The sequence below is a fragment of the Somniosus microcephalus genome, chromosome 32 (genome assembly GCF_052327205.1).
Source record: "Somniosus microcephalus isolate GS21.2 chromosome 32, FLI_Smic_1.0, whole genome shotgun sequence".
Lineage (NCBI taxonomy): Eukaryota > Metazoa > Chordata > Chondrichthyes > Squaliformes > Somniosidae > Somniosus > Somniosus microcephalus.
The window spans coordinates 10,273,604-10,345,394 of NC_141018.1; the positions used below are offsets into that span (position 1 = coordinate 10,273,604).

The 71,791-nt window shown below is 48.3% G+C and overlaps 1 protein-coding gene and 1 pseudogene across 1 annotated transcript; one reads left to right on the plus strand and one right to left on the minus strand.

Annotated features, from left to right (window-relative positions):
• Nucleotides 1–6,970: 6,970 nt before the first annotated feature.
• On the plus strand, nt 6,971–10,732 carry LOC147097263 (maestro heat-like repeat-containing protein family member 1 pseudogene; annotated as a pseudogene).
• Nucleotides 10,733–25,963: 15,231 nt separating this feature from the next.
• Nucleotides 25,964–39,932, minus strand: LOC147097264 (uncharacterized). Its single transcript, XM_085971984.1, has 4 exons — nt 39,420–39,932; nt 38,816–38,972; nt 38,045–38,656; nt 25,964–25,992 (listed from the first exon to the last, which is right to left on the minus strand). The coding sequence occupies exons 1-4, from the start codon at nt 39,663–39,665 to the stop codon at nt 25,964–25,966; spliced, it is 1,044 nt and encodes a 347-aa protein (XP_085828110.1). The 5' UTR covers nt 39,666–39,932.
• Nucleotides 39,933–71,791: the final 31,859 nt, after the last annotated feature.

Below are 71,791 nucleotides of genomic sequence, written 5' to 3' on the forward strand. Positions count from 1 at the left end.
CTTGGAATAATTGTCATCATCTGCAAAATTATTTAGCCATAGTTCCAAATTTAAGCTCGACACGCTTTGCTATCTTTCATAGTTTGACAACTTGAGACCTACTGGAAAAGGTGTCAACAGTATTGATGAATCTGAAAGGTTATGGTGTGGCGGTACCACTGGTTGTCCCTTACATTGAGACACATAATTCCCTTTAACTTACCTTACTGTATGTTTAACTTACCTTTTGGGGCCGTTGCCCTTTTAACTTACCTGTTGGGGCCATTGCCCCTTTAAGACGCGCCCTAGTACAACGTGATGTGCGTGCGCCGGCACAGCCCGGCCTAGCGTCTTCGGCCTCAACGGCCAGCCGACGGGAGCGACGCGATCTTCCGCTCCCGCGGCAAGCACCGACACAGCCCGGCCTAGCGTCTTCAGCCTCAACGGCCAGCCGACGGGAGCGACGCGATCTTCCGCTCCCGTGGCAAACACCGGCACAGCCCGGCCTCCCGACTTCAGCCTCAACGGCCAGCGACGCAACGATGCGCATCACGTGACACCCTAAGCACGGGAAACGCGAACAATGTGATGACGTCACAACACAAACGCGATGACGTCATCACGCTCCCCACAGGACCGACTCAGTCCTCATGGAGTCCCCGCTGGGACAAGACCTACACCACGGTGCTCCTACAGTCAGCCATCTTACCTGCTATCTTACCTGCTGTAATTAGCCTGTTCCTGTAAATAAACAACTTGTTAATAGTTCGTCGAAGTCAAACTCTCTTATTTAGTGGCGATCTACATGAACCGCTACAATGGGATGGAATAGTGTCCTACCTTTTTATTGTTGCCCACAGACCAGCCCGATGTGACACAAACCCTGCTCCACAATGGTTTCCAACTTAAAGAAGTTAAGGAAGTTTCAACTCAATCCAGTTCCCAGTGGCTATAAGCCCACAGCACAAAACCATCTATAAATCAGCACTGGCTGGTGGCATTTGTGTCATCTCACTTTCACAGGTCATGAGATTGGATCAAACTTTTTTCTGGCAAACTGTCAGGACAGCTCGATATGATCCTTACATGCGAACATTCGAACAATGACGGACAGGTAAAGACCCTCTGGCCCATCCAGACTGTCCCACACAATTGCGATACCTTGTGTATCACAATACATACAATCTCCACCCCACCCCAAACCATGTGATCGCCTGGGAGAGGCAAAAACACAAAAAAAACAGGCCAATTTGGGGGGGGAAATCTGGGCAATTCCTCTCTGACTCATCGAGGCGATCAAAACTAATCCAGGAGAACGCTGCCAATCTCATACTGGTACAATCACGAACCTGGTCTATTGAATAACAAAATCCTCAAACAGTTGCAAGTTATTTTGTTCGGTCCTCAGCCTCAAGTACAGAAGATTAAGGGCTGATCTAATTGAGGTGTTTAAGATGATTCAAGGAGTTGATGGGGTAGATGGAGAGAAACTATTTCCTCTGGTGGGGGGAGTGCAGAGCAAGGGGGCTTAACCTTAAAATTAGAGCCAGGCCGTTCAGGGGTGATGTCAGGAAGCACTTCTTCACACAAAGGGGAGTGGGAATCTGGAACTCTCTCCCCCAAAAAGTTGTTGAGGCTGGGGGAATTTCAAAACTAAGATTGCTTGATTTTTGTTAGGCAAGGGTATTGAGGGTTACGGATCCTCGGCAGGTAGATGAAGTTAAGATACAGATCTTCCATGATCTCATTGAATGGCAGAACAGGCTCGAGGGGCTGAATGGCCTACTTGTGTTCCTATGTTCCTATGTTATCCCACCTGTTACTAATAGACTGCAGCATCTTCTGAAGATATCATGATCCCCTTGATAGTTATTGCAACTTTTAGTTTATGTTTGTAATGAGGGCCTCTACATGTTTTAGTGGTGAGTGTTGTAGGGGTTCGCAAAATCCCCTCAGCCCCCGAAGATCGGGAATTATTAATCCACATCGTGGACGAAGACTTGTGGAATTTAAATTGTCTCTGGGTTGGACAATGTTTTTAAAATGTGCCCAGAACCGCAAAAGGCTGCGTTAAGGAGCCCATGAGCTAAGCAGCACTTGGACACCGGAATCAAAGGACTTTGTGAAAATCGCACACTTTAAAGATAGTACATTTTATTAAAAAAATAAAGATGTACTCTTGAGTTTTGAAACAGAATTTTCATCAGGAAAAAGGACAGACAGGCCATTAAGCATTTGAATGGGGCCCGAGCTGTCAATCACCCTGATTCCCCTGGAGCCCAAAAATCTATTTCTATCAGCCTTGAATATACTCAAAAGACTCAGCATCCACAGCCCTTTGGGGCAGAGAATTCCAAAGATTCACAACCCTCTGAGTGAAGAAATTCCTCCTCATCTCAGTCTTAAATGGCCGACCCCTTATCCTGAGACTATGCCCCCTAGTTCTAGACTATCCAGCCAGTGGAAGCAACCTCACAGCATCTACCCTGTCAATCCCCATCAGAATCATATGTTTCAATGAGATCACCTCTCATTCTTCTAAACTCCAGAGAGAATAGGCCCATTCTACACAATCTCTCCTCATAGGACAACCCTCTCCTCCCAGGAATCAATCTAGTGAACCTTCGTTGCACCGCCTCTAAGGCAAGTATATTCTTCCCCAGATAATGAGACCAAAATTCTGCATAGTAACAAGACAGATATGCCGGAAATTGCACCCAGAAAGTGCGTGTGCTTTCCGTTTCCGACGCAACCGAGTGGGAAACTCACCAATCAAATGTTAATGAGGCCTGGGAGATAAAATACCCCAGGCGTGAAATGTGGGCAAGTGAGTGAATTTTGCACTTGCCACATCCACTGATTGAAACTGGCTGGGCATTACAATCTACCCCCAAGTCTCTGGAGTGGGCCTTGAATCCACAACCTTCTGACTGTGTTGAGAGTGCTACCCACTGAGCCATGGCTGACAGTTAATAGGATGTGGAGTTTGAAGCTTGTGCATCTGTTCTGCCTGAGTGTACAGACATGGCGGGATGGAATCAGAGTCTCGAGTGAACTATCGACTGGGAGGCAAATCCAAGAGCATCAGTCTTGCCAATGTTAAGCTGAAGAAGGGGAGGAGTTCTACACAAGATGCTTTCCTCCCCCCCCAGCCCCCCCCAAGTTGTTCCTCTACCAGCAGCATAAAGCACTGTAACAAAAGACTCCCAATAGGCACAGATCCCTCCTTTACTAACAATAGCAATAGTGGATCCCACACAGCACTGCTCACGATGATATAGACAACATGCGATTTTATGAGTCAGGGACATCGAGAAACCAATATGGCCGCTTAAAGGATGTGGAAGTTGGATAGATGCGGGAGCCGATTTTCATATGGAGCACAAATCTGGAGGGCGGGAAGCAGAGCGTTTGCACCAATTCCTGCCCCCACCACCCCACTTCCTCCGATGGCACTACTGAGAGGCCCAAACCATTTTCATAGTCGGATGTCATTTGAATGAAACTGGCAGATCGCAAAGCCAAGCTGGAAGTAAGTATTTGTGGGGGAAGGGCAATCACAGGGTTGGGGGCACCGAGTGGTGACGGAGGATGGAAAGATTTTTGTGGGGCTAGGAGGAGCGTTCCTGGTTACCCTGTGCTCGCTGACCTACTTTGGCTCCCGGTGAAACAACGCCTCAATTTTAAAATTCAAATCCCGCTGTGGCCTCGCCCCACCCTATCTCTGTAATCTCCTCCAGCCCCATGATCCTCCGAGATATCTGCGCTCCTCTAATTCTTCCCTCTTGAGGATCCCTGATTTCAATCGCTCCACCATTGATGGCCGTGCCTTCAGCTGCCAAGGCCCTAAGCTCTGGAATTCCCTCCCTAAACCTCTCTACCTCTCTTTCCTCCTTTAAGATGCTCCTTAAAACCTACCTCTTTGACCAAGCTTTTGGTCATCTGCCCTAATTTCTCCTTATGTGGCTCGGTGTCAACTTTTGTTTTATAACACTCCGGTGAAGCGCCATGGGACGTTTTACTTCGTTAAAGGCGCTATACAAATACAAGTTGTTGTTGTTGTTGTTGTTGATCTCTTAGCCCTACAACAAATCAGTGGCAGCAGTTTTTTTGGGGCATTCGGGAGCAGCCTCAAGTGGTCCCTTTAAGGTCTGCTGGTTAAGCCGCTCTATGTCCAGTACTAGTGGGCGGAGAGTGTGCAGTTCATGCTCTGCCTATTTGCACCGAGATCCTACAACCAGGTTGGACACCAATTTAAATATTTTAATAAGGTTCCCGTTGTCAGTCTGGTCACTTTTTGGGGTTAGAATCCCCTCCAATACTCCAGCTGAGGCCTGACCAGTGATTTTGAAAGGTTTAGCATAACTTCCTGGGAGATTTGAGGTAATGGTGGTTTTTTATGTGAGGTGTAGTATATGAATGAGTGGCCCATGCTAGATGCAAGACGTTTCCTTTTCCTCATGTCTATTGGGAGCCCCGGTCACCGTGCTTTATTCCGCTGATAGATACTTTAAGGGAAAATCATTTGTGTGGCTATAAAGAGATGGATGAAGAGATTATGATGCGATTCCGTAGAAATTCTTTTCCTGTAACTTTCAAGAAACTTAAAAGTAAAAAGTAGAAGAATAAAACTGATACTCCCACCCATCCACAATTCACACTGGTGTACCCCGGGATTCAATTTATTCATTTTTAGAGCTGTAATTCGGGAGATGGAGGTCAGTGCACCCGAATGGATTATCCACCAGGTCAACATACCCATAAAATCTACCCTTAAATCTCTATATCACAGGCTGTCTGAAAAATATTTTTAAAAACAATTTAAAAGCCAAACCCCAAACTGCACGACCCAGTGAATTATAAGGTTTTCCCTCTCCAGTGAGGTCATCACCTGGCAGGTCATGTGACAGCTTGAGTCACAAGACATCACAATGAGATTCGTGACTGTACTAAAACACCAACTGCTGGCACAATGGCCTTTTCAGATAAAGGCGCCGGCAGCTTGGATATCCAATAGTTCAGCTTTGGGTGTGATTGTGAGGAGAGCGAAGAGTGATTCTCAAATTGAAATCTTTCAAAGCAATCGACGAGATTCTTCAAAACATCAAAGCAGTTTGAAACCATCAGAATAGGAATCTGTGAGGACAAGTCTGTGTAGGACCAACAACCTCTGAACTGGGAGAACTTCCACTCACAGGAGTGGTCAGCCTGTGTTAGGGTCAACATCCAAACTGTATCAACACTTTGAGGATCCACAGTGTGCTATAGGAGCATGCTTATCACCAAGAGATTCCATCTGTAAGCACGCATAAAGAATTCTATTTCTGCTGAGCTGAATCTATCGGGAATTCAAGATCTACAGGTAGTTTACTCTGTAGTTTAAGAAGAAATCATCAACAGTTTAAATATTGAATTGAAGAAGAGATGAGGAATTCAACAACAGGAAGGAAATCAACTAGTCAAATAATTCTGTGGTTTACCATAGATACGTAGCTTATTGAATAAGTTGGAATTGTAGAGACCAAAAAGGATTGATTCATTTCCCAGTGCCCCTCAAAATATGGGAAATATGGACTTTTAAGACAAGAACTTCACTGCACAGGATTGGGAATTTGGCAAAAAAGATCAGAGGTTGGAATTACAGTGAAGAAATGATTCCTGCAGAAAATCCATTACCTCAGTTGGTGAAATAATTTTTAAGAAACTATTTGTTTGCAAGTAAGACAAGGAATTAGAGGAGCAGAACAGAAAACAATCCCATCCAGAATCGAGGAGAGTGCACACGTTGGATTGTCATGTGTGTGAATTATATAACGTAGTGGCTATGAAGGTGGAAACTTGGATAGGTGCGGTTCTGGGCTTGTCTTCTGATAGTAGTGAACTGGTTAGGCTGAGAGTGATCGAGTCCTTGCATGAACTGGGACACAGCAAAAGAAACAGGGTTCTAATGTTCCTTCGCAAGTTCCTTACCGAGCACCAAACTTTGCCATTGTTGCAACGTATTACTTTATTGAAGAGCATTGTGCTGATAGTGAAGGACAACACTGCACATTTAGGACGACCACTGTCAAAAAAAATCACCTCAATGGCTTCGATAGAAATGACCAAATTAGCATGTGTAACTGATGGGCACAGGGAAATTGCGAGTAACCTCCTGCTTACTCTGGGTTGTGGTTTTCCCACTGACATTTTCATTGAGCTGCAGTCAATGATTCAACAACAGATCCCACCAAATTTCTATGTGATACTAACGCTGGCAAACTTGTGTTCTGAAAACGTGCGTTGTATCGTCCCTTTGCTGAAGCCTGTTTTGGAAACTATGCTCTTTATGCTGCATGTAGAAACATGTGAGAGAATGAAGTGGGTGTTCTGTTATGCCTTAGGTCTTTTTAGTAAGAGCATTCTCACTTATGTCTCAGACACAGAAAAGGCTCCACAACCTCTATTGAGGAAGAATTTGTTCTCCAATGAGTTTTTGACTGCTTATGACATACTTTTCCATTTCTGGTTGAACACGAAAGAAGCCAAGGTGAGCGCAGCAGTAGTAGAAGCGATAGGCCAGATTGTCCACCTGCTCCCTTGTGACAAAGTAGAGAATGAGCTCCCCACACTAATTCCAACCATTCTATCCATGTACCAAAAAACATCAAGTGATCTTTCTATCACTAAGGGTCTGTGTGGTGTACTGCACACTGCCATGGAGAGGAACAGTAAAATGCTGGTGACTCACCTGGAGTGTCTGATCACCATTTTACATCAACAGATCTGTATTGCAATGGATCAACCCACCAACCCATTATCTGAAGACCATCAACAGAAAATCCTTTGCAGCTTCAAAATTCTAACTCCAGCCTTTATAGACCAGATAATAACATTCCTTCTGCTGCAGTTGGAGATCAGTGATGAGTATATTCAACTGGGAGCATTGGTTGTAATGGAGCACCTGATCAATACTGTCCCTTCATGCATAGAAAGTCAGAAGAATCAGATTCTGAACAGCATGGCACTACCAGTTCTAACAAACAGTAACAGGGTGAAGGCACTACTTGCCCAGGTTATATATACCATGGCCAGTCACAGTTACCTGGAACTGGAGGGAGGAGTAGAAATGGTCGAATTTATAATCGAACAGTGTGCACTGCCCACTGAGGAGGAACACATGGAAATCAGGGCAACGACAGAGGAGCTCAGCAATGTGGTTACAGACCAAGATTTAAGGAGACTGTATGAAGGATTGGTGGAAAGACTCTCCACAACATTGAATGTTGACAATGTTCTCTGGCCATTGCTATTAGAGTTTGTGATTCCAGTAAGGTACACTAATGCCTTAGCTACAGTCTGTAGTTCCTTGGTGCACCTTGGAACTAAGAAGCAGAAAGCTGGGGCAACAGAGTTTGTTCTAAATTATGAGAAACAAGTAAATCTTCCGAATTGCCAGGCATTGTTGACTCGGCTGCTGACCGTGGCTTCTTCTCCCTATGAGGGGAAAGGTCGAGGTGCTCATGCTCTGACCTTACTGCAAGTCCTGGGTATTAACATTCACCCAGCAGCAGTGAAAGTCTGGGACCAAGAGCTTCCAAGTTTAGTTAATTATCTGCAGGAATTTTCAGAGAATTATCTGCTCCAGAATCAGTGGGAACAGAAACTGTTGCAAGTTTTGTCCGAGACTCTGGAGGAAATCGAAGATGAAATGTGGATTGTCCAGCTGAGTGAAGTGATGTCTAAACACATTCCCAAATGTCGCCCTTCTCCACAGCAGAAGGGGTTTCTCTATAAGTGTCTAGGGGTAGTGTTGCAGCTGACCCAGAACCAGGGAGTGGTAAAGAAGAAACTTCATGAGATGCTACAGATTGTCCAGCATGATGAAGCTTTAGAAAGAGAGGGTGTAGCTATTGGAATTGGCTACTGCGCTCGAACCCACTTGGATATCACCCTAACCACACTGAAAGATTGCTCAAAGCTGAATATTTTTAAGAAGACTGCAAGTTTCTACCAGATAGTGAAGGACCAGGGTAACATTGAAATAATGAAGGTGAAAAGCACACTCATTTTATGCTATGGATATTTAATCTTGCATTGTCCTAAGGAGCTCATTTTGCCCAGAATAGAGACTGATATTCTACAGAGTGTACTTAACCATTTCAACATGAAGATTTTGGGAATGAAGGTTCAGGTCAAGGACTCAACAATGAAGTTAAGTCTGATAAAGACTATAACCCTGTTGGTCGGAGCTATCCCATCCATAGAAGAGAAATCTACCTACAAATTGACCAGAAAGGCTGAACTGCTGACCTACATGCAAGAGTTCATCAAGGCTGAGCCAACAGACACAATGACAACTTGCATTCGAAAGGCTGCCATGGATGCTTGTGCATCCCTCATAGTAGTGGAGCCTTTATTAAATGATCACGGGGAATTAGTTAAAGTGTGCCTGAACAGTGTTTTCAGCGTGCCATATTTGGAGACCAGTAGTGCCAATGAAAGCAGAGATGTGGATTTGGTCAAGCGACAGGAGCTTTACAATGAGGCATTGGTGTCTCTAGAGGATCTTCTGAAACAATTTCTACTTTTGGATTTGTCACCTGATGGTCTTCATTTTCTATTTAAGAACATGATGATTTGGATAGAATCCAGAAAAGACTACGAACGAGAAAAGTCCTTGGAAACTACTTTACATCTACTGACATTTTACCTGGAAACAACTGACATTAATGGTAAGGCTCCATCCCATAACTTGGGGGCTATTATTGGATGTATAGTGCTTCGATGTTCAGATCCATCACTTATTGTAAGGGAGACAGCCATTGAATGCTTGTACGTACTGCTTTATATGCAGTTACGATTTGAAGGGTTTCCTATGGATCGCAGAGATAGAGAAGTGGAACATCTGAAAGCCATTAAAAATGGGTTAAAAGACGCCAGCTGTGAAGCCCTCTGTCACGTGTGCACTGATATTGGCAAAGTCCTGTCCAAATGCGTGTGTCATGACCAGCTGAACATTCTAATCTTCACCATTTCTAAAGGACTGACTGACAAGCAATTGAACGGTTCTTGCGTAGCTTCTATTGTCATGAACATCCTCATTAGGAAATGTGGAGCCATCCTTACCGACATCCCTGGAATAATTAAAGTTCTGTACCATCAATTGCAGTCAATTACTGAGCCACAAGTAACACAGGCTGTGACACATTCCATCTCCATTCTGGCTTCACAGGATGTGCTGATGGTTTTGCCCCAGCTCCTCAAATACCAAATCCCATTCCAGACGTACATGGATGACATATGGAGATCCTTACTGAGTGATAATATACTAGCCATGACCTCCATTAAATACCTACTGGATAACTTAAAGCTACTGTATGATAATGACAAAGAATCCCTTGTCCAAGAGGTGACAAAATCAACAACACAACAGCCTCTATCTGTTATCTGTGCTCTTCATGCAATGATCTGCAGCCCTGAGTCACAAACAGTGATAAACATTCTGTACCCCCAGTTGTTCAGCACCATTCTGATTTATCTCAGCTCCAGCGTTCAGGTCTGGTTCCCTAGGGATTTTCTGAGCATTCCAAAGGAGAGGAAAACCTTCAGCCTGCCTGAAAAACCTGGTAACATCGACGCTTGCAATTATGCTGTTGAGATACTCCAAGCTGTCCTGACAAATGGAAAGAGTGACGATACAAACATTACGGAGAAGGGAGGGTGGGATCTGATCAAGAGTCCAGGGAAGCACCACGAGGGGGTTTTGCTGCTGGCCAGCACAATGGCCGTGTGTGCTGTCCCTCATCTGATCAGCATTGTGGAGCAACTCATTCCTTTCCTTGCTAATGTCCATGAGAGGCAGAGAATCACTGTAGCTGCGTTCTTTGCAGAGCTTTTAAATCACACAGTGGTGTTGGAATTGTCCCTCACAGACACTCTTGTGGGAAGCTTGCTTCGATGCTTGATCGACACTTGTCCTACTGTCCAGGGACTCGCCGTGAAAGGTTTAGGAAATACTGCAATTGGAGCTTCTCAAAACATAGAAAAATACTCCACCAAATTGTTGTCTGCAATGATTGCAGTGATACACAAGTATTCTAAATCCAATAATCTCATGGTAGTTGAAACAATCTCAAGCATTTCCAAGGTCCTAGATCAGCTGCCGGAGAATTTTGCAGATTCCATTCTGATCGATGTAGCACTCACAATTGAGCCTTTATTCGAACACGAACAGGACAAAGTGAGAGCTTCAGCATTTAAAGTACTTGGGAAACTAATCAGATTTGGCAATAGTCAGCTGAACCCTGTGTTAATAAAACATATCCATTCAACCCTGATCAGCTTGTTGCTGCATCTCAGTGATGAGAACAATGAAGTGAGGGAAGTCTGCAAATCAGTGCTGAATTTGATGGGTCCAATCATGGCATCAGATAGCCTAAGCAAAATGTTTCAAGAGCTCTCACCAGAGAACACCACGCTGGATTATGAGAAATATCTGAGAAACATCGCCAAGCACATTAGCAAAGATTTGCCCAACAGGGTCGTCTTCTACATAACGAGCTGTGCTGCCTTCTTCAGGAGCGTACAACCGGAGATAAGAGAAAATGCCGTCACACTGATAGGCTTTCTCATGTACAGCGCAGCACCAGATTATTCCATGCTGTTCTCCGCAGATCCCATTTGTGAAGAGATCAATACTCTGCTATCTGATCCGGTGAAAAGTGTTCGAATCAAAGCAGCCATGGCGATACGGTACCTCCACATGTACTAAGGATCATCGGAACACAAATACTGCGAGGTGTGATATTGAAAATGGCCGAGAAGAAGAAAAAATCGCTATGGAAACGGCCTGAGCTGTTCTACAGATTACTCAATGTCCTGAATGGGAAGCTGTGTGCTTTTTAACCACTTGCACACTGTTTCTCTGTAAAGGACACCTCCAGCAACAAGCTGCGAGATCACTTACTGAAAGAACTATCTGAATTTATTTTTAAATGATATTTTTAAATTAAATAATAAATTTATGTTTTATTTTCTGTCTTTTAAAAGCTTTTTGTGTTTGTCTCTTTTGGTCATTTATTTTTCTCTCTTGACCAATTTCAGACCCTTCCCTCCTGTCTTCTCTCCTTCTTATCACCCAGTCATGCCACCTTTCAGTTCTGCCTTCTCAGGTACTTTGCTCCCCTAAACCCTGCCCCAACCCATCACCACTCATTTGACTTTGCACTCTCCTTATAGAATCATAGAATGATACAGCAAAGAAGGAGGCCATTTGGCCCCATCATGCCTGTGCCGGTTCTTTGAAAGAGTTCTCCAATTAGACCCACTCCCTGCTCTTTTCCCATAGTCCTGCAAATTTTTCCCCTTCAAGTATTTATGTAATTCCCTTTTGAATGTTGCTATTGAATCTGCTTCCGCCGCCCTTTCAGGCAACGCGTTCCAGATCACAACAACTCGCTGTGTAAATAAATTTGACCTCATCGCCCCTCTGGTTCGATTGCCTATTACCTCAAATCTGTATCCCCTGGTTACCGACCCTTCAGCCACTGGAAACAGTTTCTCCTTATTTACTCTATCAAAACCCTTCATGATTTTGAACACCTCCATTAAATTTCCTCTTACCCGTCTCTGCTCTAAGGAGAACAATCCCAGCTTCTCTAGTCTCTCATCGCTGGCACCATTCTAGTAAATCAAAAGTTAATAAATTGCTGCCATCCAAGTCTTGCCTCTTGACATTCTCTGAAGGACCCACTGAAGCTCCCGTCCCTGCCTCCTTACCCCAAATCCCCCATCCTCCTCTCTCTCTCCCCGACCTTCCTGCCCAGCATGCCCTCGGGGGGACTACCTTAGCAGCCCTCCTATCCCACTCACCCCACCCACCCCTTGGACTCTGTCAGTGCATCATTTACTGCCTCTCTCTGAATTTCCTTCCAGAATTTTCATTCCTTGCCATCAACGACTTTATCATGACCTTGTAGGAACGGAGGTTCCTATCGAAAAGACTGAGTTCGACTCAGGCAATTAAAACAATGAACTTTAATGGAACAAAACAGGTTTTAACTAGAAACTGCTGGAATACATCAAATACAGGTCTGCTCTCTTTGAAGGCTCCACGAGGACTGATCCCCAGGTCTGAAGGCTGACGTCATGATGTCATCACGTTCTTCCCGCCATTGGGGAATCACGTGACTAACAGCATGATGTCATCACGTTGAAACCACGCTGTAAAGGTAACTAGACATTGTACAGTCAAACAGTGTAATTAAAGGTACAGGCACAGACAGTAACTGCATTGCTGTTAAAGGAATTATGTACAACCGCTCTGAGTCCTTTGGTGGCTCCGCCACATGCGCCCCCCCCAGAATTGTCTTTAACAGAAAAAGTGAGACGAGGAGGAGGTCTGACAAGTCTGTCTGATCGACTTCGATACCCTGGCAGTGGAAGTTGATGACCGATGGTCGAGCTGGCAGTCGGTTGTAGTTGAGCAGGCGCGGCGAGTGTGGTCGAGTTGGCGGGCGGCTTTGGTTGATCTGGCGTGGTGGCTGCGGGCGGTCGGCCACATTTGGGTGGTTGAGCGACAACGACTGGGTGGACCAGGTCCAGGTGCGCCGGCTTCAATCGGTCCACCGAGATGTGATCCGGCTTTCCTCTGACGTCGACCGAAAAGGATTTGTCTCCTGGTTCGATGACGTGGAAAGGTCCAGTGTAAGGGGGTTTGAGCAGATCCCGGTGAGCGTCGTGGTGGATGAATACATACTCAGCATTCTTCAGTCCCGGTGGCACGTGGGAGTTGTGTAAGCCGTGATTTGACGTAGGCACCGGAGCGAAGCATCTGGCCGCTTCCTGGTGGCTAACGAGTTGCTAGAAGGCGGACCATGGCTCTGTGGGAGAAGGGAGGAAATCCCCTGGTACTCGGAGAGGCTGGCCGTAGACGAGTTCAGCTGAGGACGATTGCAGGTCTTCTTTGGGCACCGTACGAAGATCCAAAAGGACCCATGGAAGTCTGCCCACCCATCCTGCACCTTGAAGACTGGCCCAAAGGGTGGCTTTAAGCGACCTGTGGAATCACTCGCAAAGGCCATTTGCCTGTGGATGATAGGCGGTGGTGCGATGAAGTTTAGTGCCGAGCCCCTGAGCTACAGTGTTCCAAAGCTCCGAGGAAAATTGTGGCCCACGGTCAGAAGAGATGTCCACCGGTACCCCGAAACGGGCAACCCAACAGGAGATGAAAGCTCTAGTGACGTCTGCCGAAGTGGTGGAAACCAAAGGAATTGCCTCTGGCCACCTAGTGGTGCAGTCCACCATGGTGAGGAGATGAGTATAACCCTGAGAAGGCGGAAACAGCCCCACAAGGTCCACATGCGTGTGGTCGAAACGACGCTCCGGAACAGCGAACGTAGCCACTGGAGCTTTAACATGACGCTGGATTTTGGCCTTCTGGCAGATGACGCAGGTATTAGCCCAGTCACGGACATCGAGGTGCATACCTTTCCAGACGAACTTCGCCGACATAACCCGTTGTGAAGCCTTCATCCCAGGGTGCGACAACCCGTGTATGGCATCAAACACCTTCCGGCGCTGTTAGGGGATATATATATATTTTTTAATAACATAGATTTTAATATGATTAAACTATTGACTGTAGTAATCTGATTGTGCTTAAACAGCCACAGAAACAATCAACCACATGCTGCTAGAACTGTAGAACATAGAAATGGGGTGATGCACCAAAGATCCAATCACAGAGTTGTAACCTCACATCGGCCGATTTAGCTGAACTAACCATAGCTCTGCATGCATGCTGCTGAGCCAATGGTAGTAAAGGGTGGGTGCATTTGCTGTAATCTGATGCTGTATAAGAACCAGCCATTTTGAACATGTTTTTCAGTAGAACAAAGGACAGTCAAACGTGTAAGTCAGTGCTGCAATAAATCGACTATTTAAAACTACCACCAGACTCAAAATCTTTTATTTTAGTGCGCTGACCTCAGATTAGTGTGGTCCACTGAAATTAAGAGATCTAACAATTTGGCGTAGTCGAGCAGGGTCGCTGAAGGAAGAGACTGATTCTGGGACACCGGATCTATTTTTGGAGGTAAGGACTCCTCTTTATAAAAGTCCTCGGTCGGTTGTCTAGTCATCTCCCCTCCACGCGATTCCGCAAAACTCCGGGCAGTGAACCCTCCGGGTGGTAGACGGCTCGAGGTCCCATATAGAGCTCTAACTACGGCGGTGTTATTTAATTAATTACCGACCCGGCTGAAAAGCATACGACTCGAGACCCCCAAGTAAAGAAATCGATTATGGCATCACCCAATAAGCCTATGACTATTAAGGGGGGGTGGGCCCCACCTGAAATTTCAGAAAACGAAATTCTCCAGCAGTTGAAAGACTATATAGAATTACAGTTTGACTTACCTAAAACATAGAAAACATAGAAGATAGGAGCAGGAGTAGGCCATTCGGCCCTTCGAGCCTGCTCCGCCATTCAATGAGATCATGGCTGATCATCCAAATTTAGTACCCTGTCCCTGCCTTCTCCCCATATCCCTTCATCCCTTTAGCCTCAAGAAATATATCCAACCTATTCCGAAATCGAACAAAAGTACAGTACCTCCTCCGGATAGTGGTCTTTGGATGACATAAAAAGGGTTTGGGGAAAAACGACCCGTATGAAAGATAAAAGACGGATCAGATGGTCCTTGGCAGTTATGGGCCAGATCCGACATCGAAATGAAATTAAGACACGCTCCCAACATAACCACGATTTGACCAATGCAAAAGAGCAGAAAGATGCGATTTATGAACAATTGAAAAAGAAAACAACTGAGCTTGAAAAGTTAGAAATGGAAGTTAAAAAACTTAGAGGTGAAGTTAAGGAATGTAAAAAACAATTGGATAAACAACCGGTAGTCCAAGAAAAGGGAAAATGTGTCGGGACCTGGAAGGGATACCCAGATCTAAATGAAATAAAGGAGGAAGGTCGTAGGAGACAAAGACAAGAAGCAGGTCAAGAGACCGACTCGGAATCCTCTAGTAATGTTAGTGAAAGCGAAGAAGAGAAAATAGGACCCCATTTGGCCCCATTGAGAAAGAAAAGGAAAAGAATAGAAAAGGAGTATGAGTAGAAAGAAAATGGGGAAGAAAGGGCGAAGTACCAACTCCACCCGTGGGACGGAGTCCAAATTCTGACTGTAATGATACCCAGGAGAGAGGGAAATAAGTTACACAGCAAAGTTAAGACTGGCCTGGGAAATGATGAGCAAGATATAGATGCCAGATGGGATGCAATCCAACGGTGGTTACAAGTGTTTAGCCCTGCAAAAACGGATTGGGGAAAGATCATAGCCTGTCAACAGAAAGGGACGGAGGAAGTGTTAGAGTACGACGAGCGATTTAAAACTAACTGGTTGGAACACTCGGGGCTGAACACAGGAGAGATAAAGAAGGAAAAAGATCTAATTTGCAGGCTAACCAATCTGAAAACTCAGCAAAGAAAGGAAAAAAACAGGGATTTGGAAGGTCGAAAAAAGCTACTGCCACACCGATATAAAAAGAGGAAAAAAAAGAGAAACTTAAAGTTTTACTGACATGGAAGTTATTAACATCTGTGCTGAGACAAATAAAACACAAGATTTGCTGAGTGAAAGGAACCTTAAAAAAAAATGCTGGAATTTCAGTTTGTGTGAAAGTGTGTGTTAAAGTGTAAAAGTTTTCCTGACTATGAATGTTTAAGAAGTTACAGTATTTCTTTTGTCTGATTAGATGTTCTTTAAAAGAAAGATTCTGTTATGTGTGTTTTAGCTCCACCCACTTCTCTGTGTTAAAAGCGTTTAAATCTTTTGTCTTGTCTTGGATTTTGGAAGTTTTAAGAATGTGCGAATAAGATTGTGCCCCAAGAATTGAAAAAAAAACCTTTGAAATAATTTAAGTTAAGCTGATGTGTAAAAACTGAGAAGAGCAACAAAAACTTTGTTTAACAAAAGATTAAGTTTCATTCTAAGATTTAACCTTGGAGTCGCGGTTGCTATGGTGAAATCTTCTAAAGCAGTTTGATTTGATTTGTTTAAATGTGAAAAACTAATTTTTCTCCAGTTATATTCAATGTTTTTACAGTATTTTGGAAAGACATCTGAAGAAAGGACAATAAGAAATATGACATAATTTACTGTTTTCTGCAAGAATGTGCTATTTTGTTTTGTTTTGTTTTATCTGTTCTGTTCGTGTTTAGTTAAAGTGTGTAAACACAACTGTCTTTTTCGATCAGGAAAGTTTTTTTAATTTACGTGAAGTAACATAATTGCATGTGCCTGATAATGTTTCGTTCTACCTTCTTAAAAACCTGCAAAGGAGTTAACCCTTTCCACTGACAGCTGTTTAAGTTCACCAAGCAACAGCTTTAGGAATGAAATTTAAAGATATTGGACATTATTAAATTTAAGTTTCTTAATTTTAAGTTAATATTTCACCACAGTGACAGAAGGAAAATTATGATTTGATAAATTAACCCCTTGGGCTCTAAGCAGAGTCACAATGGATTCCCTTCTTTCTTTTGTTATATGGAAGTTACCTTGTAAACTAATTGCAGCACTTCTGTCTCTAATGTTAAAACACTGTGTAAGCCACCTAGCCTGAGAATCACTTGTTTCTGAAATTGCAAATGGAGATACGCCTCTCCCAGAAGGTTTATTATAACCTACAACAGAACAATAAAAACATTAAGCATGACATTGATCAAATTAAAGTCATCACTTGGTGGGATGACCTTTGGAGTTGGGGACTGAATATACAGATCCATCCTTGGATTAGATTAATTTCACATGTATTAGTAGTAGTGCAGTTTGTTGTAATGTGCTTTTTGATTTTCATGGCCTGTAATAAATGTCGTAAGCAGAGGATGAAAAGGTTGGCCAAGGCAGTAAAGCAGGGACTGGGTGAGAATGTCCCCAGTGCCTCTTTGACCTCAACAAAGGACACGTCTGAGTGGTACCGGGAGTAGTATATACCGGGGTAAGGTGCATATAAAAGGGGAGATATAAAGGGGTCCTCAATATTTGACCAGTATAAAACTATCTGAAAGGTACCATTTAGTCTTGTTAGCTGGAAAACAAACGGAAAGCACCATGGTATATTTGGCTATATTAACCCTTTTAGACTAACATAAGTAGAAATTAGCTGCCATTCTGAAATGTTGCTTGTAATTACAACCTGGTAACTATTTAGAAAGAGCTTGTTCTTGGAAGAGATAAGGATACAAAGGCACAATTAAGAAATAGCAAGTAAGACCTTGAAGAAGTATTCAGCCAGCTGCACAATACAATGTGGCTTTGTCCAGCTAGCCATGTCTCTGCTGGAAAATACTTTCCCACACCGATAACAAAAGTAAGAGATAGCTCATAATACTGCTGTTTGGATTTTGGGATAATTTTGGAATGACAACATGGACTCAGGCACTATATATTTGGTTACTTTTGGGAAATTAAAAGATCCTCTAAAATAATGATAATAAAATGTGTTAATAACTTGGATCAAGTGAGAACATTTGATCTATGTTTTCTATCTTAAATATTGTACTGGACAGTAAAGTTTCTCCAGGACTCATGAATGAGATATGAATGGTAATTAAAGGAAAGTGATTGAGGGTGTAAGATTGAAACAGGAGAATTACACCACCAATTGAGAATTTTCAAAACTTTCTAGTGAAAGTCAGGAAAGTGTAGTTAAGAATAGTAAATTGATAGTCTGGCCACTACCCAAGACATCGGGACCATGCAGATGAAGATGAGCAAAGATCTCCAGATGACTACAATCTTTTGATAAGACACCTGAAAGCCCGAGAAAGGCTTGTATTGGATGGCATGATATGGAGATACCGGTAGCAGTGTGCAAATGTGATTTGGTACATATGAGGCAATTATCATCCAGGAATGTATGGTGAATTTGCACTGAAGAACGGATCTCAGACATGCTCAGTTACTTGACAACAGCAAAACATGGTTAATGTGGCTCAGGAAAGCGAGACAACTTTTAAAGCATTGACACATACTCCATCGAGAAACTATCTAATTAATGAAACAATCAGAATAGAGTTAAACACACTGGTACCTGTTAGAGGGATTGAAATTGAAGTTGAAGTGGAGAGTTACATGGAATCTGAATTGGGACAATTGAGGGCCAAGGAGAAATCATGTTTAGTAAGAATTATCCACAAGATGGATACGAGTAAAAGAGATCTGGAGAATCTTTTAAATCCATGAGCTACACAATTATGTGGCACAATTCGGATAATCGGATATGACATTCCCCTGTTGTTTGTGGGTTTCAGTGAGCTCATGATGTGACTGAACTCCTCCCTAAAGCATTTTTATGTTTTGGAGCAAGACAACTCGAGAATAGATATTGAAATTGACAGCATAGGGGACAACTCACATTGGTGGGATATTGGGCTTAAGACATCAGCACACCCTTAGGTTCATATTATTTCACATGCTCTGGTAGTTATCCAACTTGTAATAATAGTGTATTTGATATATGTAACGTGTGTAGTAAGACTTTGATACATAAGCCAATTGGGTACTCATGCCCATGACTGACAAGCACTAACAAATTAATTGAGCACACCGAAAGAGAAGATCCGAAGCAATGTAGAGGAGACCCCAGGCGGGGTAACATCAGGAAAGATAGAAGAAACAGAGGAGATCCCAGGCGGGGCAGAATTGGAACACCGGAACAGTGAATTGAATTTGAGTAAGGGGTCAGAGGTTGCTCCTTCTCCTCAAAGGAATGGACTGTAAGGAAGGGAGAAATCTTCAAGACTCCCTACTAACTAACGCCCAAGTTGAGAGAGCAATAAGAGCTAGCTAGATTAGTCAAGAGCCGATTGTGAGAAGTCAATAAGGATATTTCCTTCTCAAAGAAGGGAATTGTAACAAATAGCTGTTAGATTCAAAGATGGGTTTTAATTCTTAGAACAGGGACTGACAACAGGCAAGCGGAAAAACATAGCATAAAAGCATCAAAAGACAAATAGAAATGATAAGGGAATGGTAAAATGTAAGGAAACAGGGAGGATAGCACCTGTTAGATAACAAGGAGCCACGAAGCCATAAAATGCCCTTGAAGAATCTTGACAAAACATTCCTCAGAAAGATAAGAGGGAGGCCTTGTGTGAGGGTGCTGGTTAGTTCCCTCAGTAACCCCTAGATGGCATCGTCACTTGTTTTTTTTCCTTTGCTAATTGTTACTAGTTTCTCCTGTGTTTCTTACTTTACTGCCTCTTATCAGGTTTATTGGTTTCACCTGTTTTTGCTTGTATTTAAGTTCTGTGGTTTCTTCCCTCTGTGCTCAGTCTTGACAAGCCATTTGCCTAGTGGCAGCTTGTCTTGAGCTCCTATGTTTGTAACTGTTTACCTGTGTGATTCTAGTAAAGTACTTTTATTTAAGACTGCATACCTGCTTCTCGCCTCATCTGTCTGCACTTGGGTCCAGAACCAGCCTCACCCTGACAGCAAGACTGAGCCAGTATGGACCCAGCAGTGATGGAGGAATTTTGTTCTATTCTCTCCCATCAAGGTGCTTTTCTCGGCCGCCTTGAGCAACTTCTCCAAAGCATTTCGGACAAGGTAAATATGTGGACTCAGACCATTCAACACCCAGCCGCTGTGGCTTCTGCTCAGGATGTTCCTCCTCAGTCAGTTCCTTTGGGTACTACCCCACCGGTCGCTGACCTCCAGACTCACCGAGAGCCTCAGCTACCCGTGCCAGAGCGCTATGACGGTCATCCGGGCAAGTGTCGCGGCTTCTTGACCCAGTGCTTCCTAGTTTTTGAACTCCAACCCTCCATGTTCCTATCACCCCGCTCTAAGGTAGTGTTCATCATATCACTTCTCTCAGGAAAAGCTCTCGCCTGGGCTACCGCTATCTGGGAGCAGCAATCTTTTGTCTGCTCGGACATTCTCCTTCTCGCCGAAGAGATGAGCAAAATCTTTGACCATCCTGTGAGTGGACGGGAGGCAGCTAAGAGACTTTTGAATCTCCGCCAGGGCAACTGCAGCATAGCCAACTTCGCCTTTCCGAATCTATCAAAGATGAACTGTCATCCAGAGAGGTTCCGGAGGACCTTGACACACTCATCTCCCTTGCCATCAGGGTGGATAACCACCTCCGGGAGCATGGTAGAGAGAGGAGATTCACTACTTCCACAGAGGTGAGATCTTCCGGTGTTTCGAATCTGACCAAGAGTTTCCAAGTACCCCCGAGTCCACCTGTTGGCACCGAAGAGAAACCCTGTGGCCTACTGGCTCCTCCTTCCTCGGTCGATGAAGATACATCCCACGTTCCACATCTCTCACCTCAAGCCGGTACTTACCAGTCCCTTGGTTCCTGCTTCCAGACCTCCCCCCCCCGCCCCGCATGATTGACGGTCAGCAAGCCTACACTGTCCGTCGCCTCCTTGATAGTTGCCGGGTTAGGAGGAGCATTCAATACCTGGTCGACTGGGAGGGTTATGGTCCTGAAGAGCGTTCCTGGGTTCCAGCCCGGGACATTTTGGATCCTGAACTCATCAGGGATTTTCGCCGTCGCCACCCTAATCGTCCAGGAGGAACGTCAGGAGCCGTTCCTAGGGGAGGGGGTCCTGTGAGGGTGCCGGTTAGTTCCCTCAGTAACCCCTAGATGGCACCTTCACTTGTTTTTTCCCTTTGCTAATTGTTACTAGTTTCTCCTGTGTTTATTACTTAACTGCCTTTTATCAGGTTTATTGGTTTCACCTGTTTTTGCTTGTATTTAAGTTCTGTGGTTTTAAGTCTTGATGAGCCATTTGCCTAGTGGTAGCTTGTCTTGAGCTCCTATGTTTGTAACTGTTTACCTGTGTGATTCTAGTAAAGTACTTTTATTTAAGACTGCATACCTGCTTCTCGCCTCATCTGTCTGCACTTGGGTCCAGAACCAGCCTCGCCCTGACAACCTTGTACAATAGGATGGGGATCAAATTGTGTGTATTTCTGTTGATTAAATGTGCTTGCCACCAGGCGGCTGCTGCCCCGCGGGTAAGACGCCTTGCAGGTCGCCGCAGACCGTTTTTACATCTTAAAGGGGCAAGTTATATTTAGCTGCAAGATCGTTTTGTACCTTTTCTACTTTTTATACTTATTCTACCTTTTTTACTTTTTAATTTTTACCTGAATGTATTTTTCAAAGCCAAAGCCATAAGCTGAGGGGAGCTCCTCCCCCTTTTTAAGATGCACTAATTAATTTAAGATCATGAAATCAACTAACCTGTTAAAACCGGGCTTTTACTGTGGCCATGGTAAAATCCTGGTTGGTGTAAATTTGTGCAGAGCCACTGATCCGGACAGTGGCGAAACACAGCAATGATTGATTATATTTTTATCTGACTTTTTATTTTTATGATTCAGTTTTTGAAAGAATCAAAGGGGGGAGTGTTAGGGGAAATATATATATATTTTAATAACATAGATTTTAATATGATTAAACTAATGACTGTAGTAATCTGATTGTGCTTAAACAGCCACAGAAACAATCAACCACGTGCTGCTAGAACTGTAGAACATAGAAATGGGGTGATGCACCAAAGATCCAATCACAGAGTTGTAACCTCACATCGGCCGATTTAGCTGAACTAACCATAGCTCTGCGTGCATGCTGCTGAGCCAATGGTAGTAAAGGGGCAGATGCATTTGCTGTAATCTGATGCTGTATAAGAACCAGCCATTTTGAACATGTTTTTCAGTAGAACAAAGGACAGTCAAACGTGTAAGTCAGTGCTGCAATAAATCGACTATTTAAAACTACCACCAGACTCAAAATCTTTTATTTTAGTGCGCTGACCTCAGATTAGTGTGGTCCACTGAAATTAAGAGATCTAACAGGCGCCATGCGACCGGCACGATAGGTCGGGGAACGCCCATGGAGACGTCGCAAAGGAGCGTGGCGCCTGTGTCCTGGAAAGTGACGTCAGTCGCTTGGAAGCGAGAGGGAACGGTTCTGTATGATTGGACCTCAGTGTCCGAGGCCTGATCTGCAGCCATGAGGGCGCAGTCGATCCCCAGGTGCACCGCGTGGACCGTCGCATGGGAGAGGCAATCCGCCACCAGGTTGCCCTTAACAGACACATGTTGAATGTCCGTGGTAAATTCGGAAATAAACGTCAAGTGTCATTGTTGACGAGCGGACCACGGTTCGGTGGTCTTGGCCATGGCGAACGTAAGAGGTTTGTGGTCGACAAAAGCTGTGAAGGGACGTCCTTCCATTAAGAACTGGAAATGGCGAATGGCGAGGAAAAGCTCCAGATCGAAGGTGCTGTATTTTTTTTCATTTTTCCGTAGTTGACGGCTGAAATACGCCAGCGGTTGCCACGTGCCATTGACCCACTGCTCTTGCACTGCACCGATGGCGTAGTCTGACGCGTCCGTGGTAAGGGCGATGGTGGCACCTGGAAGTGGGTGTGCCAGCATGGTTGCGTTGGCCAAGGCGTTCTTGGTGTTGACGAACGCCTGGTCCATCTCGGCTGTCCAGCTGATTGGATCCTTACCGGACTTGCCCTTGAGGGCCCCGTACAAGGGTTGCATAAGCTGAGCTGCCTTAGGGACAAAACAATGGTAGAAGTTGACCATCCCCAGGAACTCTTGCAAGGCCTTGATGGTTGGCGGGCGTGGGAAAGAGGTAGCCACTTCCACCTTCGTCATTAAGGGGACGGCGCCGTCCGATGTTATGCGGTGGCCCAAGAAATTGATCTGCTGCAGGCCGAACTGGCACTTGGCCGGGTTGATGATTAAACCGTGCTGGCTGAGGTGCATAAAGAGGGAATGTAAATGGGAGATGTGCTCTTCCTTGCTAGCACTGGCGATAAGAATGTCATCAAGGTAGACGAAGATGAAGCGTAGGTCTCGGAGCCCGGAGTCATTAAACGCTGGAACGCATGTGCTGCGTTCTTCAAGCCAAACGGCATCCGCAGGAACTCAAAAAGGCCAAAAGGGGTGATGACTGCGGTTTTCGGGACATCTTGCGGGTGCACGGGAACCTGGTGATATCCCAGGACGAGATCGACTTTAGAAAAGATAGAATTTCCCGCCAAATGGGCCGAGAAGTCCTGAATATGCAGAATCAGGTACCGATCCGGAGTGGTGGCGTCGTTTAGGCGTCGGTAGTCATCGCATGGCCGCCAGCTGCCGCCCGGTTTCGGAACAATGTGGAGAAGCGAGGACCAGGGACTATTGGATCATCGAATGATCCCGAGCTGCTCCATCATGTCGAACTCCGCTTTCACAGCCGCGAGCTTGCCGGGTCCGAGCCTTCTAGCCCGTGCATAAACTGGGGGGCCAGTAGTGGTGTTATGATGTTCAACACCATGCTTCGTTGCCGAGGAGGAGAAAGTGGGCCTTGTCAGCTCCGGAAACTCTCCGAGGAGCCGAGTGAAGTCATCCAGAGGAGGAAAGGCGCAAGCAATAGAGTGCGACATGGAGGTACCGTGGTAGCACGGAATCGAGTGGAAGGTGGCCGCGTTGATCAGCTGGCGGTACCGGACATCGATGAGGAGGCTGCTGGCACACAGAAAATCCGCCCCTAGGATGGTCTGTGAGACTGTGGCCATGACGAATTCCCAAAAGAAGCGCTGACCGCCGAAACAGACTTCGACCCGCCGCTTTCGGAAAGTTCGAATTGCTGCGCCATTAGCCGCCACGAGGGAAAAACCGAGGTTCCCAGCCTGCATATCAAGCTTCGATGCAGGTAGAATGCTACACTGCGCCCCGGTGTCACAAAGAAAATGTCAGCCCGATAGGGAATCAGTGATATAATAAAGTTTCCCCGTAGATCCGACGGCATCGCAACCGCGGAGTGCCCGTTAGACCCGGTCCTCCTTCGCCAGGAATGCTGCAGGAGCTTTGTTTTTTTTTTGGGCGAAAAACTGCAGGGGGAGTGGCAGCATCATGCTTTCGCGCCAAAACGGGCGTGGTAGGAGCACCAGCCTGCTGTAGGAGGAGCTGGAACCGCGTCTATGGGGGATGGGCGCCTCGTGGCCGCGCAGCACTGCTGGGTTACCGTGAAAATCTTATCGGCTTTGGCAGCAAGCTCGGCGCAGTCTGTAATGTCGGATCTGGCTAGGGCAGCCTATACCTGCTCAGGCATTTGGCAGAGGAAGCATTCCGGTTCAGCACCCAAGAGCGTGAGCATTTGGCTCATGAGCTCGGACGGTTTGGAGTCTCCGAGGCCAGGCATCATGATGAGCCGGCGAGCGCGCTCTGACTTCGAGAGCCCAAAGACCTGAAGCAACCGCGCCTTAATCGCATCATACTTGCTGTCAGTAGGAGGACTACCGAGGAGGCTGATGATCCGTGAGGCAGTTGCGCTGTCGAGGGCGGAGACCATGTAATAATAATGGGTCTGATCCGCGATGATGTTCCTGATGGCGAACTGGGCTTCAGCCTGGATAAACCAAGCGTCTGGTTGTTGCTCCCAGAACTGTGGCAGTTTCAGCATGACGGCGTTCGTGTCCATGATGAATCTTCCACGAAAATTGTTCGTAAAAATCGGGGTCACCAATGTAGGAATGGAGGTTCCTATCAAAAAGACTGAGTTCGACTCAGGCAATTAAAACAATGAACTTTAATGGAACAAAACAGGTTTTAACTAGAAACTGCTGGAATACATCAAATACAGGTCTGCTCTCCTTGAAGGCTCCACGAGGACTGATCCTCTGGTCTGAAGGCTGACGTCATGACGTCATCACGTTCTTCCCGCCACTGGGGAATCACGTGACTAACGGCATGATGTCATCACGTTGAAACCGCGCTGTAAAGGTAACTAGACATTGTACAGTCAAACAGTGTAATTAAAAGTACAGGCACAGACAGTAACTACATTGCTGTTAAAGGAATTATGTACAACCGCTCTGAGTCCTTTGGTGGCTCCGCCACAACCTTATCTAATGAAAACAACTCAAATTTTTCAAGTCGTTCTTCAATTAATTCCTCATACCAGGCATCATCCTAATGAATCTGTGCTGTACCCTCTCTATTCCCTTAACATCCTTCCTACAGTGTGGAGGCCAAACCTGCACACAGTCCTCCAACTGTGTTCTTACTAAGGTTTTTATATAGATTATGAGGGACTCCTCATCCTCAGTAATTTCAATCTCCATCTCATTTTACTTTGCTCTTTCACCTCTCATTTCACTGCTCTGCCTAAACCTCTTCCCCCATTTCAACTCCCCTACGTATATTAATGGCCACCTGCTTGACTCGCCATCTCACGTGGTCTCGATTACAGACAAGGCCAGCTCCAACTATTTCTTTCTATCTCTCACCAAACACATTTCCCTACCCATTTCCAACCCCACTTTTGTCTGCCAAACACCCCGGGAAATTTTTTTCCCCCCAAGTCACTGACAACGGCCCTCTGAAGCTGCCAGCTGTCTAACCCTTGGCCTCCCATTTGCCACCATACCTCTGCAACTGTTGATCTGTGCAACCATTCACTCACCTTCACCTTTGATGTCCTTGTCCCCAGTATGACCCTTGCTCCCCCAATCCTGCTATGCCACCCATCTTCACTCCTTCAAATCCAAGTGGTGCAGACTTGAGCATATCTGGCACACAGCTGATTGAGCCATCCATTACCAGACTTGGCTAGACCATGTCAAGCACTATCAGGCCTCACTCTCCTCTGCAGAAAGCAGAGATATTCCAGGATCATCCATCCTAAAGGGCAAAGATACTTTGCTCCATTGCCAACCATCTCATAAAACTTTCCTTTCCCACCCTCACCTCCAACAAGTGCAAAGTGTTCATGGATTTCTTTGTCAGTAAGGTTGAGGCCAGCCATTCAGCGGCCTCTGCTGCTTGACCCCCTTCCCAATGCCCACCAAGACAAATCTCCTCCTAGGTTCCCCCAAAGTGATAATAATGGGAGACTTCAATTTTCACATAGATTGGGAGAAGCAGAACAACTCAAGGCCCAATGGCAGCGAACTTCTTTAGTGTATTCAAGACAGTTTTCTGGAACAATAGGTTCCTGAACCAACAAGAGAACAAGCCATCTTAGGTTTAATGAGTAATGAGCCTAAATTCGTTATTGATTTAATGATAAAGATGATCAGCTGCCTAAGAAGAAAGGAGCACCTAATTAACAGTGGCCATAATATGATTGAATTCAATATTAGGTCTAGAGGGAAAAGGGCAAGTCACAAACCAAGATTTTAAATTTAAGTATGGCTGACTTTGGAGAGATGAGACAGGAATTGACTGACAACAACAACAACAATAACGTGTATTTATATAGCGCCTTTAACGTAGGAAAACGTCCCAAGGTGCTGCACAGGAGTATTTTAATACAAGAAATTTGACACCAAGCCACATAAGGATAAATTAGGGCAGGTGACCAAAAGCTTGGTCAAAGAGGTAGGTTTTAAGGAGCGTTTTAAAGGAGGAAAGAGAGGTAGAAAGGTGGAGAGGTTCAGGCAAGGAATTCCAGAGCTTAGGGCCCAGGCGGCTGAAGGCATGGCCGCCAAAGGTTGAGCGATTATAATCAGGGATGCTCAAGAGGACAGAATTAGAGGAGCGCAGATATCTCGGGGAGTTGTGGCGCTAATGAAGATTACAGAGATAGTAAGGGGCAAGGCCCTGGAGGGATTTGAAAACAAGGATGAGAATTTTGAAATCGAGGCACTGCTTACCTGGGAGCCACTGTAGGTCAGCGAGCACAGGGGTGATGGGCGAACGGGACTTGGTGCGAGTTAGGACACGGCAGCAGTGTTTTGGATGACCTCAAGTTTACGTAGGGTGGAATTGTGGGAGGCCAGCCAAGAGTGCGTTGGAATAGTCAAGTCTAGAGGCAACAAAGGCATGGATGACCACCATGGACTGGGCAGAACTGTTAATAGATAAATCTACAGACAAACAGTGGGAGGTGTCCAAAAAATATTTGGTCGAATACAAGGCCTGTACATATCCCAAAGGGGCAAGAGCTCTATGTGTGTAATTAACTAACCTTGGTCAACAAGAGAAGTGAGAGATAGTATCAAATTAAAAGAAAGAGATAATATGAATGCAAAGAATAGTAGAGATCCCGCAGACTGGGAGAGATATAAAGAGCAGCAAAGGGATATGAAGAAAGTAGCAAGAGCTGCAAAAAGGGAATACGAGAAAAACCTCGTGAGGGATATTAAGGACAACACAAATGGATTTTACAAATATATTAAGAGAAAGAGGATGGTGGCTAAGTGTAAGATTTGGGTCACAGGTCTCACACAGATTACCCAAAGGGTTTTAAGAGTTTATAAGGCTTTTTATTAAAGAGCTACAGTTTAAAGCATAATCAGGATATTACATATGGTTTAAGCTAAGTATAATAGACATACAACCCATGACAGATGCGGGCGACCTATGGCCCTGGAACGGAACGAAAAAACCGGATGGATGGTGAGGCAGTACGGTGGTCTCGGATTGGGTGGATTCCTGCAGTCTGCTGCAGTGGTCACTTCTGTTGGGTCGTCTCTCAAGCTGTTGGAGGTGTTAGGCCGTCAGCCACCTCAGAGGCTAAACTTGACCAAGGAGTTAGGCCGTAGCCACCTCGGGGAAGCCTTCGCCCCTAACTGCCTGACTATTTCTTTCTCGGTCCATTATTTTTATACATTATTTTGGTGGGCTGGTGGATACCTGGTGTCAATTATTTTTACCCATCGCATTGTCCAATTACAAGGGAGAGGCTACCTATGACAGCCCCCTCATAGCCTCTTGATGTCATTTTCCTCCTTATCTCTGTTCTAAAGGTCTTGTTGCCCTCTTGTAGACAGCTTGCTTATCCTACAGCTCCTTGCTGCATCCCTTATCAGGCCCAGTTATGCCCACTCGAAGGCCTGTTTTTGTGATCTGACCTTGTAATTCAACTCTCTGTTCAGCTATTTTTCTGACATGACTGGAATCTTTCTGTGGCATCAACTTAGGCAAACCGTTGATCTAGGGAACCCATAACAGACTGTTATTTCTTTCAATCCAAGATTTCTTACATCTCCCCACCTTGAGAAGGAAATATTCTTATTCACTTCTCACAATCGGCTCTTGACTAATCTAGCTAGTTCTTATTGCTCTCTTAACTTGGGCGTTAGTTAATAGGGAGTCTCGAAAATGAAGATTTTCCCCTTTCTTACAGTCCACTCCTTTGAGGGGGAGGAGCAACCTCCGACCTCTCACATAGGTTCAATTCCCTGTTCCGGTGTTCCAGTTCTGCCCCGCCTGGGGTGTCCTCGGTTTCTTCGATCTTTCCTGATCTTCCCCCGCCTGGGGTCTCCATTACATTGCTTCGGATCTTCTCTTTCGGTGTGCTCAATTAATTTGTTGGTGCTGGTTAGTCATAGGCATGAGTACACAATTGGCTTATGTCTTACTACATGGGTTACTTATATCAAATACATTATCATTATAAGTTGGAGAACCACCAGAGCATGTGAAATAATACGAACCTAAGGGTGTGCTGATGTATTAAGCCCAATATCCCACCAGGTGAGTCGTCACCTATGCTGTAAATTTCAATATCTATTCTCGAATTGTCTTGCTCCAAAACATAAAAATGCTTTAGGGAGGAGTTCAGTCGAAGCCCTCAGGCAACAGAGGAATGTAGTATCCGAATTGTGCCACATAATTGTGCAGCTCATACTTAATTATCTCATTTACTGTCAGTTTCACTTGAGCATAGGTTCTGATATTGAGTAAAACATGTTGGTTGATGGGACAGGTCCTGTTAGACCCGTAAAGCATGGTAGTTGCGGTAGTAGTGACACAGGAGGCACCACCAAAACCACCTCATACTGGATTCATACTGGTTTTTCCCACACTCTTACCTACAAAACACAATTATTACAGTTACAAGTTAAATTCAGTCTTACAAATCATTTTAAGCGACATTACAGTTTAACATCTAATCAACATGTTACGGACTTAAAAGATTCTCCAGATCTCTCTTTTACTCATATCCATCTTGTGGATAATTCTTACTAAACATGATTTCTCCTTAGCCCTCAATTCTCCCAATCCAAATTCCATGTAACTCTCCACTTAAACTTCAATTTCAATTCCTCTAACAGGTACCAGTGTGTTTAACTCTATTCTGATTGTTTCATTAATTAGATAGTTTTTCGATGGAGTATGTGTCAATGCTTTAAAAGTTGTCTCACTCTCCTGAGCCACATTAACCATTTCATGTCTTGCTGTTGTCAAGTAACTGAGCATGTCTGAGGTCCATTCTTCAGTGCAGATTTACCATGCATTTCCGGATGGTAATTGCTTCATACGTAACAAATCACATTTGCACACTCATACTGGTATCTCAATGTCGTGCCGCACGTGCCATCCAATATAAGCCATTCTCAGGCTTTCAGGTGATCCTATCAAAAGATTGTAGTCATCTGGAGATCTTTGCTCATCTTCCTCTGCATGGTCCCGATGTCTCGGGTAGCTATCAAATTCAGTTTTCTTAAAAAGTTCATTATAGGCAGGGGCACAAATGTCTCCAAGAGAAAGTTATCAATTTACTATTCATAACTACACTTTCCTGACTTTCACTAGAAAGTATGAAAATTTTCCTGTTTCTATCTCACACCCTCAATCATGTCCTTTCTCCATTTTACACATCCCATTAATTACCATTCATATCTCATTCATGAGCCCTGGAGGAACTTTACTGTCCAGTACAATATTTAAGATAGAAAACATAGATCAAACATTCTCACTTGGTCCAAGTTATTAACACTTTTTATTTATCATTATTTTAGAGGATCTTTTATTTTCCCAAAAGTAACCCAATATATACTGCCTGAGTCCTTTTTGTCATTTCAAAATTATCCCAAAATCCAAACAGCAGTATTGTTGAACTGACAGGTTTTGTCAATGTTCAATTTCATTTCTAGCAATTTATCTTATCAATTCCATTTCAGAAACAAGTGATTCCCAGGCTAGGTGGTTTACAAGGTGTTTTAACATTAGAGACAGAAGTGCTGCAATTAGTTTACAAGGTAACTTCCATATAACAAAATAAAGCAGAGAATCCATTGTGGCTCTGCTTAAGAGCCCAAGGGGTTAATTTATCAAATCATAATTTTCCTTTTGTCACTGTGGGGAAATATTAACATAAAATTAAGAAACTTAAATTTAATAATGTCCAATATCTTTAAATTTCATTCAGTAATGCTAAAGTTGTTGCTTGGTGAACTTAAACAGCTGTCGGTGGAAAGGGTTAACATTGTCAGGCGCACGCAATTGCGTCACTTCACATAAATTTTAAAAAACTTTCCCGATCAAAAAGACAGTTGTGTTTTCACAATTTAATAGGTTAGTTAACCTTAAAAATTCCAATCTAATTCAGGCCAATACTGTACTAACGAAACACAGAACAGATAAAACGAAACAAAATAGCACATGCTTGCAGAAAACAGTAAATTACGTCATATTTTTTATTGTCCTTTCTTCAGATGCCTTTTCAAATGACTGTAAAAACACTGAATACAACTGGAGAAAAATTAGGTTTTCACATTTAAACAAATCAAATCAAACTGCTTTGGAAATTTCACCATAGCAACCGTGACTCTAAGGTTAAATCTTAGATGGAAATTTAATCTTTTATTAAACAAACTTTTTGTTTTTCTCAGCTTTTCTACACCAGCTTAACTTAAATTGTAGTTCAAAGTTTTTTTTCCAATTCTGGGTGCACAATCTTATTCGTACATTCTTAAAACTTCCAAAATCCAAGACAAGACAAAAGGGTTAAACGGCTTTTAACACAGAGAAGTGGGTGGAGCTAAAACACACATAACAGACACTTTGGCCTAGAAATTTGGTGGGCTGTGCCACCAGTTAGCGCCTAAAGAGGGCACTCAGTGGCTTTAGCGCCACTGGCCACGCCTCCCGCGATATTTAGCTGGGGCGCTAATGGCGGCGTTAGCCTGTTGCGCTGCGCCGCCACTGATGACATCATCGGTGTGCGCAGTGCCCCACCACCGCCCCAATTGCAATATTTGGCAGCGACCGCCTCTGTAGCGCCGTTCGCAAATGGCGCCCGGTTCACGGGGCCTACCTGTGGCGGCAGTGGCGCAAATTAAGGTGGAGGTGCGGGGCGGCCGTTTTTTTCGGCGGCCGCCTGCCAGCACCTCCGTCCCTGGCCCCCTGATCACCCCCCGCAGCTTTGCCAGCTGTTTTCTGAGAGCCCGGCACTTCTCCTCGGTGCCGGGCTCTTTTGCCGGCACCCGTGATCTCCGATCGCACTGGTGCAGGCCCCTCCCCCTTAAGAATGGGAGGAAGGCCTGCAGTACCGCAGCGCGCCATGCCGCAGCGTGTGGCGCTGCGGCACGTAGCGCTGCGATATTCAGTTTCAGCGCCCTAAGAGGGACGCGGAGCGCGTCGAGCCTCGCCCCATGTCCTTCTTGGGGCGCTCAAGCTGAATTTCCAGTGGTCGCAACTGCTCCGAACGCTGCACTAAATCCGGCGCCCAGGCGAGCTTGGCGCCCCGTTTGCGGCTCCACCCAATTTCTCCCCCTTTTTGTTTTAAAGACAGACTTTCAGAGAAAAGGAATACTGTAACTTCTTAAACATTCATAGTCAGGAAAACTTTCACACTTTAATACACACTTTTACACAAACTGAAATTCCAGCATTTTTTAAGGTTCCTTTCACTCAGCAAATCTTGAGTTTTATTTGTCTTGGCACAGACGTTAATAACATCCATGTTGGTAAAACTTTAAGGGCTAGATTTTCAGTATAGGCAGTTTTGGGGCGCTAACCTTAGCGCCCGCCCGAAGTTAGCGCCCGCCCCAAAGTAGCGCCCCGTTGCCGGAAATTCAGTGGCTTCGCCCTAAGAGGTTGGTGGAGCGCTAAAAGAGGCGTTCCACTACTATCTTTAGGCTCGAAGCCGGCGGTCCAGAGGGATAGCGCCCAGGCGGGGCGCAGCGCGGGTGCGGTCATTTTTGGACTGACAGCAGACCCCGTGGCGCCGACCAGCTCTTAAAGGGGAAGGGACGAATTGGTCTGCTGCCACGCCCTGCACACTGCAGCCTTGCAAAGAGGCCTCAACACTGCTGCTCAGCCCCAGGGAGTCATGGCAATGCCAGAGAAGGCCCGTCAGCGTGCCCTGCGCTTCTCAGAGGGTGATCTGGACATAATGGTCACAGCTCTGGAGGTGAGGCGCAAGATCTTGTTCCCAGAGAGTGGGAGGAATCCAACCCACCACGACTACACCAAAGCCTGGAAGCAGATCGCCCAGAGGGTGACGTTCACCGGCGATGCCCCCAGGACCCACAAACAATGTCGTAAAAAATACAACGACCTGACCAGGATTGTCAGGGTGAGTACCCTTTCCAGTCTCCTCCTCATTCTTGCATGTACACCTGACATGATGGGCAAAGGGAGCTGAAAGTCCTATTGGCCAGCCCTCAGCCAGCAGCATTGGGACAGTCATGAGCATCAATTGGCCATTCGGCACTCTACACTCTACTCTGGCCAAGCTATTCCACCATGGGAGGCTGTGCACACTACATCAGGGCTTCACTCTGTCCAAGCTATTCCACCATGGGAGGCAGTGCACACTACATCAGGGCTTCACTCTGGCCAAGCTATTCCACCATGGGAGGCAGTGCACACTACATCAGGGCTACACTGCGCACTTACAGCCCGTCCTTTCTCTTGCAGGCTAAAGTAGCCTTTAATCGCCAGGCCCGTGCCAGGGGTGGCCGCGCCAAGCTGCAGAAGCTCACTCGGCTGGAGGAGCGCGTGTGTGTGCTCATGGGAGCCCGTGTGCTCGTCCCCACAGCGTGCGGAGTAGCCAACCCGCCACTGCCCGGCAATGGTAAGGACCTCGCCTTTTGGCCCTCTCGCGTCGCACTGGCCCATCCGAGCTACCTCCTTTGCCACTGTCCCACCAATGCGCTGAATGCCACCAGTCCTAACTCCCTCGCTGACGCCGTCTCCTCACTCTGAAGCTACTCTTGTGCATTCCTGCTTTCAGCTGGTGACGACCAGGACCCTGAAGCTGCCAGTGACAGCACCTCCGAGCAGGAGGAGGAGGAGGAGCAAGCCGGACCATCGGGGGAACAGTCACGTCCCGCAGGAGAGGAGGAAATGCTTGACACCTCCTCACTGGACGAGTGCCTGGAGGAACTGTCGCAGGGCAATGCAGCTTCTGGGACCAGTGGCGTCCAGCCACCCAGGAGCCGTGCGCGTGGCCCGCGGCCTTCCCCCCAAAGGGGGCAAGGATCAGAGGGGAGTGCTGCTGATCGGCACACTCGCCGCCACCAACGTGGCAAGGGTCCCCTAGTTCGGCCCCCTCCTCCCCAGCGGGAGAGTCGCGACTCCAGTCCGGACACCTTCACCTCGGAGGAGGTGCGGAAGCTGGATAAGTTGGCCGAGGATTCAGACCGGCGCCACACGGAGCTCATGAGCGTGGTGGGGTGCCTGCCTGAGGCCATCGAGTCGCTGGCGACCAGTGTGCGTGAGTTCGGGGCAGCAACTGCCGCGAGTGGCCGCATGCTGACTGATGCCGTCAAGACCCTGGCGGATGTGATGCGGGCGCACACCAGGACAACAGGGGCACTCACTGCTGCCACACGCGCTGTCTCAGGCAGGCATCGCCAGGGCAGCCGCCGCGCTGGACCATCCCAGCAAGCCGCCCCTCGGCTGATTGTTGCGGATCCTGCAGTGCGGGCCCGGCCGAGTGCCACCGCGCCACAGCACCAGCCAGCGCATCCCAGACGCCAGCTGGCCCACATTGCGCCATCCGTCGCCGCCATTCCCCCACTGGGGCGTCAAGGGCAAGCGGCTGCAGCTGATGGTGGCCAGGCTCAGGTGCGCCACTCAGCAGACGGCCCCTCGAGGCCCAAACGCCGTGTAGGCCGCCCCCCAGCGGCATCTGGCGGAAGGGCATCTGAGCCTCAGGCGCCTTCCCCCAGCCTCGCAGCAGCCACTGGGCAGAGCTTGCGAAGGAGCAGCAGGCCGGGCAGGGGAGGCAAAAGGCTGGGCAAGGTCTCGCCCTCGCGGGCCACTCAGTAGAGGGTGTGGACAGCTTTCCTTTTATATGGCGGTGGCCATCTTTATTTTGCCCATGGTTGTGTTGTTGGAGGGCTTATTTTTTGCGTTAGGCCGACGTTGAGGCCCGGTTTGAAGAAATGTGGAGTGACTCCTCCCCAGTTTGTGGGAGTGAGTCGTTTGTTGGGCTTTTTGTGGGGCCCATTTATTGTTTTTGGGGATTCATGTGGGAAGGGCTTTTCATTTTTGTGTAATAAATAATTATCTTTATTCATGCAGTCTCCATGGTTGTTCTTCTTAGTGTTTGTTGGCTTCGCCGGCTGAGGGCTTGCGGAGCGGCTGCATTCATCTTCCCTCATGGCCCCTGGCCATTCCCTGACAGGGGGCTTAGAAGTACCGTGTAATAAGGTGGCGTCGTGCGGCCCTTGGCCCTGGTCGCTCCCTCCTGGGAACGTACTCCTGCTCCTCCTCCTCCTCCTCCTCATGCTCCTCCTGCTCCTCCTCCTGAGGTGCTGGTCCAACGTCAGGTGGCAGTGCCTGAGTCCTGCAGATAGCCAGGTTGTGTAGCATGCAGCAAACCACCACAAATTGGGAGACCCGGTCCGGTGAATACTGGAGAGCTCCTCCGGAGCGATCAAGGCAGCGGAACCACTGCTTGAGGACCCCAATAGTTTGCTCGATGATGTTGCAGGTGGTTTGATGGCTCTCGTTGTAGGCCTCTTCAGCAGCGGTCCTGGGCGCGCGGAGCGGGGTCATGAGCCAGGTGCACAAAGGATAGCCTTTGTCCCCGAGTAGCCATCCTCTTGGGGGAGGCTGTGCCTGGAACATGTCATGCACAGTACTCTGCCGCAGGATAAAGGCATCGTGGCTGCTGCCTGGGAAGCTGGCATTGACTGCCATGATGCGCTGCTTGTGGTCACACACCAGCTGCACATTCAGAGAATGGTAGCCCTTCCTGTTGCGATACTGCTCGCCATGCTCCAGAGGGGCCCGCAAAGCCACATGCGTACAGTCAATGGCGCCCTGCACCAAGGGGAATTCCCCGAGTCTGGAAAATCCCAATGCGCGCTGATGCTGGCTCTCCAGGGCCATGGGGAAGGAGATGAATTGGCTTCTCCTTCTGAACAGTGCTTCGGTCACCTGGCGGATGCAGCGATGTGCGCCGTACTGGGAGATGTTTGCTATGTCCCCAGCAGCGTATTGGAAGGAGCCGGTGGCATAGAAGTTCAATGCCACCGTCACCTTCACTTCCACCGACAGAGACGTCCTGCACCTGAGCTTTGGCCGCAGATCTCGGCGAAGCAGGTGGCAGATCTCTGCAATCACCTCCTTTCGGAATCGGAGCCTTTTAACACATCGCGCGGCACTCATGTTTAGGTAGGAGCGCTGCTGGCGGTATAGCCTGACTGGGTAAGGCCTACGTGGCCGACGCCTGTAGCCCCCTCTGCCTCTAGCCAGGGCTGCCCCTCTCACAATGCGTCTGCGAGCCCTACGGACATGGAGCTGCAGCTCCGCGTTGTCACCCCATGCAACCCCCATCAAATCCTGGCAAACACTCAAATTTCCAAAAGGCCACTTGCAGCGCTCTGGCCTGAGTCCAAAAATACCTGGGGCTAGATTTTCAGTTGCTTGCGCCAGCAGTTAGCGCCTTAAGAGAAGTGATTTCCGGGCGCTATGCGTGTAGCGCCCGGGCGCAGCGCAGTTTGCGCCCCGCCCCAAATTAAGTTGCCCGTTAGCGCCGGCGCAAAGTTTAGCGCCCGCCCGGATGCGCGCGCAGAAAATGACGTCACATCCTCGTGCAACGCCCTTTGGCCGCCCCGATTGCAAACTTCAGTCGGACCGCCCCATTGTGCGGCGGGCGGCCGGAGCGTTTGGAAAAAGGAACGCAACACAACCAGCGCGGGCCCCGGGGGGCGCTAATTAAAGGGAACGTCCTCTCCAGTATAAAGGCCATCCTTTTTTCAGAAAACAGTCTTGTGCAACGCATTTCTGGAGACACAACAAGGAGGATAGCTAACTGGTTTCAAGCAGCAAGAGCCAGGTATTTTTGGACTCAGGCAACAGCGCTGCAAGTGGCCATTTGGAAATTAGAGTGTTTGCCAGGATTTGATGGGGGTTGCATGGGGTGCCAACGCGGAGCTGCAGCTCCATGTCCGTAGGGCTCGCAGACGCATTGTGAGAGGGGCAGCCCTGGCTAGAGGCAGAGGGGGCTACAGGCGTCGGCCACGTAGTCCTTACCCAGTCAGGCTATACCGCCAGCAGCGCTCCTACCTAAACATGAGTGCCGCGCGATGTGTTAAAAGGCTCCGATTCCGAAAGGGGGTGATTGCAGAGATCTGCCACCTGCTTCGCCGAGATCTGCGGCCAAAGCTCAGGTGCAGGACGTCTCTGTCGGTGGAAGTGAAGGTGATGGTGGCATTGAACTTCTATGCCACCGGCTCCTTCCAATACGCTGCTGGGGACATAGCAAACATCTCCCAGTACGGCGCGCATCGCTGCATCCGCCAGGTGACCGAAGCACTGTTCAGAAGGAGAAGCCAATTCATCTCCTTCCCCATGGCCCTGGAGAGCCAGCATCAGCGCGCATTGGGATTTTCCAGACTCGGGGAATTCCCCTTGGTGCAGGGCGCCATTGACTGTACGCATGTGGCTTTGCGGGCCCCTCTGGAGCATGGCGAGCAGTATCGCAACAGGAAGGGCTACCATTCTCTGAATGTGCAGCTGGTCTGTGACCACAAGCAGCGCATCATGGCAGTCAATGCCAGCTTCCCAGGCAGCAGCCACGATGCCTTTATCCTGCGGCAGAGTACTGTGCATGACATGTTCCAGGCACAGCCTCCCCCAAGAGGATGGCTACTCGGGGACAAAGGCTATCCTTTGTGCACCTGGCTCATGACCCCGCTCCGCGCGCCCAGGACCGCTGCTGAAGAGGCCTACAACGAGAGCCATCAAACCACCCGCAACATCATCAAGCTAACTATTGGGGTCCTCAAGCAGCGGTTCCGCTGCCTTGATCGCTCCGGAGGAGCTCTCCAGTATTCGCCGGACCGGGTCTCCCAATTTGTGGTGGTTTGCTGCATGCTACACAACCTGGCTATCCGCAGGACTCAGGCACTGCCACCTGACGTTGGACCAGCACCTCAGGAGGAGGAGCAGGAGGAGCATGAGGAGGAGGAGGAGGAGGAGGAGGAGGAGCAGGAGTACGTTCCCAGGAGGGAGCGACCAGGGCCAAGGGCCGCACGACGCCACCTTATTACACGGTACTTCTAAGCCCCCTGTCAGGGAATGGCCAGGGGCCATGAGGGAAGATGAATGCAGCCGCTCCGCAAGCCCTCAGCCGGCGAAGCCAACAAACACTAAGAAGAACAACCATGGAGACTGCATGAATAAAGATAATTATTTATTAAACAAAAATGAAAAGCCCTTCCCACATGAATCCCCTAAAACAATAAACGGGCCCCACAAAAAGCCCAACAAACGACTCACTCCCACAAACTGGGGAGGAGCCACTCCACCTTTATTGAAACCGGGCCTCAACGTCGGCCTAACGCAAAAAAAAAGCCCTCCAAAAGCACAACCATGGGCAAAATAAAGATGGCCACCGCCATATTAAAGGAAAGCTGGCCACACCCTCTACTGAGTGGCCCGCGAGGGCGAGACCTTGGCCAGCATTTTGCCTCCCCTGCCCTGCCTGCTGCTCCTTCGCAAGCTCTGCCCAGTGGCTGCTGCGAGGCTGGGGGAAGGCGCCTGAGGCTCAGATGCCCTTCCGCCAGATGCCACTGGGGGGCAGCCTACACGGCGTTTGGGCCTCGAGGGGCCGTCTCCTGAGTGGCGCACCTGAGCCTGGCCACCATCAGCTGCAGCCGCTTGCCCTTGACGCCCCAGAGGGGGAATGGCGGCGACGGATGGCGCAATGTGGGCCAGCTGGCGTCTGGGATGCGCTGGCTGGTGCTGTGGCGCGGTGGCACTCGGCCGGGCCCGCACTGCAGGATCCGCAGCAATCAGCCGACGGCCGGCTTGCTGGGATGGTCCAGCGCGGCGCCTGCCCTGGCGATGCCTGCCTGAGACAGCACGTGTGGCAGCAGTGAGTGGCCCTGTGGTCCTGGTGTGCGCGCGCATCACATCCGCCAGGGTCTTGACGGCATCAGTTAGCATGCGGCCAGTCGCGGCAGTTGCTGCCCCGAACTCGCGCACACTGGTCGCCAGCGACTCGATGGCCTCAGGCATGCGCCCCACCACGCTCATGAGCTCCGTGTGGCGCCGGTCCGAGTCGTCGGCCATCTGATCGAGCTTCCGCACCTCCTCCGAAGTGAAGGTGTCCGGACTGGAGTCGCGACTCTCCCGCTGGGGAGGAGGGGGCCGAACTAGGGGACCCTTGCCGCGTTGGTGACGGCGAGTGTGCCGAGCAGCAGCACTCCCCTCTGATCCTTCCCCCCTTTGGGGGGAAGGCCGCGGGCCACGCGCACGGCTGCTGGGTGGCTGGACGCCACTGGTCCCAGAAGCTGCATTGCCCTGCGACAGTTCCTCCAGGCACTCGTCCAGTGAGGAGGTGTCGAGCATTTCCTCCTCTCCTGCGGGACGTGACTGTTCCCCCGAAGGTCCGGCTTGCTCCTCCTCCTCCTCCTGGTTGGAGGTGCTGTCACTGGCAGCCTCAGGGTCCTGGTCGTCACCAGCTGAAAGCAGGAATGCACAAGAGTAGCTTCAGAGTGAGGAGACGGCGTCAGCGAGGGAGTTAGGACTGGTGGGATTCAGCGCATTGGTGGGACAGTGGCAAAGGAGGTAGCTCGGATGGGCCAGTGCGACGCGAGAGGGCCAAAAGGCGAGGTCCTTACCATTGCCGGGCAGTGGAGGGTCGGATACACCGCACGCTGTGGGGACAATCACACGGGCTCCCATGAGCACACACACGCGCTCCTCCAGCCGAGTGAGCTTCTGCAGCTTGGCGCGGCCACCCCTGGCACGGGCCTGGCGATTAAACGCTACTTTAGCCTGCAAGAGAAAGGACGGGCTGTAAGTGCGCAGTGAAGCCCTGATGTAGTGTGCACTGCCTCCCATGGTGGAATAGCTTGGACAGAGTGAAGCCCTGATGTAGTGTGCACTGCCTCCCATGGTGGAATAGCTTGGACAGAGTGAAGCCCTGATGTAGTGTGCACTGCCTCCCATGGTGGAATAGCTTGGACAGAGTGAAGCCCTGATGTAGTGTGCACTGCCTCCCATGGTGGAATAGCTTGGACAGAGTGAAGCCCTGATGTACTGTCCACTGCCTCCCATGGTGGAATAGCTTGGCCAAAGTGTAGAGTGCCGAATGGCCATTTGATGCTCATGACTGTCCCAATGCTGCTGGCTGAGGGCTGGCCAAAAGGACTTTCAGGTCCCTTTGCCCATCATGTCAGGTGTACATGCAAGAATGAGGAGGAGACTGGAAAGGCTACTCACCCTCACAATCCTGGTCAGATCGTTGTATTTCTTACGGCATTGTGTGTGGGTCCTGGGGGCCTCGCCGGTGAACGTCACCCTCTGGGCGATCTGCTTCCAGGCTTTGGTGTAGTCGTGGTGGGTTGGATTCCTCCCACTCTCTGGAAACAAGATCTTGCGCCTCACCTCCAGAGCTGTGACCATTATGTCCAGATCACCCTCTGAGAAGCGCAGGGCACGCTGACGGGCCTTCTCTGGCGTTGCCATGACTCCCTGGGGCTGAGCAGTAGTGTTGAGGCCTCTTTGCAAGGCTGCAGTGTGCAGGGCGTGGCAGCAGACCAATTCGTCCCTTCCCCCTTTAAGAGCTGGTCGGCACCACGGGGTCTGCTGTCAGTGCAAAAATGACCGCACCCGTGCTGCGCCCCGCCTGGGCGCTATCCCTCTGGACCACCGGCTTAGCGCCTAAAGAGAGTAGTGGAACGCCTCTTTTAGCGCTCCACCAACCTCTTAGGGCGAAGCCACTGAATTCCCGGCAACGGGGCGCTACTTTGGGGCGGGCGCTAACTTCGGGCGGGCGCTAAGGTTAGCGCCCCAAAACTGCCTATACTGAAAATCTAGCCCCTGAGCTCTTGCTGCTTGAAACCAGTTAGCTATCCTTCTTGTTGTGTCTCCAGAAATGCGTTACACAAGAGTGTTTTCTGAAAAAAGGCTGGCCTTTATACTGGAGAGCACGCCCCCTTTAATTTGCGCCCCCCGGGGCCCGCGCTGGTTGTGTTGCGTTCCTTTTTCCAAACGCTCCGGCCGCCAGCCGCACAATGGGGCGGTCCGACTGAAGTTTGGAATCGGGGCGGCCAAAGGGCGTTGCACGAGGGTGTGACGTCATTTTCTGCGCGCGCATCCAGGCGGGCGCTAAACTTTGCGCCGGCGCTAACGGGCAACTTAATTTGGGGCGGGGCGCAAACTGCGCTGCGCACGGGCGCTACATGCATAGCGCCCGAAAATCACTTCTCTTAAGGCGCTAACTGCTGGCGCTAGCAACTGAAAATCTAGCCCTAAGTTTCTCTTTTTTTAAATCGGCGTCTCAGCAGCTTTTACTGGCTTTCCAAATCCCTGTTTTTCCCTTTCTTTGCTGAGTTTTCAGATTGGCTAGCCTGCAATTTAGATTTTTTTCCTTCTCTATCTCCCCCCTCTCTCTCCTACACTTTGTGCTTCACCTCCTTCAGGCTATCTATCAACTGTTCCTGGTGATATGCCAACGCCATTTTATTTCTGGTTTTACCTTTACCTCACTCTCTTTCCCGCCGCTCCCTTCTTTCAGAGAGAAAAATACTCAGTCTAAGCAACGATCACGTGCGTTTGACCAAGCCCCTCCGGTCCCCGCAACCAGAACCTTACAACTCCCAATTCTGTGATCCCACTTCTGACACCACTGTAAGATTTGGGTCACAGGTCACACACAGATTACCCAAAGGCCTAGAAATTCAGTTGGCGCCGCACCAGGGCTTTAGCGCCGGAAAGTTAGCGCCGGCGCTAAGTCCCCCTGCGCGCGCCAAAAATTCAGTAGCGTCGCGCCCAAACGGCTGCCGGCGCTACTGAAGGGTGTTTGCGCCTGAAAATGGGCGCTACCTGCCGCATTGCGGCGCTATTCCGGCGCTGCGGCACCCGATGCGGTGCGGCAGGCTCGGGAAGTGCAGGCCTCCTCCTTCAGTTAAGGAGGAGCTGCCTGCACCCGCCCGCTGGCCGGTAAAATCTTCACAAAAATGAGCCCGGCACCTCGGGGAAGTGCCGGGCTCGCAGCCCAGAAGCATCTGTTCCGCGGGGGTGGGTGGAGGAGTCTGGGGAGGGAGGTGCGGGCAGGCGGCCGGCGGGAAAGCGGCTGGCCGCCGCGCGACCTTAATGCGCCGGCGCAAACTCCTGTAAGACTCGGTTGCCAGAGTCTTAGTTGCGGCTGCCACGGGCGAGGCGGCCGCAACTCAATTTCGGCGCTGGGGCCCGTCACCACGGCAACCGGGACGCTGCGCACACCGATGACGTCATCGGTGCCGGCGCAGCGCAACCGGTCTACCGCCGATGGTAGGGCCCCAGGGAATTTCTGAACCGGCTGTAAGTCCAGCGCAATGACCTCTAGCGCCGCAAAATGGGCGCAAAGCCCACTCAATTTCTAGGCCAAAGAGTTTTAAGAGTTTGTAAGGCTTTTTATTAAAGAGCTAGGCCTAGAAATTCAGTTGCGTTCGCCAGCCGTTAACGCCATAAGAGGGGTAGATTTCCAGCGCTAGGCACTTAGCGCCCGGGCGCAGGCCGGTCTGCGCCAACGCCCAACTTCAGTTGACATTTAGCGCCGGCGCAAAGTGTTTGCGCCCGCTCAGCTGCGCGCGCAGCTTATGACGTCATTTCGTCGTGCAACGCTGTTTGTGCGCCCCAAACCGGAAATTCAGTGGCGCCCGCCCAATGTGGGCGTGGCGCTGTTAAGAACTGTGAAGTGGAACGCAGCAGAGGCCCTGCGGGCCTCGGGGAGCGCTAATTAAAGGGCACTTACACTGAACTATAAAGGCCAGCCATTTTGCTGCAATGACTTTAGTGCTTTGGATTTCTGGACAGAGACCAAGGAACAGACCTTTCTGATTTGGGACAACATAGGAGAGGTATTTTTGGCTTCTGGCCAGAGCTTGGAAATTTGACTCTTTGTGATTTCATTGTTTGCAAGTATATTATGGGGGCTGCATGGGGTTCCAACCCTCAGTTCCAGCATTATGTTCAAAGGGCTCGCAGACGCTGTGTGAGAGGGCCAGCCATGCCTAGACGCAGAGGGGCCATCAGGCGTCGGCAACGTAGGCCTTACCCACTCAGGGAATACCGGCAGCAGGTGTCCTATCTCACCATGACTGCCGCGCATTGTGTTAAGAGGCTGCGCTTCAGAAGGGAGGTGGTTGCAGAGATCTGCCAGCTGCTTCACAGAGATCTGCGTCCACAGATGATGTGCAGGACGTCTCTGTCGGTGGAAGTGAAGGTCACGGTGGCTCTGAACTTTTATGCAAGCGGCTCCTTCCAAGCCGCTGCTGGGGACATAGCGAACATCTCCCAGTTCGCCGTGCATCGCTGCATCCGGCAGGTCACCGATGCCCTTTTCGCAAGGAGACACCAATTCATCTCCTTCCCCATGACCCTAGAGAGGCAGGAGCAGCGTGCAGTCGGATTTGCCAGGATCGCTGACTTCCCCATGGTGCAGGGCGCCATTGACTGCACGCATGTGGCTATGCGGGCACCTATCGACAATGCCGAGGATTACCGCAACTGGAAGGGCTACCATTCCCTCAATGTACAGCTGGTGTGTGACCACAGGCAGCGCATCCTAGCTGTCAATGCCCGCTTTCCAGGAAGCAGCCACGATGCATTTATCCTGCGCCAGACTACTGTGGCTGACATGTTCGAGGCACAGCCTCCACCAAGGGGATGGCTTATTGGGGACAAGGGCTACCCTTTGTGCACATGGCTCATGACCCCGCTCCGCGCGCCCAGGACCCCTGCGGAGGAGGCATACAACGAAAGCCATCAACCCACAAGGAACATCATAGAGCAAACGATTGGCGTCCTGAAGCAACGGTTCCGCTGCCTGGATCGATCCGGCGGATCTCTACAGTATTCGCCGGATAGAGTCTCCCAGTTCGTCGTCGTTTGCTGCATGCTGCACAACCTGGCTATCCGCAGGACTCAGGCACTGCCACCTCACGTTGGGCCACAACCTCAGGAGGACGAGCAGGAGGACCATGAGGAGGAGGAGGAGGAGGAGGAGGAGTACCAGCCCAGAAGGGAGCCACAAGGTCCAAGGGCCGTCCGCCGGCGGCTTATTGAACGACACTTCTAGGCCCCCTGTCAGGGAATGGCTTGTGGCAATGAACGCACCTGAATGCAGCCGCTCCGCAAGCCCTCAGCCGGTTAACGCAACAACCACTTGAAACATGACACCTGGACAAGCTGAATAAATAAAAAGCTTTATTTAACAAACTCAGGGCCCTTCCCACATGAAACAGAAAAACAGACAAGACCCCCAAAAAACAGTGAAAAACATATCTCACTCCCACAACCTGGGGAGGAATAACAAAACTTGTCAATCCAATTGGCCTTCATCTTCGGCCTTTCCAAAATAAGCCCCACCCCTCCAGAACACAAACACCCCCATATAAAAAAAACAGTTGCCGACACCCTCTACTTGGTGTGCCGAGAGGGCGAGTCCTTGTGCAGGCTTCTCCGGCCCCTGCCCGACCTGTTGCTCCGCCTCAACCTGGGCCCTGTGGGTGTTGTAAGGCTGGGGAAAGGCTTCTGAGGGCCGCAATGCGTAACGGCAGATTCCCTTGGGGGTCGGCCTAGACGAGGTCCGGCCCTGGAGGGTCCGGCTGCTGACTGCTGCAGCTGTGGCTGGGCAGCATCAGTCTCTGCAGCAGCTCATCGCACCTTGGCTGGGGGAGTGGCAGTGGCGGCTGCAGCAATGGGGGCAAGCTGGCTGGTGCCAGGCGCTCGCTGGTCGCCAGAGACATTGGCACTCGGCTGGGCTGGCACTGCAGCAAGCGCAGCAATCTGGTGGAGGCCAGACCGCTGTGCTGCAGCAGGGCGGCGGGTGCCCTGTCGATGCTTCCGTGATACAGCGAGTGTGGCAGAAGTGAGTGCCCGAACTGCCCTGTTCTGTGCCCGCATCAGATCAGCCAGTGTCTGCACGGCACCACTCATGAACTCGCGACTCGCGTCCTGTGCTGCCGCGAGTTGCTCGACACCCCTGGCCTGTGAGTCCCCGAAAGCGGCCACACTATGAGCCAGGGACTCAATGGCCTGAGGCAACTGTCCCACAACCCCCATGAACTCGTTGTGGCGCCGCTCGGAGGCCGCAGACATTTCATCAAGGAGGCGCACCTCCTGGGCGAGGACCGTCTCCGGACTGGAGGGCGGACTCTCCATCTGGGGAGAAGGCCGCCGAGCTGCCCGACCCTTCCCGCGTGCCTGGACGCCACTGGGCCCAGCAACTGCCCTTCCCTGCAACACTTCCCCCCTCTGGGGAGAAGGCAGCCGTGCTGCCCGACCCTTCCCGCCTGCCTGGACGCCACTGGGCCCAGGAGCTGCACCCCCCTGCAACACTTCCCCCTGGCTCTCCTCCAGGCAAGACGTGTCCCCTCCATTGCCATCCCCTGGCGCGGATGAGGGTTCCCCCGATGTGCCGCCTTCCTCTTGGTCCTCGTCGTCCTCCTCTTCCGAGGGACTGGCACTCTCAGCTTCATGGACCTCCTCCTCACCAGCTGAAAGCAGGAAGGCACAAGAGTAGCTTTAGAGTGAGGACAGGGCGTCAGTGAGGGAGGCATGAGTGGTGGCATTATGCGCATTGGTCGGACAGTGGCAAAGGATGTAGATCTGAAGCACAAGGGGAACGAGAGAGGTCCAAACAGTCATGTCCTTACCATTGGGGCCCAGCACAGGGTCGGCATCTCCAATAGCAACGGGGCCAACCACCCGGCCACGCATGAGTCGAGCCACGCGCTCCTCCAGGTCACTGAGCTCCTGGAACTGGCCACGGCCTCCCCCGGTGACATTCCGGCTCTTCATATTCTTGACCAGCTTGGCCTGCAAGAGAAAGGACGGCCTCTAAGTACAGTGTGTTGCCCTGTTGTTGTCTGCACTGCCTCCCATGGTCGATTAGCATGGCCAGTGTGGTGCCCTGTTGTTGTGTGCACTGCCTCCCATGGTCGAATAGCTTGGCCAGTGTGTAAAGTGCAGAAAGTGCTATTGATGATCATGCCAGTGCCATAGCTGCAGGAGGAGGGATGGCCATTAGGCCTTTGAGGTCCCTTTGCCCATAATGTGAGGTGCACATGCAAGGATGAGGAGGACACTGGAAAGGGTACTCACCCTGACCATCCGAGTGAGGTCGTTGTACTTCTTGCGGCATTGGTCCGCACTCCTGGGGACATCGCTGGTGGATGACACCCTGTGGGCGATTTCCCTCCAGGCTCTCCTGTACTGCCTCCTGGGAGCCTTCTTGCCACTGTCCGGGCACAAGATCTCTCTTCTCTTTTCAAAAGCCTTAAGCAGCACCCTCAAAGCATGCTCTGAGAAGCGCTGCGCTCGTTCACGGGCCTTCTGCATGGCTTCAGGCGCTATTTGGGTCCACCAGCAGTGTTCAGGCCTAGCTACAGGGCTCCACTATCCAGGGCGTGGCAGCAGACAAAGTCGACCCTTCCCCCTTTAAGAGCTGGCCGGCATCAGGGTGTCTGCTGTCAATCAAAACATGACCGCACCTGCGCTGCGCCCGGCCTCAGCGTTATCAGTCCGCACCGCCGGCTTAGCGCCTAAAGATAGGAGTGCAACGCCAGTTTCAGCGCTCGCCCAAACTCCTTGGCCAAATCTACTGAATTTCGGCGAAGTGGCCTACACTTTCTGGCGGGCGCTAACTTTAGCGCCCGCCCGACTTTAGCGCCCCAGAAGTGGCGCGACTGAATTTCTAGGCCCTACAGTTTAAAGCATAATCAGATATTACATGTGGTTTAAGCTAAGTATAATAGACATACAACCCGAGACAGATGAGGACGATCTACGGCCCTGTAACGGAACAAAACAACCGGCTGGATGGGGAGGCAGTACGGTAGTCTCGGATTGGGTGGATTCCTGCAGTGTGCTGCAGTGGTCACTTCCTTTAGGTCGTCTCTCGAGCTGTTGGAGGTGTTAGGCCGTCAGCCACCTCAGAGGCTAAACTTGACCAAGGTGTTAGGCCATAGCCACCTTGGGGAAGCCTTCACCCCTAACTGCCTGACTATTTCTTTCTCGGCGTATTGTCCAATTACAAGGGAGAGGCTACTTCTGACAGCCCCCTCACAGCCTCATGAGTCATTTTCCTCCTTATCTCTGTTCTAAAGGTCTTGTTGCCCTCTTGTAGACAGCTTGTTTATCCTACAGTTCCTTGCTGCATCCCTTATCAGGCCTATTTATGCCCACTCGTTCTGACCTCGTATTTCAGCTCATTTCTTTCAATCCACGATTTCTTACATAAGGGTAATGTGAGTCTCTTAATGACAGGTGCAGGTGATAATGTAAACAGGAAATGTCCATTTGCTATTACTTTGTATCAGTTTTCACAGTAGAGGATGAGGATAAACTACCAGAGATACGAGGAAAAATAAAAATAAATCAAGGGGATGAGCTAATTAGATTTAATACAAGTTAAAAGTAGTAATGGAGAAAATAATGAAACTAGAAATGGACAAATCTCCAGGACTTGATGGTTTCCACCCCAGGGTATTAAAAGAAGTAATTTAGGAAATTGTAGATGCTGTTGTCGTGATCTTCCAAAACTCTCTTGGTTCAGAAATTATCCCCTTGGATTGGAAAATTGCCAACGTCACTCCATTATTCCAGAAGGGTAGGAAATTATAGACCTATTAGTCTAACGTCAGTTATGGGGAAGTTACTAGAATCTGTTATTAGGGACAGAGTGACTGAGCACTTGGACAACTATGAGCTGATCAGAGAGAGCCAGCATGGATTGGTAAAGGGTAAGTCATGTCTAACGAACTTAGGTGATTTTTTTTGAGGAGGTAACTAATGTAGATAAGGGAGTGTCTATGGATGTTATTTATATGGACTTCCAGAAGGCATTCGATAACGTTCCACACAAGAAACTTAACAAAAATAAGAGTGTGTGGAATTGGAGGCAACCTATTGACATAGGTAGAGAATTGATTCGGAGGTAGGAGACAGAGAGTAGGTATAATGGGTATGTACTCCAATTGGCAGGATGTGACTAGTGGTGTCCTCCAGGGATCTGTACTGGGGCCTCAGCTTTCCATTATATTTATATAAATGACTTAGATGAAGGAATAGAGAGCCATATATCCAAGTTTGCTGACAAAACCAAGTTAGGTGGCACAGTAAATAGTGTAGATGGGAGCAAAAAGTTGCAAAGGGACATTGATGGATTAAGTGAGTGGGCCAAACTGTGGCAGATGGAGTTCAACATGAGGTCATCCACTTTGGATTTAAGAAAGATAAATCAGAGAATTTTCTAAATGGAAGGAAGCTAGGAACTGTGGAGGAGCAGAGAGATTTGGTATCCAAGCACAGAAATCACTAAAAGCTAGTAGGTACAAAAAATAATTTAAAGTCTAATGTTGGCCTATATCTCAAGGGGTGGAAGTTATGTTACAGTTATATAAAGCTCTGGTTATACCGCATTTAGAGCACTGTGTTCAGTTCTGGGCATCGCACCTCAGGAAGGATATATTGCCTTGGAGGGGGTGCAGCGCAGATTCACCAGAATATTACAAAGACTAAAAGAGTTAAATTATGAGGACAGGAGACTAGGCTTGTATTCCCTTGAATATAGCAGATTAAGAGACGATCTAATTGAGGTGTTTAAGATGATGAAAGGAGTTGATAGGGTAGATAGAGAGAAACTATTTCCTTTTGGTGGGGGGAGTCTAGAACAAGGGGACATAAATATTAAAATTAGAGCTAGGCCCTTCAGGGGGTGATGTCAGGAAGCATTCCTTCACACAAAGGGTAGTGGAAATCTGGAACTCTCTCCCCCAAAAAGCTGTTGGGACTGGAGATCAATTGAAAATGGTTTGTGCTGCCTGGACTAGTAAAATTCTGTTTTTATAATGCAGATTTTTGGATTTGTTGGAATTTTCTCCAGTTTTTTGGGCATTACTTTTTGTGCATTCCATCCATTTTCCCATGAAAATTGCAAATCAGTGTCTTTGATGAGAATGTGAATGTTGATAGGGTTAGCTGAAGGAAATAGGGTGGGAGGAGTCTCGCGTGGAGCATAAACAATAGCATTGACCAGTTGGGCCGAATGGCCTGTTTGTGTGCGGTAAAGTTCTATGTAGTTCTATGTAATGTATAACAATCCTCATTGGAATGGAATTTCAGTGGAAATCATTGTGCAAACATAATTGGAGAAAGTTTATCATATCAGAATTGAAAGCAGCATTCGGTCGTTGTGTCAAATGCAGTTAATTTCAAACATAATGTTAGGATAATCCAGGAGAAGTCTAATCTTGAGAACCAAGGGAACAGTAACATAGTGGTTATGTTATTGGACTAGTACTCCAGAGGCCTGGACTAATGATCCAGAGACGTGAGCTCATAATCCCATCACGGCTGCTGGGGAATTTAAATTCAGTTAATAAATAAATCTGGAATAAAAAGCTAATATCAGTAATGATGACCGTGTAACTACTGGATTGTCGTAAAAACCCATCTGGTTCACTAATATCCTTTAGGGAAGGAAATCTGCTGTCTTTACCCGGTTTGACCTATATGTGACTCCACAACCACAGCAATGTGGTTCACTCTTGACAGCTCTCTGAAATGGCCTAGCAAGCCGTTCAGTTGAGGGCAATTAGGGGTGGGCAATAAATGCTGGCCTTGCCAGCGACGCCCACATCCCATGAGTGAACTTTTTTTAACGGATGGAAGGCGAGCAGCACCATGAAATCCCAAGTTGTGTCTGACAAATTTAATAGAATTCTTTCAGGAAACGGTGCATGGCACTGATTAAGTAACTGCAGCCGGTGTTTTGTGCACTGCTTTTTGAATGATGTTTAATCAGATGTCTCATGTGAGACGTTTTTTGATAGATAGACATGCATTTCTATAGCGCCGTTCACGACCTCAACATGTCCCAAAGCGCTTTACAGCCAATGAAGTGCTTTTGAAGTGTAGTCACTGCTGTAATGTAGGGAAATGCAGCAGCCAATTTGCGCACAGCAAGCTCCCACAAACAGCAATGTGATAATGACCAGAGAATCTGTTTAGGTGATGTTGGTTGAGGGATAAATATTGGCTAGAACACCGGGGAGAACTCCCCTGCTCTCCTTCGAAATAGTGCCATGGGATCTTTTACATCCATCTGAGAGGGTTTAACCTCTCATCCGAAAGGTGGATTTTTGATCAATTTAAAGTGTTAAATGGAGTGTGGCAGCATGGATAGGAAGTTTTTTCAGGACAGAAAGCAGAGGGCAGTGGTTAATGGATGCTTTATTGACTGGAGGGATGTACAGTGTGGTGTCAACCAGGGGTCAATGTTGAGACCATTGCTCTTAATATATGTCAAAATAAGGAGTGTGCTTAACTGTGAAGAGGACTGTAAGTGACTTCAGGAGAACACAGATAGGTTAGTAGATTAGGCAGAGAGATGTCAGATGAGATTTACTGTGAAGAAATATGCGTTGATATATTTTGGGAGGAAAAGGGAGGAAGATACATTTGAGAGAGGGAGCAAGGGAGAGAAGGATTGCTATCACCATCCTTGCCAAACTCATTTGCTCTCCATCATCCAATGCATCAAGTTCAACTTTTTTATTTAAATCTTCTGGACTCTCCAGGGCTTGTCCTCCCAGCTCTGGGTCCTCTTCCAATCCTGTCTGCCCTCCACTCTACTGACTCTGGCCTCCTTTGCTGCCCCACTCCATTCTTTCTGCAGTTACAGAGCCTTTAGCTGTCTCGTCCGCACATTCTGGAACATTCTCCCTAAGACTCTCCTCCTTTAAAAGCCTCCTCGCCACTTACCTCTTGGATATGCCTTTGATTAACTCCCTAATTCTCCCATTACCAGTTGATGTCTGGTTTAGCCTTTGTGAAGCACTTTGGGGCATTTTATTATGTTAAAGCCATGCTTCTTCTTCTTCTTAGGCAGTCCCTCGGAACCGAGGATGACTTGCTTCCACACTAAAAATGAGTTCTCAGGTGACTGATAAGTCCAATGCGGGACCTACAGTCTCTGTCACAGGTGGGGCAGACGGTGGTTGAAGGGGCGGGTGGGTGGGGTGCTTGGGTTGACGTGCGCTCCTTCCGCTGTTTGCGCTTGGCTTCCGCTTGCTCCCGGCGAAGAGACTCGAGGTGTTTGGCGCCTTCCCGGATGCTTCTCCTCCACTTTGTGCGGTCCTGGGCCAGGGATTCCCAGGTGTCGGTGGGGATGTTGCACCTTTTCAAGGAGGCTTTGAGGGTGTCCTTGAAGCGTTTCCTCTGCCCACCTGGGGCTCTCTTGCCGTGTCGGAGCTCTGAGTAGAGCGCTTGTTTTGGGAGTCTCGTATCGGGCATGCGGACGATGTGGCCCATCCATTGGAGCTGATCGAGCGTGTTCAAAGCTTCGATGCTGGGGATGTTAGCCTGAGCGAGAACACTGACTTTGGTGCGCCTATCCTGCCAATGGATTTGCAGGATCTTGCGGAGGCAGCATTGGTGGTACCGCTCCAGTGCTTTGAGGTGCCTGCTGTACATGGTCCATGTCTCTGAAGCATACAGGAGGGTGGGTATCACTACTGCTCTGTAGACCATGAGCTTGGTGCTGGGTTTGAGGTCCTGGTCTTCAAACACTCTCTTCCTCAGGCGACCGAAGGCCGCACTGGCACACTGAAGGCGGTGTTGGATTTCGTCATCGACATCTGCCCTTGTTGACAGTAGGCTCCCGAGGTATGGAAAGTGGTCCACGTTGTCCAAGGCCTCGTCGTGGACTTTGATAATCGGGGGGCAGTACTGTGCGGCAGGGGCAGGTTGATAGAGGACCTTTGTCTTACGAATGTTTAGTGTAAGGCCCAGGGGCGAGGACGTAAAGCCATGCTATACAAAGGCAGGCTGTCGCTGGGTGGAGTTTACAATTCACCATCTGAGAAGGTATGGGTATGATGGGCTGAATGGCTTTTGCTTATTCATATTTTCTTATGTTCTTGTGATGCAACTAATCCCAACAATCTCCAGAGACTTGAGCACGAAAATCTAGGCTGATACTCCAGTGCAATATTAAGGGAGCGCTACACTGTCAGAGGTGCCATCTTTCGGATGAGACGTTAAACCGAGGCCCCGTCTGCTCTTTCAGGTGGATGTAAAAGATCCCATGGCAGTATTTCGAAGAAGAGCAGGGGAGATATCCCTGGTGTCCTGGCCAATATTTATCCCTCAACCAACATCACTAACAAACCGATTATCTGGCCATTATCACATTGCTGTTTGTGGGAGCTTGCTGTGCACAAATTGGTTGCCGAGTTTCCTACATTACAACAGTGACTACACTTCAAAAGTACTTCATTGGCTGTAAAGTGCTTTGGGACGTCCTGAGGTCGTGAAAGGCGCTATATAAATGTAAGTCTTTCTTTCAAGCACTGAGGCAGCCTCGGTCCGTGTGCCATGTTGGCAGGTCACCATGTCTTGTATCATTTGCAGTGGTTGAATGCCCAGAGCAGATGGTGAGATTGTTCTACCTGCACAGTACCTCTTTCCTTGCCTCAGGGAGAGAATCTGGAGGCACAAATACTGAGTGCCAAAGAAAAAGTGTAAAACAGGACATGGATCTTGAGGAGTATGGATACCTGGACATCAGTCTGTGCTCTTAGTGCTTGGAAGAACTGCGAGATACAGAATGGATTCTTTATAGAGGACCCCACGGTACAACCTGCAGGATCAAGCCTTCCTCGCAAACAGTGGGCAACCATCAACTGTCATGGTAGATGCTGCCACCTTCTCCATAGATGGAAGATTAAAGCATCCCCATCATGCGACTGTGGAGCTCCTGATCAGACCCTGAAGCACATCATTGAGCACTGCCCTCAGAGGAAACAAGATATCCACACTGTTACAACGGAAGCTTTGGTCTGGATTTCTGACTTAGATATTGATGTTTGATTTGCTTTGCTACTACCACACGAAAGAAGAAGAAGTGCCTTATATGGATGCTCAGAACAGTGACACACAGAACTAGTGTTGAGTATGATGGAAAACATGACTCGCCAACAGCGAACACAACACGAAGATAGGTCGATCACCAATATACAATGGGGATACCACATGAGGAATGGATTTCATTCTGATCTTGGCTAAACACCTGAGAGAGTAGAGGAAAGAACTCATTTATTTATTCGGAGGAGTCAGCCATGGCTCAGTGATAGCACTCACATCTGAGTCAGGAAGTTCTGGATTCAAGTGATTTGAGTCAATACACTAGGCTGACAATCCAGTGCAGTACTAAAGGAGTTCTGCTCTGTCGGAGATGTCATCTTTCAGATGAAACCGAGGCCCGCTCAGGTAGACGCTAAATATCCCATGACACTATTTTTAGGAAGAGCAGGGGAAATTTCCCTGGTGTCCTGGACAATATTTATCCCTCAAACAACATCACTAAAACAGATTATTTAGTCATTATCACATTGTTGTTTGTGGGATCTTGCTGTGCACAGATTGGCTGCCATGTATCCTACATTACAACAGTGACGATCACACTCTAAATGCAGCTGTTAATGAAATTGCTGCTTTCTTGTTGTGAGAAATGCAATTTTCTGTGTCAATCAAAAAGTAGCAACCAATCACCATGTACCTGCAACCGTGCTCTTTCTATTCTTTTGAAGCATGAAAACAAGCCACTTAAAATTTCCGAATAAATGCCAAAAACCTGTGGAATTATAGTGGAAAATAGCTGAACAAGTGTCAGCTCAGTGATTGCAACTCAACTCCTGAGGCAGAAGGTTGTGGGTTGCCGTCGTTCAGATGAGATGTTAAGTCGAGGCATTGTGTGTCTGCACAGGTGAATGTAAACTATCCCACAGCACTATTCGAAGAAGAGTAAGGGACTTACCCTGTCAAACATTTATCCCTCAATTAAAACAGATCAGCTGGTCATTCATCTCATTGCTGTTTGTGGGACCTTGCTGTGCATAATTTGTTTGCCACATTTGCCTATCTTTCTAAATTCATTCACAGGGTATGGGCATCGCTGGCAAGGCCAGCATTTATTTCCCATCATTTGTTGTCCTTGAGAAGGTGGTGGTGAGCCGCCTTCTTGAACTGCTGCAGTCCGTGTGGTGAAGGTACTCCCACAGTGCTGTTAGGGAGAGAGTTCCAGGATTTTGATCCAGCGATGATGAAGCATCAGTGATATACTTCCAAGTCAGGATGGTGTGTGACTTGGAGGGGAACTTGAAGGTGGTGGTGCTCCCATGCGCCTGCTGCCCTTGTCCTTCTAGGTGGTAGGCGCTGCCGAAGAAGCTTAGGCGAGTTGCTGCAGTGCATCTTGTAGATGATACACACTGCAGCCATGGTACACCGGTGGTGGAGGGAGTGAATGTTTAAGGTGGTGGATGGGGTGTGTAAGATTTCACAATAATTTACAGCTCCGAAGATTAATTTTTGATTAAACAATCCCTGGGTGATATACCTTTAAAAAAAAACATCCAGGGATCAAAATGGCCATCAGACCACATGGCCGAAGACAAAAGGACTTGGAAAACAGTTTTCTGTGTCTGTGGAAGAAAGGTTCAATGGAGCTGCCAATCAAAGGGGAGTCCCCACCCCCCTGCAGCAGATAATCGATATGTTTACAGAAACTGCTACAAGATGTTTGCACAAAGGATCAACCACTTGACTGCGGTTTCAGCCTGACCACAAGAACAATTGAACAATGGCTTCTGTTTACTATAGCCTCCCAAGCTGTTTACATAGTAATACAGCTCCATTCAAAACCCATCAGGATGAATGGAAATGGTTCAATAGCCCATCACACACAATGAAGATACATTTAAACTGCAGCTTCATTCAAAGCTCAGCACAGACAATTTGAAGAGACATTTAAACTGAGAAAAGGAACAGTTTAAAATGTATGGGTGATTCATCCAAACCCATTACTGGACAATGGGGCAGTTGGATCCCTTTTGTTTTAGCCCAGAAACATCCAGATCTGGGCGGGCCCCAAAAGGGGGTATAAAAGATAGCTTCCCAGATGCTCTTTCTCTCTCTCTGGCCTCGCCTCCGTGTCCCTCTACAGCGTGGGAGTCTGCCTGAAGAGGTGAAACAGCAGCAGTTTACTTTTAAAACACTGGAGTGTTTTTTTTACTTCGGGGCAGTGAAGATCTATGTTCGCAGGGCACGGAGCAGGCATTTCCAGTGGTGAGCATATATTTTTCTGGCCTTCCACAAGGCAACTTAGGATAGGTATAGGGGTGGGAGTAAAGTGGGAATTTTGTTAAGAACTGTGATTTTAGTCGATCTTCCCTCATTGTGTCCGTTTCTCCACTCCTATTTAAGTAAGACGGTGTTGCACTGAGCAGAGGAAGTGCTTCAGTTGGACACTGAGTTCTGTATTTAAAACTGTATTAAAAAGGAGTAGCTGTTTTAAAGTACTGTATTTAAAACTGTATTAAAAGGGGTGTTGCATCAAGCTGAAGTGCTGTGGTGAACACTGTGTTGCTGTTTTAAAGTACTGTATTTAAAACTGCATTAAAAGGGGTGTTGCACCTAGCAGAGAAGTGCTGTGGTGAACGCTGTGTAGCTATTTTTAAAGTAACTGTATTAAAAGGGAGTGTTGCACCAAGCAGAGAAGTGCTGTGGTGAACGCTGTGTTTCGATATTAAAGTATTGTATTTAAAGGAGTGTTGCACTGAGTAGGGAGCGCTCTAGTGGACACTGAGTGTACTGCGTGTATATTAAAATAAAGGAGTGTTGCACTGAGCAGGGAGCGCTCTAGTGGACACTGAGGGTACTGCATTAAGCAGAAGTGCTGTACCAGGCATAAGAGCTATATCGATTATTTTAAGTTGTTTCTTTCTTTTGTTTTCAATAAATACTGGTCTGTTTTGCACCCAAACCACGAGTCACATTTTTTTTCTGTCTACATCGCTACTGAATAAGTCCGGCGGTCAGAACTCAGGAATAGGGGAGCACTTCAAAACCGCAAGGGGGTCCCTGGAGCAGCTCAGAGGCTTCTGACTGGCCAGAGACAAATAAACCCAACCCCGCTAGCGTGTGCTAATTCCTTACAAAATGGCGACCACGGCAGGAACGTCGGCAATGGTGTGCAATGTGGCAGACAGTGGTTTGGGTCTGGAAAGAGCAGCAGTTATTGGTTTCCTTTTTATCCCACTAGTTTGTCTGTGGTTAGGTTCCCGCAGGCTTGGGGAAGTCACCCGCAGGCTTAGGGAAGCCAGGGCAGAGATTTGGGATAGGGAAAGGGAGGTTGAGGAATACCAGGCCAAAGTAGAGTGCCTGGTAGTTCAGTTTAGTGAGGGCAAAAGCCACACGAGGCACAAGTCAGAGCACCTGAAGTGCCTAGTTGCAGAGGCCAAGAATAATGAGATGAGGGTGCGGGAGGAGAACACTCACCTCATACAAGAATTAAAAGAGCAGGAGGAAAAGGTTAGGGAAGTAAAGGCAGCATATAAGCTGGCCTGCGAGCAAGGGTTTGAGAAAGCAGATCATGGCCCCTGTAGAGCAGAGATAGAAAGCCTGAATATGGCTTTAAAAAGAGCAAAGGGGATGATATGCCTGATCAAATATGCCTGATCAGCCCGAAGGCAGGTCAGTCGGATTTTACTGGCAACCCAAGTAAAACCGTCCCACTGGCAACACCCAGGGAAAGGTTGGTCAGGGAGTCAGAGGTCCCACGACCACCACCCACGGCTTCGAGCTTTCGGGAGCTCTGGCAGCAAAGGGGGGTGGAGGATGGGAAGGTAGAGGAAACACAGCAGGCCCCGCTAGATAGGCCGGGACCAGGACCAGTGTACCCCCTCTGACAATGGAGGTACGGTCCGCCCGTTGATGAAGATGACCCAGGGGATATCCAGAATCAGTTTCTGGTGCCGTATGGCACCCACCAGCTCAGGCACATGGTTAGCCACGTCCCTAGGCTCACTAAAAAGGGAGACCCCGCTCTGCACTTCAGGGAGATAGAGCAAGCAGCTTGTGTAAACGACTGCGATGAGGCAGAGCAAGCAAAAATGCTGCTGTTTTCCCTGGCAGGTGATCTCCTCCAGTCCCTATCCAGCGAGTGCAAGAGGGGGCAGAGGGATTATGAGGGTCTCAAGAATGAGGTATTGGAGGCCATGGGACTCAATGATGGTAGCCCGTTCGCTCGGGTGGAAAGAACAGTGCAGCTCCCAGGGGAGTCCCCGCAGGCATTCGCAGACAGGCTGTGGCCAGTCTACCGGAGCGCATGCCCGGGAATGCCAGGGCGAGCAGCACTGGACCCAGTCCAATTGACTCACTGGCTCTGGTGTCTCATGACGAACAGCCTACCCCAGATCCAAGCCCAGGTCATGGCTTGGTTTGACCCCCGAAACCCCCAGACCACTGAAGAAGGGGTGATCCACCGGCTCACGGTAGCCTTCAGGAACATGAGGGGTATCGAGGCTCCCCAACCCAAGGGAAGAGCCCATGAGGTTAAACCTGGGAGCCAGAATAAGAAAGAGTGGCACCAGGAGGGGATCCGGCCCTCTCAGGCTAGGTTAAATTGCTACAGGTGTGGGAAAGACGGTCACTGGAGAAAAGACTGTAAAAATCCTTGGAAGGACAGGGGTAAGGATCCCACAGCCCCAGCCCAAAAGGCAGGGCCAGACCTCCCTCCCGCAGCAATTGAGTCATTTTTACAGTCCCTACGGTCTCTTCTGACTGGCCAGGGGAGAGTAGCAGTCACCACCAGTGTTTTAACCCCGTCTGCCCCACCTCACTCCCAGCAATGACTAGAGCCAGTGCAGCCTGTTGACCTGTGTCCCCCCGAAAATGCTGAGGGGATCAGGCCCTATGTTGAGATGGGGGAGGAGATAGTGCAGGGGAGATATTCGGTGGAGACTGGAGCCCCCAGCATGGTGGTCCACTCGGAGGACCTGACCCATTCACCCCGGTCTAACAAGGTCCCATTTAGCTTAATGGGACCCACAGGGAAACAGGCAGCTGGGAGCGAACCTGAGAATAGTAATCCCCAGCCCACAGCAGGTCCAAGTTCACCGGCAGGCGCTGTGGCTTGCGTTAGGGGAGGAGCCATTCATGATTTTGAAAAGGATTACTGGCAGGCAGCCAGTTATATCCAACAATGCGGTTTATTTAAGCAGGGGGCAGGGGAACAGGCAGCTGGGACTATAGAAGCTCCCCAGCACTTGGCCCGAGCAATTCCCCCTCTCTTGTGGGACTCCAGGAGGAGCCTGAACCAGGTTCTAGACCTGAAGGGGAAGGCTCTCAGCCACCGGCAGCCAGTGGCAAGGGAGTGCCTGTCCCCAGCCCAGGTTTGGGAAGGGAAGGACCCGAAGGAGGAGGTCCCCAGCCAGCAGGGAGTGTGACCCGAGCTAAGGGTCTGCTCGCCAGGGTAGCCCCACCAGCAACACTCCCTAGGTGATCTCTTCGGGTACCCCAGCCTAAGAAAGTATGGTCACCCACTTTCCAGTGGAGTAGGGCGGTCCCCTGAGTCAGGGAGAGGCCAAAGAGCAGAGGTTCCCAACCAGCAGCCATAAGCTGCGAGGGACCAGAAGCTGGAATCAGTCCAGCCACGCCACAGGGAGCAGCCTGTGGCAGCCCAACCAGGGATTAAGCTGGCCGCCCGGAGACGGGTGGCGCCTGTATATAGCTTTGTTAAGGTAGAATGTGTATTAAGGTAGAACGTGTATTAAGGTAGAACGTGTATTAAGGTAGAATGTGTTATTAAGGTAGACTGTGTTAAGTTTTGTTTTATATAAATATTAGTGTATAAGTTTTGAGTGTGGTATGGTTCCAGCATTGTATTGTGGATCAAGGTCGGGGACCTGATTACACTTCCCCGAGCCAGGGGACCTGGCGAGATGTTCTCTTTTGCTTTTTCAGAGTTCCGGAAGGCACCGAGGACCAGCGTGTTGGGAGACCCGAGGAAGAAAGCACTCCCAGCTCGCGAAGAAAAGGGGACCGCAGGAGGCAGATGCCCACAACTTTTAAAAACACAATTTACAGAATTTTTACTGCTTGTTTGGAGTTAAGGGAACGGATTGCATATGCCTGGGAATTGTTGTGCCTGCAGTTCCATGGAATATTTAAAATACATTTCTGGCTGAAGAACAGTGCCATTTAATAAAGTGCCTCATTGTAATAAAAAGAAAAGGAAGCTCGTTGTCTTCCATCTATTTTTTTGCAGATATGTTGGCTGAGTGACAATCCCTTTAAAGATGTTAAAATTATGTTACAAGCGGTGCAGGGGCATAGGACCCCCTCCATGCTTGACTTATTATGAATATAAGCGGTGCAGGGGCGTAGGCCCCTCCATGCTTTGATTATTTAATTAATTTTGGGTTTTCTGTCAATAGATGCCTGCCGTACTATGATTCTCTCTGGGCAGGGGAGATGGAGGTGTCGGGGGATCAAAGATAGATTTAGTTAAGTATAAGGGAAGGTTGTTTGTGGGGGGTCAGAAATTATTGCTCACTTTTGGCAAGGATACTACAAGCAAGTTTTAGTATCCGATGGGGGACTGTAAGATTTTGCAATAATTTACAGCTCCGAAGATTAATTTTTGATTAAAGAATCCCTGGGTGATATACCTTTAAAATAAAAATACAGGGTTCAAAATGGCCATCAGACCACATGGCTGAAGACAAAAGGACTTGGAAAACAGCTTTCTGTGTCTGTGGAAGAAAGGTTCAATGGAGCTGCCAATCAAAGGGGAGTCCCCACCCCCCTGCAGCAGATAATTGATATGTTTACAGAAACTACTACAAGATGTTTGCATAAAGGATCAACCACTTGACTGCGGTTTCAGCTTGACCACAAGAACAATTGAACAATGGCTTCTGTTTACTATAGCCTCCCAAGCTGTTTACATAGTAATACAGCTCCATTCAAAACCCATCAGGATGAATGGAAATGGTTCAATAGCCCATCACACACAATGAAGACACATTTAAACTGCAGCTTCATTCAAAGCTCAGCACAGACAATTTGAAGAGACATTTAAACTGAGAAAAGGAACAGTTTAAAATGTATGGGTGATTCATCCAAACCCATTACTGGACAATGGGGCAGTTGGATCCCTTTTGTTTTAACCCAGAAACATCCAGATCTGGGTGGGCCCCAAAAGGCAGTATAAAAGATAGCTTCCCAGAAGCTCTCTCTCTCTCTCTCTGGCCTCGCCTCCGTGTCCCTCTACAGCGTGGGAGTCTGCCTGAAGAGGTGAAACAGCAGCAGTTTACTTTTAAAACACTGGGGTATTTTTTTTACTTCGGGGCAGTGAAGATCTATGTTTGCAGGGCATGGAGCAGGCATTTCCAGTGGTGAGCATATATTTTTCTGGCCTTCCACAAGGCAACTTAGGATAGGTATAGGGGTGGGAGTAAAGTGGGAATTTTGTTAAGAACTGTAATTTTAGTCGATCTTCCCTCATTGTGTCTGTTTCTCCTCCCCTATTTAAGTAAGATGGTGTTGCACTGAGCAGAGGAAGTGCTTCAGTTCGACACCGAGTTCTGTATTTAAAACTGTATTAAAAAGGAGTAGCTGTTTTAAAGTACTGTATTTAAAACTGTATTAAAAGGGGTGTTGCATTGTTGGAGGAAATTTTAAAATGGCACCGTAGTGCCTGCTGAAATACTTGACATTCATTGACATTTTGCAGACACTGGCATAACAGACAGCTGACTTGATCTGCTTACACCAAATGTGTGATGTCACTTGTACAGAACAGTAATATAATTAAGTTGTTTGCTAACGGTATAATAATATAATCAACTTGTTTTTGACAGAATGTGATTAAGGGTTGCTAAGGTATCGGATTGGCCAAAGTTAAAGGATGCTAAAGTACCAGATTGGCCAAGGAATTAATGTAATATGGTATCTTTCCTGTTTTTAAATTGTATAAAAGGACCGCGGCTGCTATTGTAAAGCTGAGAAGCTGGCGATTGCACCAAGGGGGTGTATAGTACTTCTCCCAGAGCGCTCTGTAAATAAAAGTGTACTCGCACATTCCAGCAAGGTCCGCAGCAGTCTGAGTTTATTGCTCTATAAGTCGAAGTTGGGTATACGTCGACCCTGTATATCACTGGGTCCGTTCAGGCTCCAATTCGGCGGTAACAGCATCAAGCTGAAGTGCTGTGGTGAACACTGTGTAGCTGTTTTAAAGTACTGTATTTAAAACTGCATTAAAAGGGGTGTTGCACCTAGCAGAGAAGTGCTGTGGTGAACGCTGTGTAGCTATTTTTAAAGTAACTGTATTAAAAGGGAGTGTTGCACCTAGCAGAGAAGTGCTGTGGTGAACGCTGTGTTTCAATATTAAAGTATTGTATTTAAAGGAGCATTGCGCTGAGTGGGGAGTGCTCTAGTGGACACTGAGTGTACTGCGTGTATTAAAATAAAGGAGTGTTGCACTGAGCAGGGAGCGCTCTAGTGGACACTGAGGGTACTGCGTTAAGCAGAAGTGCTGTACCAGGCATAAGAGCTATATCGATTATTTTAAGTTGTTTCTTTCTTTTGTTTTCATAAATACTGGTCTGTTTTGCACCCAAACCACGAGTCACGTTTTTTTTCTGTTTACATCGCTACCGAATAAGTCCGGCGGTCAGAACTCAGGAATAGGGGAGTGCTTCGAAACCGCAAGGGGGTCCCTGGAGCAGCTCAGAGGCTTCTGACTGGCCAGAGACAAATAACCCCAACCCCGCTAGCGTGTGCTAATTCCTTACAGGTGCTTTGTCTTGGATGGTGTCGAGCTTCTTGAGTGTTGTTGGAGCTGCACTCATCCAGGCAAGTGAAGAGTATTCCATCACACGCCTGACTTGTGCCTTGTAGATGGTGGAAAGGCTTTGGGGAGTCAGGAGGTGAGACAATCATCGCAGAATACCTAGCCTCTGACCTGCTCTTGTTGCCACAGTATTTATGTGGCTGGCCCAGTTAAGTTTCTGGTCAATGGTGATCCCCAGGATAGCGATGGTGGGGGATTCGGCGATGGTAATGCCGTTGAATGTTAAGGGGCGGTGGTTAGACGCACGCTTGTTGGAGATAGAAACATAGACATAGAAAAATAGGAGCAAGGGTAGGTCATTCGGCCCTTCGAGCCTGCTCCACCATTAAATATGATCATGACTGATCCTCTATCTCAATATCATATTCCCGCTCTCTCCCCATACCCCTTGATGCCTTTTGTGTCTAGAAATCTATCTGACGTAATAAAACTCACTACGCACTTGGTTTGAGTATAAAGCAAGGCTTTAATCAACTTGTTTCAGAACATGGAGGTCTAGTTGTACTTCACTAGTTCCTGTCTTACAAAATGTCCCTGCAAAGCTGCACCCATGCCCGAGTATTTATACTCCCTGGACGGCGCCACCAGCTGGCTGCCCAGTGTTATTTCATGAGTAGTTTCTTGATGATGCGGAGATTTAGAACATTCTTCCTGCCTAAAAGATTTGAAAGTCCGACGACTTCCTCTTAATGGATTAGGCGGACCATGAATAGCCGCAGTCTTTTAGATTTTTGTTTATGGCTAGAAGGCACGTCTCCCTGGACCATGTCTTGGTCCCTTGGCTGCTTGATCCGTACCGGTGGATCGACAGGGCCCGTGTTGCCCTGATCGACCCGAGGGAGGCTGGGGAGATCGTGACTCTGGGTACGGGTCCCCACAGGCGCAGGACTGGCTTCATCCTGTTTGATAGCTGGGGATTGACCAGCATCCTGGCCTTGGGTGGCCATCCCACGGGGAGCGCTCGGCTCCCCGAGTGGATCCGGTGGGGCAGCTGGCAGATCTCTCGATGTCCCGGGTAGGGCGTCATCTTCGGGGGAGCGCAGAGTGTCGGCATCATCACCGTGGGTCCGTCTATCAGTTGGGTCCGTGGAACCGGCTGGACAGGGAGCCAGGTCCCGGAGCGAAACGGTGGACTCCCAGCCATCAGGGTACTGCACGAGCGTGTACGTGGGATTGACGTCCGTGAGTTCTATCTCGTCAATGAGAGGATCGTTTTTAGACGATCGGACGAATCTTCGGAGCAGCACGGGGCCGGGAGCTGCCAACCATGATGGTAGGGATGTCCCATGGATGGAGCGACGCTGGAAGTTGAAGAATCGCTCGTGAGGTGTGACATTGGTGGATGTAGAAAGGAGAGACCTGATGGAATGCAACACGTCAGGGAGCATAGTTTCCCACTTCTGGTCTGGTAGGTTGCGTGACCTCAGCGCAAGAGTAACAGCGTTCCAAATGATAGCGTTGTATCTCTCAACCTGTCCGTTACCGATGGGATGGGATGGTGTCGTTTTACTTGTGGCGATTCCCCGTTGGGAGAGATAACTTTTGAGTTCGCTTGACATGAAGGAGGGACCCCGATCAGAGTGGATGAAATTGGCCATACCGCAAAGGGAAAAGACTTGATCAAGGCATTTGATCACTGTGGAAGTAAGCATATTGGGACAGGGGAAAGCAAAGGGAAAGCGTGAATATTCGTCCACCATAGTAAGTAAGTAGGTGTTTTGCGTGCTGAGTCGCTGCATAGGCTGCATAGCGTGTATGAGCGAGCCATCCGATGGACGGAAGAATTGCGATTTTAATTCCGCACAAATTCTACAGGAGGAGCATGTTCTTTTCACATCTTCCGTAGAAAATGGGAGATTTTTAGATCGCACAAAGTGCAACATACGGGTAACGCCAGAATGGCATAAGTCAGTATGAAGATCCGCAAGAGTTGAAGCTGACAAAGAATAGCAGAATGCCCGCGTGAGGGTATCCGGGGCCACATTCTCTTTGCCGGGTTGATAATGTATGGTGTATCCAAAGGCGGCCAATTCCATCCTCCAGAGTTGTATTTTGTTATTCTTGATCTTAGTGCATTTCCGGTTATCCAGCATAAAGGCCACGGAGCACTGATAAGTGTGAAATGGCGACGAGCGAGAAAATGACTCCATTTACGTACAGCTTCGATGATGGCCGTAGCCTCCTTCTCGACAGGAGGATAATGGAGCTCGCTACCCTGCAAAGTTCTGGACAGAAATGCAACGGGTCAACCACCTTGATTCAAGGTAGCAGAGATCGGCACATCCGATGCATCGCACTCGACCACGAAAGGAAGATTTTCATCAATGGAACAAAGCGTGGCTTTTTCCAGTTGTCGCTTGAGGAGGTTGAAAGCTGAAATAACCGTTGCCTCCAATGGAAATGACTTTGCGTGAAGCAGGGACTGGATCTTGTCGGAGAAGTGGGGTATCCATTTCGCATAATAGGCGAACATGCCGAGTGCCCAATGAAGAGAGCCGAGATTCGTAGGGGGAGGGAGCTCCAGAAGCAGATGAAGTCACACCAGATCCGGTTTGATGACACCGTTGCCCACCCAGTAGACAAGGATGTTGACTGATGGTACTGATTTCACAGATTTGGACTCATTTAAGGTTAAGTTGCGACGACGGAGAACGTCAAAAAATTTCTGGAGATTGGCATCATGCTCCTTCTGGTCATGACCAGCAATGGTGATATTATCCAGATATGGAAAAGTGTCCGTTAAGTTCTCTTGTTTGACTAGGCTATCCATTGTCTGTTGAAAGACGGCCACCCCATTGCTGACCCCAAATGGAAGGCGACAAAATTGGTAAAGCCAACCATTGGCCTCAAAGGCCGTATAGATTTTGTCAGAGTCCTTTAATGGTACTTGATGATATGTGCTCTTTTAATCAAAAGTTGAAAATACCTTGTAGTTGGCAAGGTTATTGTTCATGTCATTGATGCGTGGTAGTGGGTAGGCATCCAGGTCAGTATACTGGTTAATAGTTTGCGAGTAATCGATGCAAAGACGTTTCTTGTGTTGCTTCAGAGGATTTTTAGCAACGACGACAGCCAGGTAGATGAACATGGCTCAATGATACCGTCAGCTAGAAGGCGAGAGATTTCTGCCTCGATAAACGATCGATCATCTTGGCTGAAACGTCAGGATTTAGTAACTATGGGCTTACATCAGAGGGAAAGATTGGCAAACAAGGAGGGCTCGTCAAGCGAAGCCGCCGAAAGTGCACAAAACGGTACTTTGGAAATAGTAAGCTCCGGCTTTGACCCTCCAAACTCGAAAGTGAGTCTTTTGTGTTGTTTCTGGAAATCCTGTGCCAGGAGCACATCACTGCATAGGTTTTTGAGCACTCCGAGCCGGATGGAGAAATAAGTGCAGCCATTGAGAATAAGGTCGACAAGGCAAAAGCCGGAAGAATTGGTGGTCAGTGTCGTCAGAGCCAGTGCAATTTCCCTGTCCAAGGGGTAAATATGCAGTTTTAACTTACTGACAGCCCGTTCACTAATGAAGCTGTCAGAGCTGCATGAGTCGATTAGTGCGCTCAAAATGTGTCCATTTACCGAAACCTTCGTGGCTGCATGGGACAGACTTTGGGGAAAAACAGCTGTGATGGGAGGCGGGGCAGTTTTACCCTTGACAGCTGTAACCTTAGTAGTGGCTCTTGGGGGAGGAGCAGTTTCATAGATAGCAGCTGTAACTTTAGTAGTGGCTCTTGGGGGAGGAGCAGTTTTATAGATAGTAGCTGCAAAACTAACAGGAGCTCTCGACCGGTATACCTTAGAAAAGTGGCCTTTCTTACTAACAGCGGCTCTTGACTGGCATATCTTAGAAAAGTGACCTTTCTTGCTGCAATGATTGCAGGTTGCGTTATGAGCAGGACAAAATTTCCTATAATGGAATGCACCTCCACAGAAGAAACACTTCCTTCCAGATTGCCAAGACGCCGCTAGGGCCGGGTCGTCATCAGTGTAGGTTTCTAGGGTAGGGTTGTCATCAGCCAAGTTGGAGTCGTCATCCATGAGGGCTTCCGCCCGAGGCCTATCGAAGGAGTCACTAAAGGTGATAGCAGCAGCCCGTGCATGTGGTGAAAGATAGGTATCTTTGCTAAGTCCAGAGAACATGCCTGGTCATAGGCAGCCTGTAACTTGAGGGTTTTATTCTCCAACAGACGCTGACGTATGAAGGGAGACGCAATCCCATTAATAAAGGAATCATGAATTAACTCTTTAAGAGTACAATCCTTGCTGAGCCTGCGAAGTTTCTGAAGGAATTCATCAAATGATTCCCCGGGTTGTTGTTGAGTTGTGGCCAGTAGATGCCGAGCAAAAATTTTGTTTGGGGACTTGACATATAGCTGCTGTAGTATTTGGATAGCGGCATCATAGTCTACACAGTCTTCGATATAATCAAACACATGAGGGGATACATAATTAGCAAGCATTCGTAACTTATTAGGAACATTCTCACCACACTCCTCAAGGAAGTTGCTAAAGGTACGATACCAGTGTTTCCATACCTTAGCAGCTGTAAGTGAATTCGGGTTCAGGTCAAGACGGGCGGGTCTGAGTAGTTTCTCCATGATGGATCGATTACTTGTCTGAGTTCCCTTCTACGGTTCGAGTCATAGCTGACTGTTCCCAAAATCACCCAAAGCGTGGAGTCGATATCAAGTTGATTAAATTGACGTAATAAAACTCACTATGCACTTGGTTTGAGTATAAAGCAAGGCTTTAATCAACTTGTTTCAGAACATGGAGGTCTAGTTGTACTTCACTAGTTCCTTGTCTTACAAAAAGTCCCTGAAAAGCTGGGCCCATGCCCGAGTATTTATACTCCTTGGATGGCGCCACCAGCTGGCCGTCCAGCGTTATTTCATGAGTAGTTTCTTGATGATAATGAGATTTATAACACTATCTATCTCCTTCTTAAATATATTCATTGACTTGGCCTCCACAGCCTTCTGTGGTAGAGAATTCCACAGGTTCATCACCCACTGAGTGAAGAAATTTCTCCTCATCTCAGTCCTAAATGTCCTACCCCGTATCCTGAGACTGTGACTACTCGTTCTAGACCCCCCAGCCAGGGGAAACATCCTCCCTGCATGCAGTCTGTCTAGCCCTGTCAGAATTTTATACGTTTCAATGAGTTCCCCTCGTGTTCTTCTAATCTCTAGTGAATATAGGCCTAGAGATAGTCATTGCCTGGTGGCACTTGTGTGGCGCAAATGTTACCTGCCACTTATCAGCCCAAGCCTGAATGTTGTCCAGGTCTTGCTGCATGCGAGCATGGACTGCTTCATTATCCGAGGAGTTGTGAATGGCACTAAACACTATGTAGTTATCAGTGAACATCCTCACCTCTGACCTTATGATGGAAGGAAGGTCATTGATGAAGCAGCTGAAGATGGTTGGGCCGAGGACACTGCCTTGAGGAACTCCTGCAGCGATGTCCTGGGTCTGTGATGATTGACCTCCAACAAACACAACCATCTTCCTTTGTACTAGGCATGACTCCAGCCAGTGGAGAGTTTTACCCCCGATTCCCATTGACTTCAGTTTTACTAGGGCTCCTCGATGCCACGCTCAGTCAAATGCTGCCTTGAGGTCAAGGGCAGTCACTCTCACCTCAGTTCTGGAATTCAGTTCTTTTGTCCATGTTTGGACCAAGGCTGTAATGAGGTCTGGAGCCAAGTGGTCCTGACGGAACCCAAACTGGGCATCTGTGAGCAGGTTATTGGTGGGTAAGTGCTGCTTGATAGCACTGTCGACGACACCTTCCATCACTTTGCTGATGATTGAGAGTAGACTGGATTGGATTTGTCCTGTTTTTTGTGGACAGGCCATACCTAGTTATGCTAGATGCCAGTGTTGTAGCTGCACTGGAACAGCTTGGCTAGAGGCACGGCTAGTTCTGGAGCACAGGTCTTCAGCACAATAGCCGGGATGTTGTCGGGACCCATAGCCTTTGCTGTATCCAGTGTGCTCAGCCGTTTCTTGATATCACGTGGAGTGAATCGAATTGGCTGAAGACTGGCTTCTGTGGTGGTGGGAACCTCAGAATGAGGCCGATATTGATCATCCACTCGGCACTTCTGGCTGAAGATGGTTGCAAACACTTCAGCTTTGTCTTTTGCACTCACGTGCTGAACTCCACCACCATTGAGGATAGGGATATTCATGGAGCCTCCACCTCCTGTTAGTTGTTTAATTGTCCACCACCATTCACGACTGGATGTGGTAGGACTGCAGAGCTTTGATCTGATCCATTGATTGTGGAATTGATTAGCTCTGTCTATAGCATGCTGCTTCCACTTTTTAGCATGCATGTAGTCCTGTGTTGCAGCTTCCCCAGGTTGGCACCTCATTTTTAGGTACGTCTGGTGCTGCTCCTGGCATGCTCCTTTACACTCCTCTTTGAACCAGGGTTGGTCCCCTGGCTTGATGGTAATGGTAGAGTGAGGGATATGTCAGGCCATGAGGTTACAGATTATGGTGGAATACAGTTCTGCTGCTGCTGATGGCCCACAGCGCCTCATGGATGCCCAGTTTTGAGCTGCTAGCAATACTGTCATGGACAGATGCATCTGCAACAGGTAGATTGGTGAGGATGAGGTCAAGTAGGTTTTTCGCTCGTGTTGGCTCTCTCACCACTTGTCGCTGGCCCAGACTGACAGCTATGTCCTTCAGGACTCAGCCAGCTCGGTCAGTAGTGGTGCTACCGAGCCACTTTTGGTGATGGACATTGAAGTCCCCCACCCAGAGTACATTCTGTGCCCTTGCTACCCTCAGTGCTTCTTCCAAGTGGTGTTCAACATGGAGGAGTACTGATTCATCAGCTGAGGGAGGGCAGTAGGTGGTAATCAGCAGGAGGTTTCCTTGCCCATGCTTGACCTGAAGCCATGAGACTTCATGGGGTCCGGAGTCAATGTTGAGGGCTCCCAGGGCCACTTCTTCCCGGTTGTATACCATTGGCTGAAGGGTATGATTCTGTGAGTATGACTATATCAGGCTGTTGCTTGACTAGTCTGTGGGCCAGCTCTCCCACTTTTGGCACATGTCCCCAGATGTTGGTGAGGAGGACTTTGCGGGGTCGACTGGGCTGGATGTGCCGTGGTCATGTCCGTAGCCGGTGCCAAAGTTGATGCCGGGTGGTCCATCTGGTTTTATTCTAATTGTTTTTCGTAACTTTTTTTTTTACAACCAAGTGGCTTTCTAGGCAGCTAAGAGTCAACCACATTGCTGTGGGTCTGGAGTCACATATAGGCCAGACCGGGTAAAGATGGCAGATTTCCTTCCCTAAAGGACATTCGTGAACCAGAAGGATTTTTATGACAATCCGGTAGTTTCATGGTCACCATTACTGATACTAGCTTTTTATTCCAGATTTATTTAATTAACTGAATTTAAATTCCCCAGCTGCCGTGGTGGGATTTGAACTCTCATCTCCAGATCATTAGTCCAGGCCTCTGGATTACTAGTTCAAGTAACATAATCACTATGCTACCGTTCCCGCTAACCAAAATAGTGACATGATGATGCCGCTGTCACTACTTTGGCCACCTTTTATACCAGGCCACGTCAGAGGGCATTTCAGAGTCATCCACATTGGTGTGGAACTGGAGTCACACAGAGACCAGTTAACCAATGCAATACTTGGAGAAGGAAACTGGAAGCATAACATAAGGGGTTAATCTACCTTTCAACCATTAGGCTTTCCACAATTATAATCACATCAGTACAGCAAATGCTGCTTTCAGCTTTTCTTACAGTCTCTTGGAATGGCTCAGTCTTTAGATGAAGCCTTGTACCTTGGTAAAGAGCACACAATCAGGCGCTGTATCCTTTGGAGTGAGATGTTACAGATGTTAAGCAGTTTCTCTTCCCGCTCCCGCATCGTTACCCCTCGTGTCCCCCAAGGATTCTTGGCCACCTCCTATTTCTCATCTGCATGTTTCCCCTTGGCATCATCATCCAAAAACACAGCGTCAGTTTCCACATGTATGCTGACGATACCCAGCTCTACCTCACCACCATTTCTCTCGACCCCTCCACTGTCTCTAAATTGTCAGACTGCTTGTCCGACATTCAGTTCTGGATGAGCAGAAATTTTCTCCAATTAAATATTGGGAAGACCGAAGCTATTGATTTCGGTCCCCGCCACAAACTCCGTTCTCAAGCCACTGACTCCATCTCTCTCCCTAACATCTGTCTGAGGCTGAACCACACTGTTTGTAACCTTGGTGTCATATTTGACCCTGAAATGAGCTTCCAACCACATATCCACAGCATAACTAAGACCGCCTATTTCTACCTCCGTAACATCACCCGTCTCCGCCCTTGCCTCAGCTCATCCGTTGCTAAAACCCTCATCCATGCCTTTGTTACCTCTAGGACTTGACTATTCCAACACACTCCTGGCTGGCTTCCCACATTCTACTCTACGTAAACCTGAGGTGATCCAAAACTCGGCTGCCCGTGTCTTAACTCGCACCAAGTTCCGTTCACCCATCATCCCTGTGCTCGCTGACCTACATTGGCTCCCGGTTAAGCAACGCCTCGATTTCAAAATTCACATCCTTGTTTTCAAATCCCTCCATGGTCTCACCCCTCCCTATCTCTGTAATCTCCTTCAGCCCCACAACCCCCCGAGATATCTGCGCTCCTCTAATTCTGGCCTCTTGAGCATCCCTGATAATAATCGCTCCACCATTGGCGGCTGTGCCTTCAGCTGCCTAGGCCCTAAGCTCTGGAATTCCCTCCCTAAAGCTCTCCATCTCACTACCTCTCTTTCCTCCTTTAAGACGCTAGTTAAAACCTACCTCTTTGACCAAGCTTTTGGTCATCTGCCCTAATTTCTCCTTATGTGACTCGGAGTCAAATTTTCTGTCTCTTTTGTCTTTTAATACTTCTGTGCAGCGCCTTGGGATGTTTTACTACGTTAAAGGTGCTGTATAAATACAAGTTGTTGTTGTTGTGGAATACATGAATCTCAAATGCCCATGTAATTTGGTAAATAATAGGGTAGTCGAATCATATAATCCTAACATTTCCCAGCAGGTCAGCTCCTAACAGTTGGATTTTCTTTCCTGGGATTTTCTGCATTGCTCTCAGACTATCTGACAACATAACAACAATCAGGAATTAGATAATCGTCTGCCAAATCATGCACATATTAACATTTGAATCACACTGTCCCTCCATCAAAGAGAGCCTTTGTTTTATGAAGCTTGAACAACAAACCTGCCTGGTTCTCACACAGGGGGATGGGCCATTTTCACTTTGAGCAGGATTGGGCCATTTGGCCCTTCAAGCCTGCTCCGAGTGAAAGGCTAATGTTGTAGGCACTGACGAGCTCACTCTTATACAGATTAAAGTATCAGGGGGATGGAAATAAAACTCCAATAGGAATAAAAATAGGGACATACGAACATACGAATTATGTTTTGAAGAAGGGTTCGACCCGAAACGTCAACTCAAATTTCTCTCCACGGATGTTGGCTGACCTGCTGAGTTTTTCCAGCATTTTCTGTTGTTATTTCGGATTTCCAACATCTGCAGTATTTTGCTATACGAATTAGGAGCAGGAGTCGGCCACTCGGCCCCTCGAGCCTGCTCCACCATTTATTAAGGTCATGGCTGATCTGATTACTCCACATTCCCGCCTACCCCCGATAACCTTTCACCCCCTTGCTTACCAAGAATCTATCTACCTCTGCCTTAAAAATATTCAAAGACTCTGCTTCCACCGCCCTCTGAGGAAGAGAGTTCCAAAGACTCACGACCCTCTGAGAAAAAATTTCTCCTCATCTCTGTCTTAAATGGGCGACCCCTTATTTTTAAACAATGACCCCTAGTTCTTGATTCTCCCACAAGAGGAAACATCCTCTCCACATCCACCCTGTCAAGACGTAAAAAGGAGAGATGTAAAACGGGCTGCCGATTCGCTATCGCCCAGTTTACACTATCCTACAAAGTCAAAAATTACCCCCAGTATCTGACGTTGTCCCATTTTCTGCTTAGCGAGGGAGCAGTCTCCATTTTAAACCTTCGCTCCCTTTTAAAGTATATTAAAAAAAGGCAGAAGAATTCATATTTTGTTGTCGTTTCCAAGACGTGAAGTCGTTCTCTTTAGACAGTGGTCAGCCGATACACTATAAATTTAAAATACTTTTGTCAACTGCCTACGCATTCATTTCGTTGAGAATTTGCACGTCTAAGGTATTGGGATCGAATGCGATTGAAGCTAAAGAAAAGTGCACAGCAGCCATCAAACTGGCGTTATAAACCCGAACCTTAAATACACCTAGAATTAGGAAAGAAAGACTTGCCTTTATATAGCGCCTTTCACGCCTACCGGACGTCCCAAAGTGCTTTACAGTCAATTAAGTAAATTTTGAAGTGTGGTCACTGTTGTAATGTAGGAAACCCAGTGGCCATTTTGTGCACAGCAAGCTCCCACAAACAGCAATGTGATAATGACCGGATAATCTGTTTTAGTGATGTTGGTTGAGGGATAAATATTGGCCAGGACACCGGGGATAACTCCCCTGCTTTTCTTCCAAATAGTTCCATGGGATCTTTTATGTCCACCTGAGAGAGCAGACGCGGCCTCAGTTTAATGTCTCATCTGAAAGACGGCACCTCTGACAGTGTAGCACTCCCTCAGCACTGCACTAGAATGTCAGCCTCGATTTTTGTGCTCATCTCCCCTCTGGTTCTTTTGCCAATTACCTTAAATCTGTGTCCTCTGGTTACCACCCGCTCCCACCTGCGCCCCCACCCGCCCCCCCCAACTCCCCAGGCCAGGTAAGTTAAGCACTGCTGCAAAAAGCACTAACTGGTGTGAACAGATGATAACCTGCTTGTCCAATAGAAACTACTTCCTATTATG

Bases quoted from the DNA above. Each gene is read 5' to 3' on its own strand.
- LOC147097264 (XM_085971984.1), bottom strand. From the start codon at position 39,665: ATGGCAACGCCAGAGAAGGCCCGTCAGCGTGCCCTGCGCTTCTCAGAG. The intron at 38,973-39,419 runs GTGAGTAGCCTT...TTTCTCTTGCAG, and splicing joins ATCTGACCAGGATTGTGAGG to GCTAAAGTAGCGTTTAATCG. The intron at 38,657-38,815 runs GTAAGGACCTCG...TCCTGCTTTCAG, and splicing joins CCCTCCACTGCCCGGCAATG to CTGGTGACGACCAGGACCCT.